The 72,089-nt window shown below is 37.7% G+C and overlaps 1 protein-coding gene across 2 annotated transcripts; it reads right to left on the bottom strand.

The window, feature by feature from the left end:
• Positions 1–19,547: 19,547 nt before the first annotated feature.
• Positions 19,548–39,510, bottom strand: LOC150103576 (uncharacterized). 2 transcript variants are annotated; one of them, XM_090398603.1, is made up of 3 exons: positions 39,420–39,510; positions 26,552–26,670; positions 19,548–19,891 (listed from the first exon to the last, which is right to left on the bottom strand). In XM_090398603.1, exons 1-3 carry the CDS (start codon positions 39,422–39,424, stop codon positions 19,590–19,592), a joined length of 426 nt encoding a protein of 141 aa, XP_090254729.1. In that variant the 5' UTR covers positions 39,425–39,510; the 3' UTR covers positions 19,548–19,589. The 2 variants fall into 2 exon arrangements, with proteins under 2 accessions (XP_090254729.1, XP_090254730.1); XM_090398604.1 differs by having other exon boundaries at positions 26,561–26,670.
• Between the last annotated feature and the right edge of the window lie 32,579 nt (positions 39,511–72,089).

The following is a 72,089-nucleotide window of genomic DNA, read 5'->3' as shown; positions in this document are numbered from 1 at the left end:
TCACCTTTAGAAAAGAAAAGATGTATCCTTCGTTTTTTTAAGGAAAGCACGTACATCTTTATTCCAGAATTCTTTTTCTCTGTCAACCTGTATCTGTTTAGGATCTTCTGAATCCAGTAGCAGCTTCTGCATAGCTCTGGATACGTCTAAACCTCCTTTGGTTTTGAGAGGGTGAACCCAAGCTTTACGAGAAAATACATCAATCATAGCTAATAAATATTTAAAACCATTATTAAATCTAGCAATAGCACTTAAATCCAACAAATCACATTGATATTGGTGAGCAATTCCAGTTACTTTTGTTTTCGATCGTCTACATCTACGTTTCACTAGTTTATGTAATGTATTGGTAGGTTGTTCTTGTAAGCATCGATTAACTTCTCTGATATAATGTCCAAAAGTTTTTTGCAAAGATGATATGCTTCCAAACCCTCCAGGGTTCGACAAATCATAATATATTTTACTTAAATCAGTAGACATCTTAACATAAAATAAACATAGACAGACACTGGTTCAGGTTAAATACATTTTTATTAAGTAAATATTTACATATTTGCTTTCAAAACATCAAGATGTTGGGAAATACTACTTGCACGATCAGTCAGCGTTAATATTACATCACACTGTATCACTCTATCGCCACTAACAAAACGAACAGGAGCCCTCCTAATTAAAAGTACGTTACAAACGATGGTGAAAGAGTTGATAAGGGTGAAGTCCTCCAAAGCGCAACCCTGTATGACCTAATTAAAACATTGCCATCGGCAATTAAATGTATGCCACGGAGCTAACTAAGCTGAGAATGAATGCAGCTAAGAAGGGACGGAGTGAGCTCTAGACTTTTCTCTCATAGTGATGCGCAATTGGAATGGATTGCCATTGGATGTTGTGTGCGCAAGTAGCGTGAATAAATTCAATATAGCAATCGGTGTTCCACATACTACGTGCAACTGTTGCGGGTTGTATCTGGGAAAATGACATGAATATTCGAAACACATTTTTGAGCCTAAATAGTAATAGATTCTCTGCTCTGTTCCTTTTCAAATAAGTGTATTTAATTTATAGCATAAATTTGACAACTTTATCTCAATTTATCTAGTAAAATTTATTTTTTCTTAGCTCATCGCAGAAATGCTGTAATGTAATATGAACACAACCGCACATCAATCAAACATATAGAATTATAGAATCCAGAATATATAGAATCCCAAATATTAACGAATAAAAAAAAGTTGGTCTTAAAGGTTAGATAATGTATATTGTCTTTTTAAACAGGTGTATTTAATTTGCGCCAAATCTTTAAAAGAATTTTCATCAAATTAAAACCTCTAACAATGATTCCATTTTGATAAATAGCATTCATTATAATTTTATTCAAATTATTTGATATAACTTTTTATTTTATTCTCTTTATAAATTAGAGTTATTCGGACATTTTAAAAATGATCTTTCATTAATTATATCAGAATGTTTCGTTTGAAATCTTCTGAAACATTTAAAATAGCTTTTTTTTTTTTTTTGTAAGCATAAACAACTTTCTGTAGAAAACATGTTTCAGGTAATTAAATTAAGGGGATAAAAATCCCTTATTATTTTACTGCCAGTATGCGAAACTCTAAGATCGATAACTACAATCTAAGAGTTTCATGCCGAAGAACTATCGGCGAATCCAAGCGTAAGTGACCACCTGGTAGTACAACACCAAGGCAACTCGAAGCAAAGGTGGAACAAGCTCTCTCACTATCCTTGATATGTTCTCATAATGTAAAACACAGCTCCTAGGAGATGTAATACTGCCTTACATTATGAGGAGAGGTCACTACCCAGACCGGTTTCAACCTTTTTTCGAGGTCTCATCAGTGAGTAGGTAGATCTGAATGATATTAAAGTCCTTACAGTCCTTATAAGGACTGGCTTAAAGGGCGAACCGAGGATGCTTTTCATCTTCCCCGTTATCTGTAGAGGACAGTGTAGGGATAAGGTGTTATTGAGCTATTAAAGCTCCGATCATGGCAGGAGGATAACGGCAATAGCCGAGCCTCAATTAGAACTTCATTGGCTACAGCATTGCCATCCATTACCCTCCAAGGGTATTAATCACCGCATTTCACGGTAGCTTCTACGCCCTACATCAAAGTGACAATTGACATTTATGACTTTACGGGTGAAGCAAGATGCTTTTCATATTCCCCGCTATCTGTAGTGGTTACAGTGAGGGTAAAATTTATGAGCAGATTTCTCGCCATGATTGGGCGTGGAGATTATGCATCGCTAAAGGAGGCTAATATAGCTTTTGGTCTTCTATATTTAAATATGTCCGTTGGATCGTATGCTGCAGCTTGCTGAACCAAATCGTTGGGGTGTGTGGACGTCTTTAGGAAAAACTTGATGCTAAGGATTGTAGAAAAGAGAAAATATATAAAAATATAGAGATACAAATATAAGGAATATTTGTATCTCTATGAAGTTGATTGTTTCTAACATACCACGGGGCGTTCAGAATCATTCTCAAGCACTTGTTCTGCACTCATTGTATCTTGATAATGTTAGCATTAGAGGTGTGGCTCCAGGCCGGAGAGGTGTAGGTGATTATAGGACGAATCGTCATCTGGTATAGTTGCAATTTGATTCTGTTGTTGAGCTTGCTATTTCTGTTAATTAGTGGGTAGATCTGAGCTATGACTTTAGATGCCTTTGCGCACGTAGACTTGATGTGTTGGTTGAAAGATAGCTCTTTGTCGAGAATTAAACCCAGGTAATTTGTTTCTGTCTGCCAGGGAATTTTCGTATTGAATAGTAACACATCTCTGCAGGAGACATTGGCCTTTTTGAGAAAAGAACGGCTGAGCTTTAGTTAGGTACCAGCTGAGATAAGTTTGTGTAGGAGTCCAAAATGCCAGATTTTGTCAAATGCTTTGGATAGGTCTGGGAAAACAGCTCCTGTGTACTGGCGCCAGTTATAGCCGGTGGTGATGTATTCCACAATTCTGTGGATTTGCTGGGTAGTACTATGGTGTTGGTGAAAACCAAACTGTTCTTTAGGGAGGATGTTTAGGTCATTTACTGAGGTTTGGAGTCGTGAGAGAATGACCTTCTCCGCAACCTTACCCAGATTGGAGATGAGACTGATTGGACGATAATTTTGCGGTAGGTGTGAGTCTTTGCCTGGTTTATGTATAGGAATTACCTCAGCCAGTTTCCGGATAGAAGGAAAATAGTGAAATCTTAAGATTACATTTATTATACTGGTCAGGTGCACTACAGCTTTCCGAGGCAGCAGCTTGATCACCTTGTTTGAGATGCTGTCTGGTCCAGGAGCTTTATTGTTCTTACGTTTTTTAATAGTATCATATAATTCAATAGGTGATGTGGGTGCAATATGTTCAGCGCTGGTATATGGGGGATTTAAAGTGTGTATGACCTGTCTGTGGATTTTGTACAAGTGATTGAAATTTAAGTTGTTATAAGAGGGTTTGCACTGCTTCTCTAGATTCTTCACTATGGCCTCTGCCTTAACTAGATCTGTGTGAACTAAGCCCTGGCTTTAGATTATGGGGGAGAGGGAACTGTTTTTATTTCTGATGTTTCTCAGTAACCCCCAGATAGGGTAATCAATAGGTGAGATAGAGGATAACTTTTTATCCCAAACTTGGTTTCTATGAGTTTTAAGTGCATCTTTTACACCCCATTTATCCTGTTTAGAGCTGTTTTATCTTGTGGCGCACACGTGTTACGGAATCTTTTCCTAGCTCTGTTTTTGTCTCTGATCAAGTTCATGATGTCTTCAGGCAAACGATCTGGGTTGCGGGCAGATTTGTAGGAGGTAGCTACCGTTATAGCAGAATTAATTGTTGTGTGAGATTTGAAACTTCAGTTTCTACTTCTTCTTTTGTGCGTATGTGAGGAACAGGTCCAATATAATCCTTGAGTGCTGTTGACAGTCTTTCCCATGCAATGTAGGGGTGAGAAGGAGGACACAGGAATTCTTGATTGCCTAGCTGTAGTAGAATTGGATTGTGATCGGATGATAGTTCATCCATGGATGTATTGCTGTATTGAAGTTTGATATCCTGCAGGATAGCTATATCCAGGATGTCGGCAGTGCCAAACGTACTGAGATGAGATGGTTCGGTGGGGCCTGCTACAACAGCGTTGCTTGATCCTTAGTAATTAGAAAGGATACAAACCATTCTTGTTGGTGGTTGTGCAGTTCCACGCAGGGCGCTTGATATTCAGATCCCCGGCTATAATGGTGGGCTCTCTGACGCATAAGATATCATTTAGGTCAGAGTGAAGTAGAGATTTTTGGGGAGGGTTGTAAGCTGAGTAGATTTTCAGTTTGCCAGTGGAGCTGGTGACAACTTCCACTCCTGTGATCTCAAGGTTAGTGGTTGAAGGATTGCTCACAGAGTGGTGCTTAATATAGTTTTTAATGAAGATGGCAATGGCGCCGCCTCTGTAGAATAGTCTGTCATTTCTGTATAGGTGATAGCCCCTTATTGTAGGATTGTCTAATCGTCTTAAATGAGTTTCACTGATTAAAATAACATCTGGTTGATATCTAGATGTGAAGTGTCGGAATTCCAGAATTTTGTTTTTGAGGCCATTTGCGTTCCACGCAACTATCTGAAGAGATGCTGGAATGAGTTTGTTTCTATTCATTTATGAGAGCTGTGAGGATGACCTGCGTTTCCCGAAGAAATCTTTTAGTGGAGGTTTCAGTAGGGTTTGATAGGCTGAAATTTTGTAGCATGTTTGCTAGTGAGGCCGTGATAACAGCTGTTAGATTTTTAGGTGCTGTTGGTTGATTTTGTTCTGGTATTGAGCGGGTCACATCAGCATAACTTCTTGTTTGCTTTTGGGTGTCTCTATTTTTGGAGGTCTCCGATTTTGGCCGCTGAGTCTCTGGTTTCAATGACTGGGACTCTGGTGTTCTTATACTGTAGGAGGAGGTCTGATTGACTGCCTCCATCCGTCTGTTCTTTGGGTGCTGAGTACATCCTTTGTAGTTCGCAGGATGAGTGCCACCACAGTTTGCACATTTGGCCGAGGTGGTTCTCGGCTTTGTGCAGGTATTGGTTGGGTGGCTGTCCCCACATTTTAAACATCGATATTCTGCTCTACATAAATTCTGGGCATGGCCAAACTTCTGGCACCTGTGGCACGGCCCAGAAGATGATCTTTTCCGGAGTGGTTCTGGTGTGACGATGAGACCACAGACTGTTTTTAAGTTGTAGATATCCTTGTATATTTTATGAATCTCAACAAGGACCAATGGCATGGGAGTCTTGTCAGCTTTGTACATTCTGCTGACTTTGACTGGAGGCAGATCCTGAGAATTTAGGTCAGCAGCTATTTCTGCTGTGTCAATGTCTTCACAGACACTACGAAGGACCACTTTTAAGTTTTTTTTCGGAGCTGAGCGCAAAGGTATGATAGTGGATGCCTCTGTCGTCCAGTTCTTTGGTCAACCTTCTATTATCTGTTACTTTTGCTGGCTGGATCTTTATGCCTTCATCCATGTTTTTGGCCTTAATGAAGCCAATATGCAGATTACGCATTGTGGATCTTAAAGCTGCCCACTTCTGCTTTTATATAAGGATGATCAGAGGCACCTTTTCTTTGGGAGAAAAGCGGCGTCCGAACCCTGAGAATCCTGTTCCATTTCGTTATTGTCATTGTGCGGTTCTTCTGTTCCCCTTCGCTTTTTGCGTGCGCGCACTTCTACAAAGTCTGAAGGAGTAGAAGGCACCGATTCTAATTGATCTTCTACGACAACGTCTGCGACGCTTTCAGGGGGAAACGTGTCGTACAATTTCACTTTTCCCGGCCACAATTGTTGTTAAGTAGTTCATCTAGTCTTATAAATTCTTTATATACCCTCTTCGAATTGTCTCATTTAGATGTTTTTCCATGATTATCAATGTGAAGTAAAAAAAAAAAAAAAAACGCTAACCGTGCAGTTGCAGTCTTACCTGCACTGCTACAGGACTTTGTACTGTTTTGGTAAGAGCACGGAATCAAAAATTCCATGATCTACAAGACACATAATGTAATAAAACGCACCACAATTTTCTAAAACTGACCAAGGACTCGCCAAACAAAAATTCTGATATTGCTCACTCTTTCCAATTCTCATCCCCAATGAAAAAACAACAATCTCCAATGTCGGTCCTTATAAGGCCTGGCTTAAAGGGGGCGAAGCAAGAATGCTTTTCATCATCCCGTTAGCTGTAGAGGACAGTGTAAGGATAAGGTGTTATTGAGCTATTAAAGCTCTGATCATGGCAGGAGGGTAACAGCAATAGCCGAGCCTCAGTTAGAACTTCATTGGCTACAGCATTGCCATCCAAGGGTATATTTTGGATTGAATGAATCAATCACCGACTGTTTAAGTAAAGGTGATATCTCAAAAAATCGGACGATCTCTCGGCCACTCCATAGTGGGCGACAGACCGTCCCTATCTCCGCGTTGGTTCCACTCAGTGACGGGCTCCCCGACCACCGAGCAGAACCGCTCAAATTCCGAAGAAAATAATTCACCGACAAAGCCCCTCAGCGGGCTGTGCCGGAGAACACCTTCCTCGGAGACTCAAAGTGCTTCCTTAAGGCAAAAACCTGAAGAGAGCGAACTCAAAAACTCATCGCCCAAGGGGTAACAGCAACAGCCGAACCTCAGTTAAACTTCATTGGTACAGCATTGCATTGCCATCCATTACCTCCCAGGGCATTAATGAATCAATCACCGCATCTCACAGTCGATTGATTCCCACCTTCCCAATGTCGGACGCAGGACGCAGGACATATATGGCGCAGAGGGTGAAGCTTGACGCTTTTCATATTCCCTGTTGTCTGTTTCGGGAGCAGTGATGGGAGAGATTTGTGAGCTATTTTAGCTCGCCCTGAGTGGGCAGAAGTGGTTATTTGTCGTTGGGTGTTAGGATGGCTTTCGGTCTTTTATGTTTCCGGTAGTCATTACCGTCATAGTTTCCGGCTTGTTGTATCAGTTGGTTTGGATGGATAGATGTCTTCATAAAGAATTTTTCTGCTAGGGAGCGTAGTAGTGGAGAGATGTAGGGGATATTTATGTCCCGGTGGATCTGGGCGTTCCTGATGAACCACGGGGCGTCCAGAATCATTCGCAGGCATTTGTTCTGTAGTCTTTGTAGCTTGAGCATGTTTGTCTTGGAGGTATGGCTCCAGGCTGGGGAGGCGTATATGACTGTGGGACGGATCACTCTCTTGTACAGTAGTATTTTATTTGTTGAGCTTAGTTTGCTGTGTCTGTTGATCAAGGAGCATAGCTGGGCGATAACTTTTGAAGCTTTGGTGCATATGCTCTTGATGTGGCTGTTGAAGCATAATCGCTTATCGAGAAGTATTCCTAGGTATTTTGCTTCAGTTTTCCAGGGAATTTTAGAGTTGAACAGGGTGATGTCTCCTTTGGGGGATGCTCGTCTTCTTGTGAAGAGTATCGTTGTACTTTTCTTGGGGTTTAATTGTAGTCGCCAGTCTTTAAACCATTTTTCTAGATTCAGGATGGTGTCTTGTAGTTTTTTGGTGACGAGAAGTTGTTGACGAGATCTGGCTAGAATAGCCGTGTCATCAGCATAAAGGGCGATGGTGGATGTGAGAGGATTTTGAGGGATGTCTGCCATATAGATGTTGAACAGAATCGGGGCTAGCAATCCTTGAGGAACTCCAGCGAGGATTTTCCGTTGGGTTGAGACTGTTTCATTGATTTTGACTTGCATCCTCCTGTTGGAGAGGTATGATTTGATCAGGTATATCATGTTTAGTGGAAGGTTAGCGATGATAAGTTTGTAGAGGAGGCCTTGGTGCCAGATCTTATCGAAGGCCTTTGAGATGTCTAGGAAGACAGCTCCAGTGTGTTGATTCCAACTGAATCCTGTGGTGATGTATTCTACCAGTCTATGAATTTGATGGGTGGTGCTGTGATTTTGACGGAAGCCGAATTGTTCTTCTGGAATGATATTTAATTGGTTGACATGATCTTGGAGTCTGATGAGGATGATTTTCTCAGCTATTTTCCCTAAATTGGATAGCAGGCTGGTGGGACGGTAATTTTCAGGTAGGTGTGGGTCTTTGCCTGGTTTGTGAATTGGGATGATGTCAGCTATTTTCCATGACTGGGGTAAGTGCTGCCATTTGAGGATGGAGTTTATGATGTTTGCCAGATGTGCTATGGCTTTGCGTGGTAGTGCCTTGATGACTTGGTTAGTGATGCCATCCGGACCTGGGGCTTTTTTGATCTTGAGATGGTTGATGATGCCGATTATTTCGGTAGGTGAGGTAGGCATTATAGGACTTGGATTGACATCGAGACGATTTACTGTGAACCTGACTTTACGATGGATCTTGTATACGTGGCTGATGTTTAGGTTATCATATGCAGGACTGCATTGTTTCTCTAGATTTCTTGCTATGGCTTCGGCTTTGTCAGCATCTGTGTATGCAAGGTACTGTTCTGCTTGCAGAGGGGGGAGGGATTTGCGCTTGATCCTGAGGTTGTTTAGGAATTTCCATATAGAATGATCTGCTGTGGAGATGGAGGTGAGCTTGTCCCATTGTTGGTTCCTGTGGTTCTGAAGAGCTTCTCGGACAGATTTGTTTAATCTGTTGAGGGCTGTTTTGACCTGGGGAGCACGAGTGTTGTAATATCTTTTTCTTTGTCTGTTTTTTTCCCTTATTAAGTCCATGATTTCTTCCGGGAGACGATTTTGTTTGTGGGTGATTGTGGATACTGTGGCTGCTGTTATGGCTTTATTGATTTGATTGGTGAGGTTCTTTATTGCCGTGTCTATTTCTTCCTTGGCTTTTATATGGGGAACCGGACCAATGTGTTCTGGTAGCACTTTCTTGAGTTTCTCCCAGATGATGGAGGTTTGGGGGGAAGTTGACTGATCTTTGTTCCCTAAGTGAAGTAGGATTGGGTTGTGGTCTGATGATAATTCGTTCAGTGCTTGAATGCTGTGCTGGTATTTGATGTTGTGTAGAATGACAATGTCTAGGATGTCGGCTGTGCCAGTTGGGCTGTGGTGGGTTGGTTCTCTGGGTCCTGTTACGACAGCGTTGTTTAATCCTGTGTAGCTGAAGAGGATACGGCCATTTTTATTTGTGGTTCTGCTGTTCCAGGAGGGATGTTTGGAGTTTAAGTCCCCAGCGACGATGATGGATTCATTTGTGCCTAGTACAGCATACAAGTTAGAAAATAGCAGGGTCTTAGCAGGGGAGGTGTAGGCGGCGTAGATTTTAAGTCTTCCAGTTGAATTTGTGTGGACCTCGACACCGGTGAGTTCTAGGTTGGAGGTTGGGGGGGGGGTGAGTATTCCATTGTGCCTGATGCAGTTCCTGATAAATATGGCTGTACCACCACCTCTGTAGTCCAGTCGGTCGTTTCTGTATAGTGTGTAGCCTCTCAGTTTTGGATTGTCTGCAGGTCTTAGATGAGTTTCATTAATTAGGATGACGTCAGGGTTGTATCTGTGAGAGAATTCTTGAAGTTCCAGAGTCTTGTTTTTTAGGCCATTGGCGTTCCAAGCGGCGATCTGTAGTGAGTCTGGCATTAATCTAGTTTTATTCATTAACAAGCATTGATAATATGGTTTGAGTTTCTTTTATAAATCTTTTTGTGGAGTTTGGTGAAGGGTTTGACTTACTGAAGTCTTGAAGCATGTTTGCCAATGAGGCTGTGATGACTGTTGTCATGTTTGGAAGAATTTGGTCCTGCTGGATATATTTCGATGAGCGGGCTACTTCGGCATATGTCCTGCTTCGACGGTGGCTTTCCAGACTGTTGGTATTTTCCACTTGTGAGAGCTGGTATTTTGTTGCGTGTCAGGCAACTGGGGAGCAGTCAACTCAGGTGCCTGTGGGCAGGGTTCAGAGATCTGTTTCCTTTTGTTGTCTGTTTTATTCTTAGGGTAGTGACTGCAGCCTCTGTAGTTTTGCGGGTGGGGGCCCCGCAGTTCGCGCATTTGGCTGGTGAGGTCCTGGGTTTTGAGCAGGTTGCTGTGGGGTGGTTTTGCCATTTGAGGCATTTGTAGTCTGCTCTGCAGAGTTTCTGTGCGTGTCCGTACTTCTGACATCTGTAGCACTGGCCTGACGAGGCTCTTTTTCTTAGTGGTTCTGTTGTGATTTTCAGGCCACAGATCGTTGTTAAGTTGTATATGTTCTTGTGTGAGTTAGGTATCTCAACGAGTACTAGGGGCATTGGACTCTTGTCAGCCCGTAGCATTCTGCTAACTTTGACAGGTGGGAGATCGTGGAGGCAGAGGTCTTCAGTAATTTCATCTGCAGATGTTTTCTGTTACTCCCCTGAGTACAACTTTTAGGTTTTTCTCCGACTGCAGTGAGTAAGTATGATATTTAATATTTGACTCGTCCATGGTTTTTGTGAGGAGTCTGTAGTCGCTTACTGTGGTAGGCTGGATTTTAACTCCGTCGTCTACGTTTTTTGCCCAAGAATAGGCAATTTGGTGGTTTTGCATAATAGGCCTAAGGGCCGTCCAACGTTCTTTTTCCCGTAGAACAATTGGGGGAACTTTTTCGTTGTTGGGGGGCATCTTCTTCCATCCCCTCGTTTATCTGAGTCTCCGCTGTTTTACGTTTTTTCCGTGCATGGGTTTCTGTATCATGTTTTGGAGTGGGAGCAGAGATTATCAGGTTCGTCTTCCCTTCTTCCCCTGATGTTGAGTTGTCCCCTTCTGTGGAGTCGTCTGTCGCTGAATATAGGTTTAGAAACCCTGGCCACTCTACCTCAAATTTCTTCAACAGTTTTTTGAAGAGGTCGAGCGCTAGCTTCTTATCCAACGATTGGATAAAGTCATCGGGACTTAAACTGGTCATGTTTGAAATATTCAAATATATGCTTACCTAAGCTGGATCTCAAGGATTTCCGTATAGCGTATAAACACAAAATATAACACACTAAAGGACTATCGCGAGACCGCAATCACTAATTAACAACACAATCATCAGCTACTTGATTACCTTCGCTTTCCGCTTATATCAAAAATCTGAATCAACACTCCGAATTATTCATAACAACTATTTAAATCACTGATCACATATATATATATAAACATAAACACTTGACAACCGCCATTACGCACCAACGCCCGTCGGTCCTTATAAGGACTGGCTTAAAGGGGCGAAGCAATATTGCTTTTCATATTCCCCGTTGTCTGTAGAGGACAGTGTAAGGAGAAGGTGTTATTCAGCTATAAAGCTGTGATCATGGCAAGAGGGTAACAGCAATAGCAGAGCCTCAGTTAGAACTTCATTGGCTACAGCATTGCCATCCATTACCCTCCAAGGGTACCAATTTTAGTCGCCTCGTACGACATGCATTAGCTACATTGGTGCTATTCTTATCCCGGCAACCACACGGGGAGTCACATTACTTGCAGTCTTTGGATTAATTTCAGGATATGGAATCTGTGTAAGTAGAGTGTCTTAGTTTTCCATCTCCCGTTAGTAGTGTGGTTAAACCTGAAGAAATGGCGTGTTTTATCAGCCGGAGTCTGCTTCTAATGCTAGGAAAGAATTCTTTTGTTGAGGATCCGTTTTTTGATGTTTTCCATTCTTCCCACAAATCAAGGCTTCTTTCTTTCTTTCTTTCTTTCTTCTGCAAGTGTTTTTACAGCAGATTTCGAGCACTTTTAGTAACTTGTTTCTAGCCGCTTCTTTATTCAACTGATCCGCTCTCTCGTTTCCTGCAACCCAAGTATGTGCGTTCACCCAGAAGAACTTGATTTCCCATTCCGATAGAGTGAGATTCCAAACCAGATTTCTTGTCTGTTCTATTAATGCTATATGGTTGTTTTGGTTTTCTATGCCGTCTGTAGCGCTTCTACTGTCACTGTAAATTGTTGCTGTCTTTTGATCAGAGGTGGTGCAAGTTGTTCTGCTTGGTTGTTGGAACAGAGGGGATGAAATCTAGAGCAGCGTTCCTGTATTATGGACTGTCTGTTATATGCAACGAAAGAACAGCCGACATTCCCTCCAGTTTTGCTTCCGTCAGTGTATATATATGGAATTCGTCACTTTCAGAGCTTTCCTTCTCCTTAATATTTGTTTTTTTGCTGGGTGAGGCCACTTGCTGTAGTGAAGCGGACGTTCGTAGCAATTTGGATCAATGTTAGAATTTTCGTTTATCTTCTGGAAGTGACTTCGTATATTAGAGATGATTCTTGTATTTTCAGGCACATCGGTGTAAAAGCTGGAATAATGCAAGCTGCCTCGAAAGATGTCCTGTATCCTTTAATTGTACATATGACTATAAGGCTTTGAACTCTATTTAGCATTTGTCGATTTTTCTTTGATTTTAGTGAATGTTTCCAGGCAGGTGCAGCATAAGATATTAATGGTAGTATAGCTCCGGTATATATACGGTATATAGGAGAAGTTCTCTCTACCACGAGAACTTCTCCGTTTAGGAAGACTGTAACAGATTGTTTTGACTTTTTTTGCGTGAGATTTGGAGCACTTTAGACTTGCTGCTATTGAATGTAACTTTCTTCTCGCGTGCCCACTCTGCAATTTTAAAGAGTTCTTCGTTGGCTGTTACTTCTAGTTGTAAGCCGTCGCGTCCCCGAATCATTATCATCGGCGAAATCTATGACTTTTGTTTCATTAGTGAAAGGAAGTCTTAATAGGGAGTCGTACTGGATGTTCCAGAAGCCTGATCCACAGCAGAAGCCCTGGGGGCAGCCTTCGTTACCGCTGCGATTTTTAATAGCACGGTTGCTCTTCTGTCTGTAAAATAATTTTTTGTAAGATCAAGTAAGTTTTTTGGACTTTTGAATCTCTTAATTTTTTTTTTTTTAAATCTTGGGTATTTAATTATCTCTGGTTGATCACTTTATAGGTGGATTTTTCGGACTTCTGTAGCTCAGAACTCTAGTGCTCTGTTCTTTAGTATACTCGTCATGCGTAAATTATTTTCTTTACTCATTTGACAAATCTTTCAGTGTGCAAAAATTCCAGGCTTCAAAGTGTTAGTAAATAATGCTTTAAATAGACCTTGCTGTTCTTCCGATGGTATTGAAGATATGATAGCCTTGTAAAAAAATTACCTTTCTTTGTATTAAAAAAAAAAAAAACTCAATTTAACAGTAGATTTCTTTTTTTTTTTTTGACTCTGTGTTTTTGTGGGTGTATTTTGTAAACACTGTTTTCCTGGTTCACCGCGTACTGACTTTCAAGTCGCGCACAAAAGGATGAGACATCTAGGAAGTGCCAGGAACATCGCAGACAACTTTATTTATTTTTAAATTGTTGTAATAGATTTCACGGTATGATATGAACACAGATGGATCAGAAAATAACTATTTATTAACTTAAATGCTAATATTTCGCTGGTATTATATCCAGCATCTTCAGAGCACACAACACAAAGTTTGGATATAATACAAGCGAAATATTAGCTTTTAAGTTAATAAATAGTTATTTTCTGATCCATCTGTGTTCATATCAATACCATTAAATCTATTACAACATGTCTGACGAACACATAAGCTTATCCATGTGTATTTTAAAATTATTTTGTCTATTTATATAACTTTGTTCGCTTAAAATAGATCGTCCCTTGCTATTTATGAAGGAAGAGAAACTAGTTGGCTTCTCGTGCATTCATTTTCCGAATGATAAACTGATCGGCGGGCATCTTAAAATTAAAAAAAAAAAAACAAATAAAAAAACTCAACGATTATTAGTGCACAGACTAAATTTGACGTTTTACATCGCCTTTCACATCGCCTGCGTTTGTTGACTGGTCCATACCAGAATGGACCAGTCAACAAATGGAGTTGATGAGTTCCCAGTTATATGTTCTAAGTGCTTTCATTTTAATACTAATCCACACGATAATTAATATTCGTGTAAGGGAAATGAATACATACACACAGATGAAAGAATACTTCGTAATAATCCACGTATTATATTACAGCATTTTATTTGTTGTTATGAGAATTTTTCAGTAGAAAAATTAACTGCTAATAAAATTTAGCATTTTGATTTATATTATTTTAGTACGTTACAAATTCTAAAATGAAATGCTAAGCTATTATACTATTAATTCTCAGATGTCAGAAAGAACACAGTTTTTTTTATTTATTTATTTATTGTATTTGATTTTAATCAGAAAACGGAAAGCCTGCTGATGAGCATGAAGAAATCGTAAAGAGTTCTTTCGCTATGTAGCAAGTCAAAGGAGGACAGCCTGTGGAAGGATATCTTTAAAAAGTGCTGATGATGGGAAGAAAGAGAACCAAACCAAATATTTCAATTACTGAGAGGTGTGTCATCTAGGTGGTATCGTTGTAATACCAAACGTGACATTGAATGATACTAGTACAGAGTTTGAAGAAATGGAAGTGCTTAAAATATTGCAGCACTTCAAAACGACCACAGCGATGATGTCAGAAGGATATATCAGCCTGTGGGTTACGAGGATGGGCAAGGAAATTATGAGCTCCTCTGACCAAGTTGTTTACTTCAAACTTCCCTATTGGGAAGGTGTCATTGGAATGGAAAGAGGGCAAAATAGTTCCAGTGCATAAAGCAGGCTTCAAGACAGAAGAATCAAATTACACGCCAATCATATCTCAGGAGTGGTAGTGAAGGTATTGGAAAAATTGGTGAAAGACAGAATTCAGTACTGGGTGTAGCCGAAGATGATACTTTATAAGAGACAGCATGGTTTTGTGAAGGGTAGGCCTTGTCTTAATAATTTGCTTACTTTCTTGTAACAAAATAGCAATGGAGTAAGATAAGAGAAATCCAATTTATGCAGTTGAACTGTATTGCATAAATTGGAGCAAATGGGGATAGATAGGCATCTGGAGATTTGGTTTAGAGGTGGCTGATGGACAAATATCACATAGTGGATTATGGAGGAGTTCATTTTAAGAGAAGGTAAGTGATTAGTGTTGTACCACAGGGCTCATTACTTGGTCCTCTATTGTTGAATTTGCATAACTGATATAGGAAATGATTTGGCAGGAATTATTCAGTTGTTTGCTGATGATGCAAAACTGGGACTCTCGGATTCTGTGGGATTTAGAAATGGTGGAGAGGATAGAGAGGCGAGTGGGAAAGATAGAGACTGATCTGTGGAATGCTTCCTATGAGAATAGATTGACAAGGCTGTTGGCTTCAAAAACTAGCTGATAGACAGAAAAGAGAAGACATGACAGAAGCATATAAGTTATTAAAGGAATGTGAGTACATTGGGTGATCATATTATTAGAGCTGCCTCCATAAATTACAGTCACAATTTTACACTTCAACCAGTTATAATAAACGAAAACCTGGTTACACTGAGTTCTTTATCTTTTTTAAATAAATAATTATGTGAACTGATTGTAAATATACAGTTGACAATACTGTACTGTAGGTTTCTTAACCTGTTTTGTAACCTGAGAATCTAAACACAAAATGGACGCCATTTTGTGTTTAGATTCTCAGCCACCGCTTGGCAGCCATCTTTTTCAGTTGCATTTGTTTATAAGTTATTGATTTTAATTACGTTTGGAGTGTTCTTATAATATTTTGACGGTAAGTAGTTTATTTCAAGATTTATATATGGTTTATAAGTGTTGTGTTGTATTATTTTATGATTTTTTTATTCTTTTCTTGAGAGTGTGTATTTTTATCATGGAAAAGGCCAAAGATCTTTCTCCAATGAAAATTTCAGAAATAAAAATGCTCTTAATGAATACTGAACATTCTCAAAGGAAGGTAGCATCAATTGCTAATGTCTCACGAGCATCAGTGGGCCGAATAAAATAAAAAAAATGATGCAAATATTGAATTGACACCGAAGCGTTTGAAGAAACGTGGACGAAAAACAATTACCACCCCACGGGACGAAAGAATAATTAGATCTGTTTGCGTGGAAAACAGGAAGGCACCTCGGAGGGTTCGTACAAAAATGATGCAGGATGCTGGCATTAAGATATCTTCAATGACAGCTCGTCAACGTATCAAGGACTTGGGTTTCTTATGTCGCAGACCGGCAAAAGAGCCACTGCTCACACCTGCAATGAAAAAAACGGACAATGGGTCAAACAATACCAAAAATGGACAATCGAAGACTGGAAGAAGGTAAATTGGAAATTCCTGTAGTGAAACTTGCAATCTGCTTTTATAATTTAAAAGTAATGCTTCTGTAATTTAATTTGACAAGAAACAATTTTTAAAAATTCATTTCAGGTTTGTTTCTCCGATGAATCCTCAGCTCAGATTTTATCTGAAAAATCTGAATTCGTGAGAAGACGAGCAGGGGAGAAATTTAAAGAAGACGGCATTGTGAAACGAGTGAAGCATCCTTTCAGAAGGCACTGGTCGCTTGTACATTGTAGACGGAACAAGGAAGCAGGATCAATACATCAAGGTACTGGAGACCAAGATACTACCCCGGGTGCAGGAGTGGTTCCTGAATAACAATTTCATATTCGTGCATGATTCTGCTTCTTGCCATAAGGCAAAAAAGAAAATAGAAAACAAAATTCCTGAATGACTTAAAAGTCAAGGTTCTTGACTGGCCTGGAAATTCACCGGATCTCAACCCCATGGAGAACTTTTTGGAACTGATGAAGTGGGAAATTTCCAAGGAACCTGTCACCAATAAGCGCCAATTAATAGAGAGTTGGATTGATGTGTGGCACAGGAATGAATCAATAAAATTAAACTGCGCCAAATGCATAAAAAGTATGCCCAAAAGAATCGAAGCAGTAATTGCAGCATAGGCGGCATTACCAAATACTAATCTCATAATTATTTCTATATACATTTTTCTTCAATTATATAAGCATACTTTACTTTTTTAAGTGTATCATTAGAGGACTAATTTTAATAAAAACAATTTGATGTAAAAACATTCACTATGTGGTTTTATTTCTACACGAAACTCACAAAATACCTTTTTTTCGGACTATGGATCTAATAATTTGATCACTCATTGTAGATTAACAATAAAAACTTTGAGTATTACTTCGTAGAAAGGAAGAGGGAGAGAAAGAAAGAACGAGAAGAGTCACCCATGTAAATTGTCTAAGACTGTGGTTAGCAAGAGTGTTAAGACTAGATTTTATGGGTGATTGGGTTGCCAAAGGTGGTTATGAGAACTTCATCAGTGAATGAGTTTAAGGACAGGAATGACAAGTATTGTGTGAATATTGGATCCTCCCTCGATGAATCTTCTGATTATGTGGAGATTCCTGTGTAATAATAATAATAATACTATTTTTATAGCATTCTGAATTTTTCCAATTTTAACATAGTTTGTGTGTGCAGATATTAGCTATTTCTAACGCTTCATGGAAAAGAAAGTATTGTGCAACACTGGTTTACTTTCTAAAATTAAATAAATATTCTGACGTCTGTTATTCCCTAGATGAAGAAGGTAAATCCCTTTTAGCCCTAACTTTGGCAAACACGTGCACAGTCAATCTTCATTCTTGAAGCCTACACTAATGCTTAGTCCAAGAACCAAGAGTTTTGGGAAAACGAATACCACACAGTGGCCACATTTCGTTACCTGAAATCAGCCGTTAGGATTGTTGTATGTAAGCGTGAATTTCCATTTTTTTATATGGTGTAGTAAAAGGAAGTTCGTGGAAGACATAAACACTGCTTTTCCGTATCCATTCTACACATACCAGTCACCGAATTAAAAACGTTTATTTAATTACGTGTTGGACTTTCATTAGTCTCAATTAGATCCCATATATACGGTTTGACATCGATTCCACAAGGTTAGATTACATTACATCTATAACATAACAATCGTTCTCCAGAAAGATTTGATTAAAAGGACTTTGCTCCGGGATTTGTTTTTCCTAACATGTCCAATACATTCTCAATGTGCTTCATTTCCAGGCTTTTTGATTGCTCGGGGAGTTGGTGAAAGTCGCTGAACCACTGTTGAACATTCATGCACGATGGACAGTACCATTGTAGTCTATGAAACAACCATCGCCTGCTGGATAAAAAGGTAAACATTGCAGGGGACTCCATTCCATACTAACAGAATACTCCCCATACCATAAACCAGCCTCTAGAACTTTGTGTTCTCAAGACAAGTACGGTTATTGCTTCATGAGGACTCGTGCCGAACTCTCTGTCTTCCGTTTGGTACAGAGCAAGGTGTACCGTGAATCGTGGGACCACATGATTTTTTCCCAGTCTTCTAGTGTTCAGCCACGATGATCTTGATACCACTGTATGCGAACTTTCTGGTCCCTCGCAGAAATAAGTAGTTTCCGTATATGCATGCGATCGCTAATACCGATCCTCTTCAAGTCCCTGCGCAATTCGGTAAGATATCGGTCGGGAACAGCCTTCATTAAATTCTTCTGTCAATTGCTGCACACAGAAAGTTCTGTTTTTCCGTACAAGCCTTCTCAGACGGCGCCGATCTCGTTCGTGACAGAATGTCTTAAGACCACAATTGCATCTATTGGACGAGCAGTGCGGCTTATTTTTACACTGATTAAACACCGAGACATCTCACCTTTTGAGAAGCCAGTTAGCTCTTTCTTTTTTTTTCAAATTCGTTGCTCCAGTCAGACAGCACCCACGATGAGCCCTTTCTTGAACTGCGAAAGATCCTTTTGTTTTTCTCATTGTCATCAACACCACTGTGGATTACTGAGCAGCAGCATTCTTAAATAGTTGCGCAGAACATGTGGTGACGCACGTGACCAAGTATTTTGCATATACGCTGCATGAGGGTCATGTACATCTGCATAAAGATTTCTAATTCAGTGGTGTGACCTTCTCAAAAATAGGAATTTCTATTCTTTATGATAAAATGACAAATGGGAAAATAAAGCACACATCGAAATTTTTTTTTAAATATCAAAATTACAAGTTTTTACATTTTGATTAGATGTTTTCGATTCGACATATTTTGTCCCTGTTTTGTCGCAGATAAATGCAGATTTATTCTGCAATTAGTTTTTGTATAATGAAAAATACTGAAGGAGTTATTTGATCAAAATACTTCTCTGGTTAATGGTATCCACAGACCTCCTTTAGGATGAATAGCACGATCACCTTCCAACCACGTGTTTCGAACTCTGTGCATTAAAAGTTTAAATTCAAATTCTATGAAAGTACGAACCACGCAGTTGGAACCCCACTCCAAATTTCATTCTCTTTAAACTACTTTTTTTTTAATTGAATATTTAAATTTCAGTATTTAAACGCATCCCTTTTTGCTGATAACCACGTAATTGCAGATTTTTCAGATAATCTTCAGAAAGCTAGTCTCAATCTAATGGAAATAGCCGAAGCTTTTGAAATAATAATATCAAGAAAAAAAATCAAAACAATGGCGTTTAAAGGTCAAGATTCAATTTGAAGTTAAATATGAATAAATAACAAGATTTTAGGAAATGTGCTAATTCTTTGCTAAAATTAGAATGCATGATTTCATATGGAAAATGAAAAGTACATGAATGTAAAACTACAAAATACCTAAAGTAACTTAATAAACATATGGAAACTTTATTTGGAGTCTACATAATCCATGAGGCTGAAGTACATGATACACAGCATCAGCACATCGATACGTCATCTTGGAAACTCCATTTGTAAAAGAAAATGATCAGATTACAGAGCCTGTAGATTTCCCGGATCTGATCAATTAGGATGCTAATTATTTTCATTACGAAACAGCACGTTTTCTGCAGACACCAAATTAGTACAGCAACTGCGGGTATCTGTATAATGATATTGGTGGTGTCTACCACCAGTTTCAATATACAAACTAGTACAATAATAAAAATCGCTGCTGCAGCGTATATGTAGTATATATCATACTCGGAGTAATGATTCTTCTCCACGATAGCCTTGAAATCTGTAATGAAAAAAAAAAAAAAACTGGTTAAAGATAACTCGGTTTAGAATTAATGTTAAGTGTATATATATCTGCAATATTTATTAAGATTTTTCTGTTTTTTTTACAGAATCTTTAATATAACGAACAATTTGAAACGACAAGTAATTTGAATTATCCCTTTCGTTTTTCTAGAAACAGATCTTGTGTAATCAAACATTCTCACTTAAGAAACAATCAGCTAACGCCTTTTATTCCCTTATAAGGAGTAAGCGAGTCCTTTGTAACCCTATCTAGCTTTGGAGACTGAGTGGAAAGTTCAATCTCCACCAATAGCCAATCAGAGATAGCTGCATCATTATTATCACTAATTATGAGTGGAAACCGATGAAGAGACGAGGAAATAAGTGCTACCATTTCTGAATTCTTAACCCTAACTTACTGTCTGAAATAATGTTGGTTCTAGGGACGATTTTCTTGAGTTTATGAGATGAAAAATCCGAGTTCCTTGGAGGAAAAAACCCACTTGCCCTTCCAAAAGATCGTCTAACCGGTTGATGAAAGGCTTAGAAAAACGTTCCTTTAGTCGAAGGCTTGACTTCAACTTAATACTTTCTTTTGGAGGGTATAGTGCAGAGGATGCAAGCGCCACCATCTAGAAAAACCATCAACAGATTCATCTGATTAACTCACAATATCTTGCAAGCAATCGCCAGAGCTGAATCTTTAGCTGTGAAAAGCTGTGGCAGCAATCACGAGGGTATCATAGTATTGAAACTGAATAAAAGAACCACAATCATAATTGTAAATATGGGTAATTCATCTTTCAGATTGTGATCTGGAATAAGTTGGTCTAAACTTGAGCTCCCATATCAAAATATCCTGGACGACAGGTTTACTAAGTAACTGATTACTTCTACACAAGTCTTAAATAATTAAGGAATGCGTAGAAGTAATCTTAAGAGCCTCAATTTATGTTTTATCAATTTAATATTGGACACATGCATCCAAGTTTCATCTTAGGTGGAAATTCGTTCTTCAGCCATTTACAACCTTGCATGCTCTGGCATGACAACAACGCCAACTGTTTTCTACAGTTTTGGGCTGCTGTTTTCATTTACAGGTCTAGATTCCTGTTGCAATCTTGTTACATAAATAATCCATATTGGAAGAGAAACTTTCATTCCTCACTGTGTTAAATATTCCGCAACCCATATCTAAACCAGGGTTCTCCAATAAGGGTGCCAGGGCTGAACAAAAAAAGCAACCAGCCTTTCAGAAGTGGCTTGAGACCAAAATACCACCTTATTTCAGCTCCTACACAGCTGGCTCTGAAAGATTGGTCCTCCACATATGCCTGCAACACTTGTACAATCATCAATAAAAGAGGAAAATCTGAATTGAACAAGGATAAATGAAGAATGCTCGCTAATTGGGCAACTAGCACCCGCGGCTTCAAGTCCCTCTCCAAAGCTGCTGGTTGCATCTTTTGTTAATCTGTGCTCCCTCATCTATCTAATTCTAATGGTAGCAGTGTCACATTACCTAAACACGAAACTGATGTCTTGGTTTCATTCTTCTCTTCCAATACCTACATTGATGATCATAACAAATTACATCCCTTTGTTGCCTACAACACTGCATTCCTTGCTTCCTGTACCCCTCCACCATTAAATGAATCTTGAACATCTTAGACACCACAAAGGCAGCTGTTTGTGTCATTGTCATCCTGTCAATGTCCAACTGGTCTTGATGGAATCTCCCCCGTCGTGTTCAAGAGATGTGCTTCTGAACTAACACTTGCTCTCTATCATCTATTCGCTAAATTGTACTCAGCTAAATTCATCCTTCAGCATGGAAGGAACTCATATGCAAGCAGTTCCCCCGAAAAAGGGCTATTTACTTATTCTTCTCACATCATTTGTGTGCAAAGGAATGAGGTTATACACAATTACTTCTTCAATTCTTTCAGAAATGCTATCTAATTAGTGACCACAAGTATGGATTCACCACTCTAGATCCACAGGAGATCTCTTGGCATACATACGCTACTTTGCACCCAATCCTTGGGAAACTTTGGAGAAACCTGTGCTATTGCTCTTTATAATAAGTGCACTGGACACTGATTTCCAGAGTGTCTTTGATTGGAGTGAAAGCAATCAGTTTTGCCTGTTTTCTTATAAAAGTGACCTCAGACCTTCTCCACTTAGTTTTGATAATACTCAGCAAAACAGTCAATACCAAATCTCTCTTCTCGGAGTGATTTGACTCTTACGCTAAATGTTTTCTAGAACAATCACCTCACTTATATAGCATCATTAACTTCTAAAAAAACTCGACATCCTATTTTGCTCAAGATTGCATGTCTGTGCTGAACAATTACTTTGTATAAATCTCAAATGAGACAACATTGGAACACTGTTCTCATGTTTCGAGTGGTGCACTTAAGATATCCCTAAAAATTCTTCTGTTCAAAAAAGGGCTATCCGGTTGACAAATGATAGTTCTCTTAGAGAATCTCTGCAGCCACTTTCTCCTAGAAGATTAGCTTCCACATTGACTCTCCTAGAGTGTATTAATGGCCATTGTTCATTAGCACTAACATCCATTATGTCTGCCAATTCTCCCAGATTTACAGGAATACGAGCAAATCTGCTGCTTTCAATCACTATACAGTCGAATTGCATCTTCACCGAACCTACTACTTTCAGTCGTCTTCCATTCGTTCTACCTCAATTTGAATAGTTTTATTCTCAACTTTTATTTTCTATTTGGCTTTGAAATAATACTGGATTTAATATCCACTGGATTTATATAATTTTACATCGTCAAAATTATTTGACGATGCAAATTTATTTGAAGAAAATAAATATTTGCTAAAATAAAGAGCCAAAAGGCTTCATTTTAACAAATATTTATTTTCTATTTTCTTACCAAAGTCCTCCCATGACATTTGTGGAAGTAGGTAACAAAGTGCTTTGCTCTATTTCTCTCAGAGCACATGCTGACCTATTTGCCATGAACTTTCTATATGGTTTCTTCGTTTCCTGGACTACCTCATCAACTTGCTTTATTCACCCTGTCGTTCTGATTTTTCGATCCTTGCAGACAACTTCATCGCATGGTTTTCTGAGTGAATCGATCAATGTTTTCTTCATGGTTTTTCACTTAATATCAAATGTTCAGTTTTCGAAATCTTTTTTTTTTCTTTCTGGAATAACGTTTGTGTATTTCAGTGTACAATTAACCTCTAAGGAACAAAAAAAAATAGATAGTATTTTTCACTTTATTTATTTTCTGTATGTTGGATTCAGTAAATACAATTTGTAAATAATATTTCACTCAAATAAAACGTGTAAATTTAAATGAACAAATTGGGTGTCTTTGATGTGTTGTACAAATTTAAGTAAGACCATAACATTTTTTTCCTTGTGAAATTTCATGCCACAAACTAACCAGAGACTTTTTTTTTTTTTGAAAATCCACTCAGTGAAACTGTGTCAACTCTTGGAAGCAAAAGGAAATGGGTATTAAATTAATTGAAAAAATTTTAGTGGAGGATATTTCACCTCAAAAGTGACAAAAAAAAAATAAAAAGGTATCACAGCATGCAGATAAAATCATGTGAATCAACATCCATATATCAAATAATACTCTTCATTGGAAGAGAAAAAGAAAACATTAACGAACTTAATAGCCAGACCCATTCTTCATTTAAATGATACCAAACGATGAAAACAACATGTGCATGAATTTCAAAACTTTAAAAAGCTGATGAATTTCTTGTTTACTGTGATCATAAATATTTATTTGAGGGTGAACATTTTTTTATCTTTACAATTTTTCTTTCTTTCTTTCTTTCTGAGCTAATTTTCATTTGAAATAAGAATAAATAATTATGAATATCTAATATAAAAATTGTGTTAATATATATATATATATATATATATATATATATATTCAATACATACAATTTGTTAATAATATTACAGTCAAATAAAAGGTAACATTGAAATTAACAAAGTATATATATATATTACAGAGCCAATATTCATTTGAAATAATAAGAAAAACTATTTATTTGTTGTGCTGGCAAAAGAAGTTTCTGAAAGAAAAGGCCACAACGAGTTCAAAACCTTGTTTGTCTCATATCCGTTACTTAAAATTACTAATGCTAAATAAAAAAATAAATAAAACAATAAATTTCACTTACATAAATAGGTTAAGAGCACAAGGAATCGAAGGTAAAATTAATAGTCATATTAGTTTTAAAAATAAGAAATGTAAGCATTAATTTATTACAGAATAATTTCCTTAACCTCATAATTTCCTTAATCATGTGTTGCAACCTAAACACACGATTTCTCACCTACGTACAACAAAATTGGTGAGCGGATATGAGAGAAATCTTTAAGATAAGACTTAATGAGAAATCTACAGTGTTGGAAAATAAATTCACATATATTTTATTTATTTATTAATTTTGCTCAATTATTCTGTTAGAATATGTAGTTAAACTGAATTTTAAAAGTAAAATACAGAAAATAACCATTCAATTTGAAAGAAAAAAAATCATTTCACTTGTCAGAATTCCATACTCTAACAGCACTCGGAATTCGAAACCGGAAATAACACTTACCCTAAACAAAACAGCGCATAGACTTACCCACCAAGCTTGGGAAAACATAGCATGAGCAACTGTGGGAAGGAATTAATACAGAGGACCAATCGGATAGTAATCTAAATTAAGCAGTCAACTAGCATTTCTGGTAATTTACAAAAATATCTTTCAACTCCTATGTTTTGTGTGTTTTTGTGCTGTGAATATGTGTTAGACCCAGTAACCTATAATGAAAAAGCCAACTGCATTTTCAGACTTGTGTTTGTGTTCTGTTCTGTGAATATATTTTAAAAATCAACAATTTGGAATATTCAGAAAACCTACATAGTACCAAGATGTTCCCATTCTGGAAAGAAATGTAAGTTAATTATTTTTTTAACTTAAACATAACAATTGATAATTGTAATTTCAGTAATCACGAATTGTATGTTTTGGTAAGCGTAATTCTAATAGCGAATACATTTTTTTTTCATAAGAATAATCATAGGGTAAATATTAGAGTATCGACATGGATACATTAGCTACTTTTGATGTTTAGTGTGTGTGTGTGTGTGTGTGTATGTGTGTGTGTGTGTGTGTGCGTGAGGGACACCAGCATATAATTAAATTATTCAGAAATGCCTAATCACTGCCACCATTACGACTCTAGTCTAAGAATCCCACCCTTTAACAGGAAAGAAATACCCCAAACTCCATTGGAAAATTAGTACACCCATCTATAGACAACCAAAAACAAAACTTGACGATAATGACGGATGGGTGTCACCTGGGAAAATTCCAAGATATCTCAGAAACATCGCCCACAATTCCATAGGCAAACCAAAACACCATGTGATCTCACAGAGAGACATATGTTCCCCAGAAATTTCCAAACACAAAACGTCACGATTCCTTATCTCTAAACATCACTCACAATGCTTTAAGCGAACCAAATACACCATCTGATGTCCCTGACAGATGAGGGTCCAGCAAAATTCCAAACATTTCCAAACTTTATCTTATCACTATCCATCACCCATAATACGATACGCAAACCATTTACTTATCTACAACTCATAACAACACACATCCAGGACACTGACATCGCTTCCCCTTTCACCCTACTTCTATTTGGTTCATAGTATCCCACCAATCACGACACGAATGCTTATCCACTAATATATATTCCTTTTCCATTCAAAACAATAACGTCACTTATTTACCAGTAACAATTACGCCACTTATATTCATCTGATAACAACACATCCACGTCACGATTCCTTATCTTATCTTGATCTTGATCTTGTCAGAAGTGTCCCACCAATCACGACACGAATTCTTATCTCAAATCATCACCCCTAATTAAATATGCGAACAAAACAAACAACGTGACGTCACACACACAGATTGTCCCCAGAAAAATTCCTAACATTCCAAACTCATGACGTCACACACTAATGACGTCATGATCTCAACAACCAATCACATCACGATTCCTTGTCTTATCTTGTCAGAAGTGGCACCCATACTACTGTAGTGTCTTATATATATCGTTATCTTTGCACACGTGTGGTGGGTCCTAATTGGATGAACATAAAGTCGAAATCGTTCTCTCCTTTTAATCATTTCCATGATAATGCCTATTTTCATCATTAGCACAATAATAATATGAAATTGTCGCTTCTACACTGATCTTCTCACCATTCCTTAGATTATCATTTAATTTCCCTGACTCTCAATTATTAATTTTTATGAAACCTAACTTTTTCTGGACCTCAGACACCAAATGCATTCATGTGTAATCCGTCCCTCTTATACCAATGCAATCTTCCCTCAGACTCACTCCACAAATCCAAAAGCTTGCATCAATTCTTTTTACACAGCCTACTCATCGGCTCGTTTGCCATTATAGCCCTTCTTGTAATAATAGCTGCTATATTTAATTAAATCAGTACCCAAACAAGCTACAGCAAATAAACCATGCATATGTTCATTGAACTGGAAATCATAGCATTGGTATTGCCTTAAAACACCAGTTATTGTTCTTAATGATAGATGATTGACTAAAATGAAAAACTTACTATCTTTACCATGAGCATATCCATTGCAGGGAAACACAATGAACAATAGAATAGCAACAACACGGCTGTAGATACAAGTTCCCATTTTTGTCATCCAACAAAAATACAGATCGTTTATTCTGAAAAATATATAAATATTTAAATATTTCTGGTGACTTTCTCATATCGTAATTAGGACATTTATTGAAGCATAATCTTAATATAATACCAAATATAATTAATCTTGTAAAAAGTGGTAAATATAACTAAGTATTGGTATTTAAAAATGTACATGAAAGGTAAAGCTCATTGAAGTTTATTATTTTGATCATGAGTTTCTGTTATAGTAAACACCACTAAAAATCAAACGCTAATCCTAAAGAATCCAAGAATCATTCATCCTGCACAACCAACGATATAAAGTCACACATACCATTGCATTAAATCATGGGAAGATGCTATTGTTCGAAATCACATACAGAACACACCCTAAATAACTTGTTCTATACATAGACGGCTATGTATAGACCAAGGTATAGACTACGTATATAGGCCATAAATCACGGCGTGCAATGATTTACATTTTTTATTCTCTGTAGCCAAATAATCTAAAATCAATAAATGTTTTATACTTTCAGGCTTGGTAATAGTTCAAACTATTATCAATATATGGAGTTTCTGATCTAGCGTTTTATGCCATCTTGTGGTATATGAAATAATACAGTACATGGAATCTATGAATCTAAAATGGCGTATAAGAAGAGGTAAGTCTAGTTTCTTGCTTTATAACTTGCTATGAAACACTACCGTCAACATATTCATATTGTGAAAACATTAAAGAAGAGTAATATATTGTTTTTAAAACTTTATATGTAATAATTATATGTTAAAAGTAGGTTGTAATGTAGTGTTACCATTTGGTCACACTAGTCTTCTATGTAGTCATTTTTACCTTATGAAATATTTCTGTTTAATTTCAATTAACTATTCTCCTTTCAGCTTATCTGTGAAAGAAATACTAGATATTCTTGAACTTGATAATCTTGACCTCACTGAAGTATATATAGAGCCCCCTAGAAGTACATGATGAGTCGGATGACGATTCAGCTGATGAATGTGGTCTCATCGAAAACCTAACTGGAAGACAACTACGAGCTACTACTGAAGCAGTTCTAGCAGATGGTCATAGAATAGGAAATCGGGATACAGAGGATAGAGATAATGAAGATGAAGGCCAGGAAACCAGCGAAACTGAAAAAGGGTCTAAGCGAGAGAAAGTGGGTAGTTGGTCACATGATGACATCCTACAGACGAGTCCAGTATTTCCGGTGTCTGATTTCAGCGTATATAGAAATAAGACATGCACTGAGTTATTTGAAATATTTATTGACGATGACATTATTGATTTATTAGTGACTGAATCGAATAAATACGCTAACTGGAAAAATTGCCCATGTCCAGACATAACAGCAGGAGAGATGAAGTGTTTCTTGGGGATACTAATTCTCTCTAAGGATAGTAGTAATTATTCATCACACGACCACCAAACCTGGTGTCTGATATTAGATATGATCGAATAGACCATTTGTTGAAAATGTGCTAGGAAACAAGAGAAGAAGATGCATAGGACAATTCTGTAAATATCTGGGACATACACAATGCAGAAAATGTTTTGTCAAATATCATAGGTTTTTTTAAAAAACCATACGTTTTTAAAGGTCCATGGAGGTTGATATTTGTATTTTCTTGTATTTTTAAATGTGTTGACATGTTTGTAATTTGTTTGTAAGCTGTAAGTAAAAATAATGAACATTTTCTTATTTTGCTCATATAAAGGAGTAGCGTAGCCATAAGGTCACATGCCGTATTTCAAAAACCTGACATGTGAGATATAAAAAAATAGTACATTCTCACTCCAGTAACATGAATTAACACAATTTGGTCGGTGGTAAGAATTTTAAAGACAGAAAATAATTCCGTCCTTAATGGGTTAATTAAACGGAATAAATATCTACACCGGAAAAACTACATGGAAGAATTGTTTCATTAGTGCTTTGGAGGCCCATACACGCAGATCAATAATCGAACAAAACATAAAACCCCTAGCTTAAAAAATCGAAGACACTGCGTACTAATACTAAGAATTTATTTCAATATCATTTATCATAAAAAGAGATACATATTGTGTAACACAATTGACAAAACCATCTCTACAACTAGGCGCTATAACAACTTGTATGGAGTGGCCATGACAGCATCTCATATCCACACTACTTACAACCTTTCATACAATCTAAAACATCTGACAAGTTACAGAAAATTAAAATATGTGGTCATTGTATCAACACACGTACTACAGCACAAGTTCATATCCTTATACAAGATCTTTTTCTTCTTCTGTAGCTTTTTCCACAAGTAGGGTCGCTGTTTCCTGTCTTGGGCTGTAGCCGCATCCAAGTTCTTCATCCTCAAGTCCTCCTCCACCATCTCTTCATTGGCCGTCCGCGCTTTCTCTTCCCCTGCACATCCATCTGCATGACATTTCTTCCCGCATACTCTTCCTCCCTCCTCATCACCTGACCAAACCATCTCAACCTTGCCTCCTTTATCTTTGATCCCTAGTTCGTAACTTTCACCGTTCCCCTTATATAGTCATTTCTCATATGACCCTTTCTGGTCACACTGCACATCCACCTAATCATTCTCATCTCTGCTACCTCCATCCTGCTGATGTTATTTTTCCTCAGGGTCACAGTTTGCATAGCATACGTCATAGCAGGTCTCACTACTGTCATGTAGATTTTGCCTTTTAGTTTGATCGGCACCCTCTTATCACATAGCACTCCAGCCATCTCTCTCCAGTTCCTCTATCCTGTTTGTATCCCGCATCGCACTTCCTTCTCAGCCTCACCATCCTCTTTCATTGTTCAACATAAGTATCTAAAGTCCCTGACCTTCCTGATGACATTTCCTTCCAGCTCTAGATCTGTCTCCTGACTGGTCTCCACTTTGCAACACATATACTCTGTCTTACTTCTGCTCAGTCTCATACCTCTCTCTTCCAGTACTTTTCTCCATCTTTCCAGTTTAGTTCCCGCTTCTTCTCTTGAATCTGCACACAGCAAGATGTCATCTGCATACAACATAGTCCAAGGCGCGCTTCTCTCACTTCCTCCATCAACACCTCCATCACAATATTAAACAGGAACGGACTTAATGGTGACCCTTTATGCAAGCCAACTGTCACTGGAAAACGTCCTGTCCTCTGCCAGGCAGGTTTGAATACTTGTCTTCACATTTCTGTACATCTCCTTCACCAACCTGATATATTTCTCCGGTACCTTCTTCTCCTTCAGACACCTCCAGACTTCTTGCCTTGGCACTCTATCATACGCTTTCTAAAGATCAATAAATACCAGATGTAGCTCCCGTTGCTTCTCTCGAAACTTTTCCATTATCTGTTGTTCCTCAAAGATAGCATCTGTCGTCGATCAACCAGGCATGAAGCCAAATTGCTCTTTTGCAATCTCCATCTCCTCCCTCATTCTTCCATCAAGCACCCTCTCTAGGATTTTCATTGTATGGGACATCAACTTTATTCCTCTGTAATGCTTACGGTCTTGTGCATCCCCTTTACTCTTGTAGATGGGAACAAATGTACGTTTCCTCCATTCCTCGGGTATATTTTCCTGTTGACAAACTTGTATTAACAGGTCCCACAGCAGGTCAATTCCTTTTTCCCTCAGTGCCTTCCATGCCTCCACTGGGATCCTGTCAGGGGGCCCACTGATTTTCCATTCTTCATCCTCTTTATGGCTTCCTTCACTTCCACTCGACTAATGATCTGCACCATAAGGCTCCCCATCTTCTCTGTGAGTACTTGCATTTTCTTCATTCAAAAGCCCTTCAAAGTATATTCTCCATCTGTTTCTTATATCCACATCCCTCCTTAATACCCTTCCTCCAAAGTCTTTGATCTTCCTCACATGTACGATGTCCTTTGATGCCTTATTTCTACATTTTGCCTATAGATAAATCTTTCTCTGTCCTTCCTTTGTTTCTAATTGATCATAAAGGTCTTGATATACCATGGCCTTTGCCTGTGCAACAACTCTCTTGGCTTCTCACTTTTTCTCTCTGTATTCCTCTCTGTCTTCTTCCACTCTTGACTCATCCCACTTCTGCTTCGGCTTCCTCTTAGCCGTCACTGCTCCTTGTACATCATTATTCCACCACCAACCTTCTTTCTGCTCTCAATCTTTCTGGATGTTTTACCAAGCACCTCAATTGCACAGCTTAGAATTACTTTTGAATTATGTCTCCACCAATCTTGTACACTTTATAATCCATCCGAAATCCTCTCTAACACCTTCTCCCTAAAAAGGCCCCTCACACTCTCTTCTTTTAATAGAAACCACTTAATTTTCTTCCTCCCATGGTTTCCAAAGTTTCTTATCTTCGACTTTATTTCAAAGTCTGCACACAGCAGCCGGTGTTGCTGCGCCACTTGATCTGTTGGGATTGACTTACAATTTGTTACTTCTTCTTTAAAATGTTTTCTTCTAGTCAAAATGTAGTCAATCTGTGAACTATTGTTGCCTTCTAAATGTTATCAAATGCTCTTCCCTCTTACAGAAGTAGGAGTTCACAATTGCCAGATCAAACCCTACTGCAAAGTCCAAAATCTTCTCTCCTTCCAGGTTTATCATTTCAACTCCACGGCCACCATGTATCCTTTCACAGTCCCTATTCTGTCACCCTATGTGTCCTTTCAAGTCTCCTACGACAATTACCATCTCGTTTTCTTCTAGTTCCCTCATTTCTTCATCTAGCACGTTCCAGAATTCATCTTTCTCTTCTGCTGTGCAGCCAACTTGTGGGGCGTATAAACATAAGATGACCAGTTCTTCTTCTCCTAGACCCAATTTCATTCGCATGATCCTGTCGTTCCTCCTACCTACTTCACCCTTCATTCTGCCACACAGCACTATTCCAACACCATTTCTTCCCTCTTTATTCGCTCCACAGTAGAACAATTTATACCCGTCTCCTAGTTCCTTCGCCTTTTCCCCCTTCCACCTTGTCTCCTTCACGCATAAAATGTCCAACTTCCTCTTCCTCATCATGTCTGCACCTCTCTTTCTCTTCCAGTTATGCTTCCAACATTCAACGTTCCCATTCGCAACATTCTCTCCACTTGCTGGGCTCCTTCTTTAACCGCAACCGCCCTTTATGCGATAGCCCTCGTCCACTTCTCGCAGCTGTAGGGCGATGTGGCTGCTCGTCGCTTAAGGCGTACGCCCTAGCCCTTGTATCACTTTCTTTTCGACTCATTTAATCATATCTAGAGCTGGCAGTGAAGTTTTATGACCGGATGCCCTTCCTGACCCTCGCCATTTATCCGGGCTTAGGACCGGCACCTATTGGGGCTAGTTTGCCCCATTCGGTGGCTGCAATAGGCGAAATGACATAGCAAGATAGGAAAGATTCGCCCCTAGCCTTCGATTAGTCTAATAGCATTGGGGTAAGGAGCAAGAAGAGAAGAAAGAAGGGGAGAGGACCAGTCTACAGATAATATAACAGATGTATATTACATGAAGTAAGGCATGGTCCAGCATCAGGTATACCTCGGGTTTGCCATGCCCGTACTCACTAAAGTGAGCTCATGAGGACATCCTTATACAAGATAGAAACCACAATAATAAATGTTAACAAAATAGAAGCCAAATGAGGTAAGTGGGATTCCAACACCTTATCATGTCTTCACTTTGCACTGATATTATTGTTATCATTATTTAACAATATTAAAACAAAATTTAAAACACGTAATGTATAACACATACTGGATATTATTTTAAACCTTCAAGAATATTCTTTGATGTTAATGCAATTTCAAGTATGTCTATCACGTTGTATTATACTCTCTTTGTTTCTGAGATTATGTGCATTTTTAGGAGAATGTCCTTATGATATTGTACCTAATTTTCTTTTTTTATCATCGCTTAATATTGTAATGGCCCTATCTTTAAGAATTTTAATAATGCTTCATTTTTGCATCAGTTAATGACGTGATGTAGCACGTAGATATCGTGTGTAGTGAACTTATTCCTGTAGACTTCAAATTAAATATTGCCATGATTTTTACTGACATGAGAACATCTAGGAAGGGATGGGACATGTCCTTTATATTTCTGATAAGTAAATAGGACTTTTTGGTTTAAACACTTGAGAAATTCCGTAAATTTGTACAGGGGATCTTCTAATCCTGGCCACCTAATGAATGAAATATCAAAGCCAAAGTCTCAGTTTTATGTAACGTGTTGATGGCTGTTTGTTCGAATGTCTTCATGTACATATTTGACAAGTGCGGTGAAATTTGTACCCATGGCTGGTCCTTCAGTCTGTTCCTAATAAAGGTAGAAAAATAATATGTTAATAAGTGTCTAACATCCACTATAGGTCGGAGCTGAATATCCTTCTTATGTATTTTTGGAACTACATAAATAAGCGGAATAACAGGATGTTTTTAATAAATCATTGGTACAACATGCATCATTTTGTTTATATGCATATCCGAATCCAATATTACACTTACATTTCCTTTTTCTGCTTTCAGTATTGAGATGTTCGCATTTTTTAATGATATACCAGTGCTTTGTATTCAGCATTAGAGATTTTTTATGGACTTTTAATAAGGGAGAATATGTCTGCAGAACTTCTAGGAATTTAACACAGGAATATATGTTTACACATGATGATATATACATCCACAACTATCGGTGGAATATTGGTGGAATAAAACATTAACAAAGGTAGATTGCATGCTCAAAATGGGCAACTTGTCTTTCAATACAGGTTTCGTAGCGCATTCGAAGGTTTTCTGTCATCTTGGAGAATAAGGGTTGGGAGATCTGCTAGACATGTCGTGTAATTTTATCCTTAAGTTAATCGAGAGTTGAAGGCGGATCAGGGTGGAATACCCATTCCTTCAACATACCCCAAACGAAGGCATCAAGTCATGTGAGATTAGGAGAACGTGAAGGATAAAGGAATTCTGTGAATTTCGAAATGAAATCACAGCGCTGTGGTGACCTTCTCATTGTGAGGAGGTTTCTCTTGGACAAATTCATGTCTCGATAAACCAAGAAACCTGTTGGTTCGTCTGTTTATATGGCAGCTTAGATGGAAATGTGATTCGTTCGAGAACCAGACATTACGGAGGAAGGACGGATCTTCATAGACATTGCACGAGTGTATAGTATTCCCGCCGTGTGGAGTAATCCGTTTCTGTAAAACACTGACCCAACTGAATGACGTACGAAAAGGCACCCAGCTCCTGAAGGATAATCTTTGGTGACGGCCTTGGTATCCCAAGTTTTACTACTATTCGGCGTTGAACCGCGTTTTGGAGACTGTAACACTTGCTCCAGCACACGTCCGTGATTCTCATTTGTGTTAACAGTTTTGTGATCTCCGTCGAATGCCCGTTGCATTGTGACAGAATACTCACGGTAGATCGGAACCTCTCTTTAAGTCAGTGATGACGCTATTGCTTGGGGCAGGCTTACGGAAACGACAAAATAAAGCATTAAAAAGATAGATTGCGTGCTCAAAATAAAACTGCTTACAAACATGTTGTAGGCTTGGATCATTTGCTCAACCAACTCCGTCTGAAAGAAAATAATGCTCAACGATAAACGTCTTTCCAACTTCGATACGATTGCTACAGCGAAGAAATATAATGGCGTAGACCCTGCACGTACTCTTATATTAATATGCACGCAGTTATTATTACTATTATTACTATTATTACGGGCAACTCCAGGGAGTCATTGGACTCATCGAGGGAGGCCCCATATCATATTCATCACAACTATTTGACATTCATACAGTATCTATCATACCTCGCCTTAAACTCATTCACTGTCACAGCATTCACCACAGACTCAGGGAGCGCATTCCACTCATTCACTACTCTAAAAGTAAAGAACCCAGCTCTAACACCTTTACTAACCACACTTTTGCCCAGTTTCCATGGATGTCCCCTAGTCCTCCCACAACCAGCCCTGTTCTCAAAAATATCTCCCCTCCTCCGCCTATCAACCAATTTTTGCAACCCACAAATCCTCAACCTGTTCTCATACGGTTCATTCCACAGACCTGCTATCATCTTGGTCACTCGCCTCTGGATCCTCTCCACCTCCTCCCCATCAAGAAGAAACCTAGGTGACCAAATCTGAGCACAGTAGTCTAGATGGGGTCTTATCAAGGCTCGATACAGAGGAACAATAACCTGCTTGTCTCTGCTTGTCAACGTATTCTTCAGCAACCAAGTGATTTGATGAGCTGTTTTGGTCACTTTTGCAATGTGTCCCCTAAATTTCAATTCCTTATCTACCAACACTCCTAAATCTCGTGCCTCATCAATTTCCTGGAGCACGGTTCCACCAATGCAGTAAACTGCCGCCAATCTTTTCACCCAAAATGCATAACCTTACATTTTGCCACATTAAACTGACATCCATTCTCCTTAGCCCATACCTCCAATCTATCCAAATCATCCTGCAAAATTTTGACGTCATCTGCATTCACTATTGCCCTACCCAACTTCGCATCATCCGAAAACAAATGAACTGGTCCTCTCAGATCATTTCCTATATCATTTATGAACAAATTAAACAGCAGTGGTCCAAGAACAGATCCTTGTGGCACACCACTAGTCACAGGCCGTCTTGTGGACTCTACTCCCGAGTATACCACTCTCTGATATCTCTCCGTCAACCACCCTCCTATCCATCTCACCAACCCTATGTCCATTCCCATATGCTGCAATTTACTGATTAGAATTCCATGTGGAATTCCTGTCAAACGGTATAGTTGAACGGTATATCCATACAGCGCGTACTGAAGGGGGTGGGGGATGTAAAAATTCAATCGAAAATCCAATTCATATTGACAGCTCTCTGAAATGTATAAAAAATTCAAACCAAACCCCGCATAATTACAGCATGGAATGCTAACGGCCTGACAAACAAAATTCTTGAGCTGCAAGAATTCGTAAACAGATACAAACCGGACATAATATTAATCAGCGAATCCCACAAACCAAGATTAACAGGATATATACTATATAGGACAGACAAGCTTAACCCTAGTGGTGGTGGCACAGCCATTTTTATTCAATATTATTTAAGCCACAATGTTTTAACCAACCCTTAAACTTTAATTTTTGAAGTCGTAAGTGTGAAGGTGCACACCAACAACGCGGGTAGACTTACAATCTATGCACTTTACAATCCTCCCAACATTCCACTATTGACATCAGATTTATGTTCGATCATTGGCTTCACAGATTCCTTAATTATAGCAGGAAACCTCAACTCCAAACATAAAATTGGTTCATTTCGTCAATCAACCCCAAAGGCTGTACTTTATTTAACTACATGTCACTCAACTCATCAATAGTAGCTGGACGTAACGAGTTCACTCACTACAACCCATCAGGAAGTTCGGATGTTATCCAGACATAGTTATCCTCAGGAACATCAGATATCAATACCAGCTGGAGACATTAAACGAGCTTACTTCAGATCATAATCCCATCCAGCTCAAACTAGGTACCCAAGATTAACTTTGTCCTCAACCCTCTTTTATAGCATACGATAAGCTCTCTAAGGTTCTCCCAGATCACATCGGCCCACCTCCTGTTATTCTCAAAAAAGAAGACATAGACTTAGCTGTAAGCAACCTAACAAGACAAGTAAACACAGCAATAACATCGGTCACACAAACCACTGTCTTCCTCTCGTCCAGTCGGATTCAGGAAGAGATAATGGACCTGATTAGGGCTAAAAACAAAGCCAGAAAGCAAAACCACAAGTCATGACAAGAGCCCCGCAGGACAAAACAACCTTAAACGACTTGAGACAGGTTCGAAAAGCTCTCCAGAAACGCAGGAATTCAGAATTGGAATCTAAACGTACGGAAATCAACCCAGAAGACAACTACATGTGGAAATTTCTAAAATCTCTTCGTACGAAAAGACAACTGCTTTCCTCTATGAAGGCTAAACATCGAATTGCATACCCAGATGAAGAAAAAGTAGAAGCCCTAATTGACAATCTGGAAAATCAATGTAGCCCATCTTACGAAAATTTAAATATTAATCTCATTTATAAAGTAAATCGTCAAGTCAGAAAAGCCTTAAGACAGCCTAAGGATGATTCAGTGCTCATCACCCCCACTATTCCAACACAAATAATGAACATTGTATCCCAATTGAAGAATAAAAAGGGTCCAGGTCCCGATGGCATCACCTATAGAATAATACAATTACTCGCAAGGAAGGCCATAATTCATCTAGTTAATATAACCAATTCCATATTAAGACTCCAGTACTTTCCCACGGCTTGGAAAACTAATGACATCATCCATCTGAAAAAGCCTGGTAATAACCCACAACTCCCCCAAAGCTACGGGCACATCAGTCTTCTTTCCTTCCTCATAAATAAAACAGAAAAAGTCATCCTAACAACGCTACAACTAGCAGTGGACAAACATAAAATAATCCCGAATGAGCAATTTGGTTTTCGCAAAGCTCACAGCACAGTGCAACAAATTCACCGATTAACAGAACATCATCCATGGTTTCAGCTGGCACCTCCACACTGCTGCAGTGTTACTGGATGTTGCCAAGGCCTTTATGAGGTCTGGCATTAAGACCTTATTGAAAACAACATCCCAATTATGAGTTAATAAGTAAAACGTATTAACTCATACTTTAGGGAAAGATACACGCAAGTAAAGCTTAACAAGGCGCAAAATTCTACTAGGTGTACCTCAAGGTTCCCTTCTGGTCCCACTACTGTTCACAATTTACGTATAGACATCCCTCTAAATTCAAGAACAACCCTTACGGCCCTTTATGCTAATGACACCGCTATTCTAGCAACATCCCTCGCCTGGCAATCAGTAGAATACAAGGAAGTATCAACGCACTGGAAAATTGGTTCACCAACTGGAGGATTCAAGTAAACCCACTCAAAAGCTCAGCCATGTTATTCTCTAGAAGAAAGGTCTGCATTAAAGAAGAAATCCTGTGCTACCTGGTGAAAAGATCCCATGCCAAGAGACCAAATATCTATAGATATAAGAGACCAAATATTTGATATGCTTTAACAAGCATATCAAACTCGCTGGCTCCAAGTTATCCAGAGTAATAGCTCAACTCTACCCAATGATCAACCGCAAGAGCAAATTAAACTTACAAAATCAATTACTACTTTACCGGATGGTCATGCGTCCAGTTATTACCTACGCCTCACCAGCATGGAGTCACACTTTACGATCAAACATTTTAAAACTACAAAGAATCCAAAATAAATGCCCGAGGATGATCCTGGACGCCCATGGTTTATCAGAAATTCACAGATTCATCGAGAAACAGGCATTCCATTTGTTTCCTCCCTTCTCCAGGATCTCGCAAAAACATTCTTCATCAAGTCAGGTTCGCATTCAAACCCACTGATCGTACAAGCTGTCAATTACAACGAAACAGATTACTTCAAATACAAAAGACCGAAGGCTATTCTACTCCCAGCTGATCATAATTAATCCAACTGCCCCCAGAGGGTGAGCTTAAAGCTTACAAAACTCCCTTTCCCAAATAACTTTCTTTAGAAACAAAGGGGAATATGAAAAGCATTTTTGCTTCACCCATCTTGACAGTAGAATTATGCGTTATACTTTAAAAGGCCTTCAAACTCATTGCATGCTACTAAATGAAGTTTTGATTCAACCCAATTAAATAATAAGAAAATACTATGCAAAGTAAACCTCATACGTTAATTGCAGTTACACCCTTCTCCTGCTGGGAATTGTTTTACAACTTAACGAAGTTTCTCAAAAATGAAATCTGCAGGCTTTTCGAAGAAATATTAACCGCACTTTTTCTCTCTATTCTATAACCAAAACAAAACCAATTACTGATGGATCTGGTTTCTTTTAGTTTGCATTTTTCATTACCTTGAGGTTGCGAAATGATGAAGTAAGTCGCAACTCCATCCTGGAAGTAGAAGAAACCAAACAGGAAGTAACAGACTGCTTTGAAGGACTCGCAGTCTTAGAAAGGTTCCATTTCATATTCGCAAATTTCTGAATGAGTAAAAATTATCGTAAATCAATCTAAGAATTTCCTCATTACTATCTTGGGTTAGTTACTTGATTGCGTTTTCTTCCATTGTATAAGGCTGGATGCTGTTTCATGAGAATGATGTGGATTTTTGCTATCTAAATACGATGAAACTGGTTCATCATTCTACAATCCATCTCTCTCTCTCTCTCTCTCTCTCTCTCTCTCTCTCTGTCGCTCTCTCTCTCTAAATTAAACTCAGTAGTATTTTTCGGTAGCATTTTCCTTTCGATTCAGACTGTATATCCATTTGAGTTGATCTTCCTACAAATCGATATATTTCTTTACCATAAATTTGAATGATCCTCACTTCCCATTCAGGCTTTTAAACTTTTTAAAATTGTCTTTCAGAGTATTAATTTTCAAGACAATTCGCTAATTCTCTTCCCAATGTACCACCGGTACAGGGAAGACTTGTTGACTTTGCTCTTTTTTTTTTTTTGTTTGTAAATCTGTAAACATTTTTAGAATTGATCTTAGCCTTCCTAATGCGTTTTTTGTTCCCTAAAGTAGAACCCATCTGCCCAATCGGAATTACATTTTTTGTGAACAGCTGATGCCTGAAAATACTATTACTTTCTCGGGAAAAAAAAAGAAAGAATAAAAAAAATCAATGATCCATCTAAGATATTGATTTTTGAAAAGTTAGAAAATGTGAATTAAATGAAAAGAATAAACCGCAACTAAACAAAACCTTACCTCATCTTTGCGTATAATATCCTGCAGGATGATGAGATTGTTTAACACTGAGTTCCCGAACTCAAATCGATTTTAAAATAAATCAAAAATGGCATGAACAGGAAAAGCTCCCAGGAAGGCCACTTATCATTTGAGACCCGTACACTTAAGATAACGCGCACATATACATGAATACAGAGGCAATCAGACAAATGTAAAAAACAGTTGCAAAAGTTGATGATAATTCCCGATGCAAAAAGGATTGCATTTAATAAATATTCACGCAAATACTTCTTTACTGTGGGAAATGTAATTCGTTTTAGCCTAGTTGTAATGTGGACAAATAATCCATTGTATTATGGTCAAGTAAAGTTTTAATTGCCAACTGAAATAACCGGTTATTCAACGTCTATTTAAAATCTATAAGTTGGTCTACTGGGAAGCGTGGACTGTGTATATTGAAACGGATATTTTATTAATATCCGTTCTACAAATACCGACTTCACAGCATCCATTAACATACTTCCAACAGATGCGAACAAGAGCTACTTGGAGGTTGAGTTAAGTTGGATTAACAGAAGGATCGGAAAAAACATGTCAGGAAGAACATGTAAAAGAAGTGAAATTCATGAGGGTAGATAATTCAACTCTTGTGTTTCATGACACACAAAGCAACTCAGAAAACAAAAACAGCAGCTCATGACAAATGAGAACGTTCGATTGGATTGATTCACAATAACCAATCACGGCCACTGATTTCTGGGTGCTATTGTCTCAGCGCACACCCTGCCTCACTTTCTGGGCGGTTTAATACCATTGGAACACTAAACATTTGACCCGCTGCGGCATCTCTTCAAACAGCTCAAAGGTGTCCGTATTTGTGACCGCACACCAGGGCTATTGACGCTCGAAAAGTTTCCTCTTCGTGAAGCATTAGTGTGTTGTGATTTTAGAAATCACGCGAGGCCAGGAAAAAATTTTAAAAGTCTTTAACAGGAATAATGCAAACATATATAATATCGCTGATATGACTAATGTTCACTTATGACGTCATCGTAACTGCTGGTTCCAGTAAGTTATAAAAACTCAATAACAACGTTTATATTGCATATATTTGGATCTTTCGTGTCATATGCCATTTTTAATTTTTTTTTTCGTAAAAGTGAAGTATCTGTGTAGTTCAGATTCAGATTTGCAGAGTCCATGAATGTGAAGTGGTTACATTGCAAGGAATTAGATTTTCCAAAATCAGCACCATGTTATTAAACATATGCACTGCGCTGAAATGATAAATACATAGTTTAAAAAATAATAATAAGGGAAAGTGAAAGAAGATGGAATTGCAATTCTAGCTGTTGTCTTTGGCTCAATGACCGGGATGACCACACAAACTTTATCGATGTCATCTGGCACCCCTCCATTACATGATTTTCTACTTATTGGTCTTTCATGGCTTAATCTCTTCTTGCCTATTGATGTGACTTTTTATTTTCTTGCCTTTGTGAAATCCTCAGCCACTTGGTTAAATGGGAGGGCGAGGGAGTACTGAGGACGATAGATTAAATGTATGTATGACTTCTCTCTCTCTCTCTCTCTCTCTCTCTCTCTCTCTCTCTCTCTCACACACACACACACACACACACACACACACACACACACACACACACACACACACACACACACACACACACACACACACACACACACACACACACACACACACACACACACACACACACACACACACGATCCATTTCGCCCCTTCTCGGTTGGATAGCATACGGTTTTCAGTGATTGAGATTCTGTGATTATAAGACCCACCATATTCAGAGTGGACACTGGTGGCTCTTTGTCGTGTTTTTTTTTATCTTTTAGTTCAACAACGATTGTTGCCGCTTCTAATAAATATTTTCACAATGATTAATTGATCGGTTATCTTTTGAACCTAACTAGCAATCATTTGTACGATTAAAAACATACCAGAGAAGTATTCAAGGACAAACACTGCTAATTTTATTATAGAATTTGTTTGGGGGAATAGGAATTTAACCCAACCACAATGCCAAGCATCATTATTTTTTTTTAAAAAAAACTAAAACGTAATTGTCACGTTTTTTCTAGTATGCAAAATACTAAAATCCAATAGATATAATTACCGAGTTGTACAATAAAGAAATATTTGCATTTCTTTCTTGTTTCTTTGCGAAAAGAATAAACAACTTATGTGATGAAAATGTAAATGGAATTGATATGCTGTGACTCATTCACCTAAACCATTAGAACACCGTCATCTCTAAGCATGTCGTCACTAGGACCAATGCCTAAATATGAAGATTCACCAGAAGTCCTCATCAGATTCGAAGTTTGCATAAAAACAAATCCGAATAACAAACATAAATACGGTGATTTATTTTGTAATAAAAGTAGGCTGACCATATTTCCTTGAGACCAAAACGGGACATTGGGATGGCAATGTCGGGACAGGGGTTATGTAATATTCTGTATTCATGAAAGTAAGACGATAAAAAAAAAGCTTTACTTTGCCCAATATGTATGGTGATAAAACGTTGGTAATTCTTCCTTCTGATTTGGTACGTGTTGAAGAAAATTTTGGTTCATAAATATTATTTATCAATGTCGACAAGCAGTCATTTTGCGCGAAAACTTTGGCCGTGTCGCACAGTACGATAAACAACAAGGATAGACATAAAGATTTAAAAAATAAACTTAAAACTTTAAAAATTATGAAATTTAAACCACCGGCATTGAATAACAAAGCCACCGGTTAGCATACAGACAGAACAAAAATTAATGCTACAGCAGAACATACGCCTCGTCTGAGACGCAAGTGTTGCCAAAATGTGTTTATTATTTTCTCTGAATAAATCACTGCAGATGTCCATATTTAGTATCAAACAATGCGACGCCATGGTTATACAAATTACTGGTATCCATGATACTGAAATGCGATTGCAGGTTATGAATAATAATTTATGATCGACCAATATTAAAGTATATTTATAGGTTTTATTAAAAACGGGACAAAATTGAGTTTTTTTATTAAAACACGGGATGGCCTGGAAATATGAAAAAACGGTACTGTTCCGATCAAAACTGTACGGTAATAAAAGGTACTTATAAAAGCTCTGAATAGAAAACATAAGTCCACTGATAACATGTCATCACCTGTAATATCAAAGATTAATTAACACTGTTACCCTACACGCTACTTGTGGTTTACTAGGCAGAGAGAATTCTGTTGGTGTGTGGTGTGTGGCAGAATGAAGGGCTAAACACTGGAAGTGGGTAGAAGGAACGACAGGATCAAGCGAATGAAATTGGGTCTTGGAGAAGAGCGGGTGGTCGTACTATGGGTATATGCCCCGCAAGTTGGCTGTACAGCAGAGGAGAAAGATGAGTTCTGGAACGTGTTAGATGAAGAGATGAGGGAACTGGAAGAAAACGAGATGGTGATTGTAGGAGAAGACTTGAACGGACACATAGAAAGACAGAATAGAGACTGTGAAAGGGTGCATGGTGGCCACGGAGTGGGAATGATGAACCAGGAAGGAGAGAGGGTTCTGGATTTGCAGTAGCATTTTATCTGGCAATTGTAAACTCGTTTTACTACAAGAGAGAACAACATTTGATAACATTTAGGAGTGGTAACAACAGTTCACAAATTGACTACATTTTGACTAGAAGAAAACATCTTAAAGTTGTGACAAATTGTAAAGTAATTCTAACAGATTAAGTGACACAGCAACACCGACTGCTGTGCGCAGACCTTAAAATAAGATCAAAGATAAGAACCTCTGGAAGCCATGGAATGAAGACAATTAAGTGGTTTCGCTTAAAAGAAGAGAGTGCGAGGAATTGTTTTAGGGAAAGGGTGTTAGAGAGGATTTTGGATGGACTGGAAAGTGTACAGGATTGGTGGAAACATAATTCAAAAGTAATCGTGAGCTGTGTAATCGAGGTGCTTGGTGAGACATCTGGTAAGATTAGAGAGCAGAAGGACGGTTGGTGGTGGAATAATTATGTACAAGTGGCAGTGACAGCTAAGAGGAAGGCAAAGCAGAAGTGAGATGAGTCAAGAGTAGAAGAGGACAGAGAGGTGTACAGAGAGAAAGCAAGAGGCCAAGAGAGTTGTGACACAGGCGAAGGCCATGGCATATCAAGATCTGTATGATCGATTAGAAACAAAGGAAGGAGAGAGAAAAATTTACCAACTAGCGAAATGTAGAAATAAAGCAGCAAAGGACATCTTACATGTGAGGGAGATTAAAGACGCTGAAGGAAGAGTATTATGGACGGATGTGGACATAAGAAACAGATGGAAAATATACTTTGAGGGACTTTTGAATGAGCAAAATGAAAGCATTCACAGAGAAGATGGGCAGCCTTCTGAGGGGATGGTGCAGAACATCAGTAGAGTGGAAGTGATGGAAGCCTTGAAGAGGATGAGGAATGGAAAATCGGTGGGCTCAGACAGGATTCCGGTGGAGGCATAGAAGGCACTGGGGGAAGAGGGAATTGACCTGCTGTCGACCTGTTCATGAAAGTTTGCCAACAGGAAAATATACCCGAGGAATGGAGGGAGAGTACTCTTGTTCCCATCTACAAGGGTAAAGGGGATGCAAAAGACTGTAAAAATTACAGAGGAATAAAGTTGATGTCCCACATAATGAAAATCCTAGAGAGGGTTCTTGATGGAAGAATGAGGAAGGAGGCGGAGATTGCAAAGGAACAATTTTGCTTCATGCCTGGTAGATCATCAACAGATGCTATCTTTGGGTTACGGCAGATAATGGAAAAATTTCGAGAGAAGCAACGGGAGCTACATCTGGCATTTATTGATCTGGAGAAAGCATACGATAGAGTGCCAAGGCAAGAAGTCTGGAGGTGTCTGAGGGAGAAGAAGGTGCCGGAGAAATATGTCAGGTTGGTGCGGGAAATGTACAGAAATATGAAGACAAGTGTTCGGACCTGTCTAGGACAGACAGAAAGTTTTCAAGTAACAGTTGGCTTGCACCAAGGGTCAGCATTAAGTCCTTTTCTGTTTAATATTGTGATGGAGGTGGTAACAGAGGAGGTGAGAGAAGATGCGCCTTGGACAATGTTGTATGCAAACGACATCTTGCTGTGTGCAAATTCAAGAGAAGAAGCGGGAACTAAACTGGAAAGATGGAGAAAAGTACTGGAAGAGAGAGGTGTGAGACTGAGCAGAAGTAAGACAGAGTATATGTGTTGCACAGTGGGCGGCGGCCAGGAGACAGATCTGGAGCTGGAAGGAAATGTCATCAGGAAGGTGAGGGACTTTAGATACTTAGGCTCAACAGTGGAAGAAGATGGAGGAGCTGAGAAGGAAGTGGGATGCAGGACGGAAGCGGGTTGGAGGAACTGGAGGCAGATGGCTGGAGTATTATGCGATAAGAGGATGCCGATCAATCTGAAAGGCAAAATCTATAGGACAGCTATGACGTGTGCTATAGAAACTGTGGCCCTGTGGAAAAATAACATCAGCAGGATGGAAGTAGCAGAGATGAGAATGCTTAGGTGGATGTGCGGTGTGACCAGAAAGGATCGTCTGAGAAATGACTATGTGAGGCGAACAGTGAAAGTTACGAACTTAGGAGCAAAGATACAGGAGGCAAGGTTGAGATGGTTTGGTCATGTGATGAGGCGGAATGACGAATATGTGGGAAGAAGAGTCATACAGATGGATGTGCAAGGAAGGAGGAAGCGTGGGCGGCCAAAGAAGAGATGGAGGGTGCTGGTAGAAGAGGACTTGAAGATGAAGAACTTGGATGTGGTGCCAGCCCAAGATAGGAGGTGTGGACTAGTCTTATCATCAACAGTGACCCCACTTAAGTGGGAGAATCTGCAGAATAAGAAGAAGAAGAAGAAGAAGACCCTACACGCTACTTGTGGTTTACTAGGCAGAGAGAATTCAGAAGTGTGCGGGTTAATATAAGAAAGTGGTTAATGCATATTGGAGTAGAGTTCATTTACCATCTAGTGACTAGATACCAGCGTCTTCGAGACAGGCTTAGTAGGCTGGGAGGCGAGATGTCTTGCTGCTTTGTACTTTCGGTAACATACTTAAAAGTACAAAGCAGCACGACATCTCATGGCAAATCTGACAATTGTCATAATCATCCCATTGCTGATCGTTCTCCCTTATTTTCATTTCAGCCTCCACCTCAACGTCTCCATTTAACTAACAGGAGGATAGTTTTATCAGAGGAAAAATATTATTTCACATAGTTTCACTTATAAAAAAAACACTATAAGTATAGTGTAGGTAAGAAATATGACGAAAACAAAAGCAAAAAATAAAAATGTAATTAATCACAAACAACGCTTGAATCTGAAATTGAAACCAAATTTATAATTTTTACGAATTCATCGCCCCAGATTTCATGATTAATCTTCGTATTGACAAAACGATATCTAATAACAGTTTGTTAGTTTCCAAAATGGACCTAAAACAATCAGCAGCACCCTAAACTCCATTGGGTTTGACGAATCTGTTAGACCAGGTTCGAAGAACATTGTCCCCCATTATCGTCATTTAACTTATTCTTAAATAAAGAAAAATTTAGTTGAATCACAACTACAGTTCGTTATCAGTTATTTGTGTTACACACGCAAAGAAAAAAATAATCTGCCAATATCTTTGATTCCCTTGAAAAACGTGTTGTTTTTTTCAACCCTTTTCTATATCTTAATCTTTACCAGTATCTTTTAATATCTTAAGGTATAGCTTAACGTAGCTCTTTCGTTTCTTTCAGTATATCATATATATCTTACGCTTTTACCTTTCCTTTCATCTATTCTTCTTCATTCTGCTGTCTCAATCAATTATTTTTTATCCCTGTCTAATTTTATCTTTGTTCTAACTTTCCTTATCCTTTATTTTTCTTTTATCTCTATTTACTATTACTCTACTTTACGTTATGCTCTACCTTTATACTTCTATAACTAACCCATGGAAACAGGTGGATAGTGTATTGCATATGTGACTCATTTTTTAGTACACTTCGTCTGTCATAGCCTATTTGAGTAGAATAAACAAACTAAACTGTTCTGTGTTCTGTGGTTGTTTATTTATCATATTATAGCTATATCATTTTCTGTGCTATCAGCTATTTAAAAAACAGAAAGTGAAAGAAAGATGAAATACGCCAGCGCCACAAAAAGGCCGCTATCACGCAACTTATTGGAGTCTTAAGAGGCGACTAAAATGAACGCAGAGTTTTGAGAGTTTAGCTCTCCTAGGTTTCTTCCGAAATTTTGCTCCCGGTGAGGGAGGCTTAGAAAGATTCCAGGGGGGTTTGCCCTGGGAGAGCATTTTGAGTATCTTCGTAGGGTGTTCTCTGGCATGGTCCGGTGAGGGGGCTTTGTCGGTGGATGCTTTTCCCTGGAATATGAGCGGTTCTGCTCGGCGGTTGTGGGGGGGTCCATCACTGAGTAGAACCAACTCTGAGTTGGACGGTCTTTCGACCACTATAGAGTGGTTTAGGGATCGTCCTAATTTTTAGAGTTTCGTTTTTCTTTAACAAAAGCCCCAATGTAGCTCATGCATGTGGTACGAGGCGACTAAAATGGGTACCCTGGGAGGGTAATGGATGGCAATGCTGTAGCCAATGAAGTTCTAGCTGAGGCTCGGCTATTGCTGTTACCCTCCTGCCATGATCAGAGCTTTATATAGCTCAATAACACCTTATCGATATATTGTCCTCTTCAGATAACTGGGAATATGAAAAGCATTCTTGCCTTCGCCCTTTTAAGCCAGTCCTTATAAGGACTATATAAGGACGACATCGCACTCCTAAACGCACCATGGTGAAACTCCACAAGAAAACAGATCTCCCTATACCTACACTTTCCTGCAGACTACTGCAAGAAAGTTGTTTTCAAAAGCATCTGTACACCCCAACAAATTGGTTCAACTAGCTGCAAATTACATGCAACGGATTACTTCAAACATAAAAGACCAAAAGCCATCTGAAACTCCAACTGTGATGTCTAATCTTCACGCTCCCTTAGGGCGAGCAATTGGCTCATAAATTTGTCCATTCACCGTTCCCCTGTCAGATAGCGGGAAGTATGAGAAGCATTTTGCTTCACCCTTTTTGCCAGAAATGTTAATCGTTAACGACATCGCGGGATAAGAATAGCCCCCGTGTAGCCCGTGCATGTCGTAAGAGGCGATAAAAATGGGGTACAGAGTTTCGAGAGTTTCGCTCTCTTAGGTTTCTTCAGGAATTTTGCTCCCGGTGAGGGGGGAATAGATTTCGGGGGAGTTGCCCTGAGAGAGCATTTTGAGTCTCCTGAGAGGGTGTTCTCCTGCCGTGAGGGGCCTTGTCGGTGGATGCTTTTTCCAGGAATATGAGCGGTTCTGCTCAGTGGTGGTGAGGGCGTCACTGAGGACAACCAATGCTGAGTTGGACGATCTTTCGGGCACTCGTGAGGAGTGGTACCGGGGATCGTCTTAATTTTTATAATTTATTTTTGCATACCAGCCCATGAATGTCGTACGAGGTGACTAAAATGGGAACCCAGGGAGGGTAATGGATGGCAAAGCTGTAGCCAGTGAAGTTTTTACTGAGGCTTGGCTATTACTGTTACCCTGCTGCCATGGTCAGAGATTATAGCTCAATAACACCCTATCCATACATTTTCTTCTACAGATAACGGGAAAATGAAAAGCATTGTAAAGCATTGAAAACTATGAAAAGCATTCTTGCTTTAAACATCTAGAAAAAAAAAAAAAAAAAAAAAAAAAAAAACGACAGCGCAGATTTAAAACGTGTGTGTGTGTAACTATTTTTTGTGTAGGGTTTGGGAGCATTAGTTCTGGTCTCAAGCGGTTAAAATAACGCAGTTTGTAACTTTTCCTCTTCGGTTTCATTCTTGCTTCACGTAACTTCCATTTCTTTGTGTGTGTGTGTGTGTGTGTGTGTGTTCACTCTGATTTTAGTGCTTCAATTTTTTTCTAAAGTAATTTACATGCATAATCAATTAAGAAAAGAAACTCGAACAGCTGAATAATTAATATAACGGTACTTACTGTTTATTAATGTTTTTTTCTGAAATATAAAGCGGCGAAAAATATATTGCTAACGTTTATATCTAAAATACTGCGTACTCCAAAATTGTCGACTTTAAATTATACGCTGCTCGGATAGACGTCAATGAATATCATAATGGGAGGAGCAAACAGCCGTGGTACCCACTTGATAAAATGTAGGACCTCCTTTCACTGCGATTGTCTGCGGCATTCTTACGGGGCATACTTTCCACAAGCGTACGATAATCATCAATGGTAATTTTGGACTATTCTTTAAAATGAGATTATGTACTGTTCTGGAGCAGAAGTCTCTTGATCTCACCCGGTGCTCCAATTTATCTCACAGATGTTGGGTCATCTGAGAGATAAAAACACCGACATCTCCTTCATAGTTGGGGTTACGCACTCTGGTAAGAGACATTCACTGGTTATCCACCCCATCCACACCCGTTCATCTGCTCGATAGAGGGTGTAGCGTGATTCGTCGCTTCATAACACAGTTTTCCGGGCTTGCTCATCTTACTGTACACTCGCTTTGCACCATTGAAGACAATGCTGCGTGTTGATTGGGATAGTGTGCTTGCATATTGCAGATCTACCATTGAAGCCCATTTTTAAACTATGTTGTGAGCCTCGGTTCTCGATGGTTTGTACAGATTCTTGTTGTAGTCGGTGCCCGTAACTCCGCATCGAATAGCAGTTTTTACATATTATCCTTCCTGGCACTCTATGGTCGCGTTTTGTGAGTGTGCTGGGTCTTCTGTAAGTGCGGGGAGAACTTGCAGTTGACTCCCTGCGCTTCCTTGCCAGTATGGTATAGCTGATTATTGGCTTGGAATGGTCCAATTTGTCAACAATTAGCCGAACAGATTGGCCTGCAACATGGCATCCTATCACAACGCTTCTTTCAATCTCCGTCAGTTCCCTTCTTCCAGTCATATCACCCACACAGTTGCACTGACCTGGGAGAATCATATTTCTCCAATTTATAGTTACAAACACGTGACTCGTTACGTGTAACGATGCACCTTGCCCATGAGGATGTCCGTTAACGTCTTTCCAAACACTGTATACATCAATTTACAACTTGTTCCCTTAAGACAGACCTCATTCCATTTAGTCAGTGTTATTTTACCTCCCTAGAGGGCAGCAGAAACATGAGGACTCATTTCTTTATGTAATCAGTACGTGCCTTGAACATTGAGTTCTTGACTTGCATGTTATGAGTGTAAATCCAAAAAATGTTAGCTGTTGGATGCCCTGGAAGAATAGTTAGTGGTGATTGCGATATAGTAAATAATTAAAGAGCAGAGAAATAAAATTTTAAAAATAAACTTAGAGATATGCTGTTAATAAATCATTATTGATTATGATGTGTGGTAATCAGGCTTATGCTTATGCTTACGATCTCATAACAACCAACAGGTCATAAATGGTATTAGCTTTTCTTACTAACAAAATAGCAACAGATGTGGATCATATGTTCTTTTACTGTTGTTATGGTATAAACTAATACTCTTTTTCTGTTATTATTATTTAGTGTTAGGAGTTATTAGACCATATTTCTTGCACTGAGGTACAATCAAAGAAAAACTACGGGTTCAATGAAGATAGAAGGGTCGGTATGTAAACGGCATATATTTACAGGAGATGAAATTTTTGTTAGATATTCAAAACATCAATGTTTTCATTAATATGTAAATATGAAAGAATGTATGGAAAAATCAAGTAGCATGGTTTCGTTTTCGTTCTATCTTTAGATTGAAATCTAAAAGATAGTCTGAAAAAATATCTCTTATAATTATTATTATTAGCTTTCCACAACAAAGCATAAGTCCATCTACGGATGGCAAATGCACTGTTGAACTAAAATATACCTTGACTTTCTTGGGGGGGGGGTGATTATTTTATGACATCATTCTATTAGGGTGGAATCGTTCTGTGAACACTAGAATGTGAAGATTGGTAAACTTAATTCTCGCAAAGCAATAATAATATTATAAGTGTGGTTGATGTAACCCACTGGGATAATAAAACTCGGGCGATGGCTTAAGCCATGGATTATAAAACTGGTTTGAAGAAGAGATTGCAGGAAGTGAAAAGTTTATTTTCTGTTTTTGTTGATTGACACAGAAATACTTTCGATGTCCCATTATCTTGCAAGGATTTCCAAATCAGATGGAAGAACAGTTGTTTTTGTTCCTGGTGAAGGGGTTCTTTTTTGATGGGGGGGTTGATATTTTTGTATAAGATAAATAAGTGGAAGTTGCAATATTCAAAGAAATGTTTTTTTCTCCGCCAACATGTAAGGAAAAGGGTTGTTCAAAAGTATCTCCTGCAAATATGAGATGCAGACACTTCAATGGTTTCTACGAATCCCAAAAGACACAGTTCAGTCCAAAAATAGTCTGGTTATGGATGAACTCCAATAAGGTTGCTTTTAGACGCGAGAATAAATCAGGTCTTGTCTTCCCTAAACACCTTAATTTCTACTGGTCATCAGCTGATGCTTTATACTATTAATAACTGTTTTGTGTAGTAAAAGATGTTTTAGCAAAACATCTTTTACTATACAAAAGTTGTCAAAACAAATATATGCGACCATTTTATTCATTTTAAACACATCACCCTATAAACAAGTGTTAATCGGATTGTGTATCTAAAAGGACCTCTCGAATGACTCTACATGTCTCACCGTAACACTGGTGGCTTCATGCTACTGTGAGGTTTCAAGTTCACAATTATCCAGATATCTCGTAGCACCTAAGAGATCGATGTTATCACAATCAAGTTACTTTTCACTAAAACACACCTGTGCTAAAATATGACCAGTTTTATCGTAACAGATATATTCTATGAATCTTCAACCTGCAGCAATTTTTGGCAAACAAATAAAAAAACAGGTGGTTTTATTATTTGCTTGCTAAAATATCAGACCTCTTCCGGTGTAACTTTTCCCAAGTGCTCCTGGATAACCACATCTTAATGTACATATCTTCCAAAATAATAATCGGTTTCCATCCTTTTAGAGCTATGTGGAGAGTTTTGTCTCTTGCTATTTTCACGAAGAAAGGAAATTTCGAAAACTTTTGTGGCTCATCCGTTATTTTACTTTCCTGGACGCAGAACACAATATGATAGCTGCACTGGATGAATGATTTGCAGTAACTGAAAAGGCACTCAACTGTTAGGCCTTATAGTGCTGTTTGCCCTGACTGTTTCTTCAAAAATGTAACATTCGCCCAGATGAGTCATGTACATGTTTTCTCATGCCGGTGGATATGACATTGATGGGATTTTATCTTACTTTGTGACATCATAGGGCAAAGCTTATCTCCGTACCTCGATTTGGTTTTCTATATTATTTATCCTTATTATGTTAAGTATTTTTTCCAACAAAAATAAAGTAATTATTTATTATTGTAATTATTGTTTCAACTGAACATTATGTCTCATACTATACTTTTCATGTTAAATCTTCTGCACTAAAAATTCTGGCGATTAATTTTACATCTGATTCCTCATGCTTCCAAGCTACGTCTGCAGCTGAATTTTTTTTCCCAAAAAGTTGACATAGTTTCTTGAAATATTTGACGGTTGCGATGAACAAATAAGACTAATAATTCTCTGAGTGGATTTTCAAAAAGTCTGTGATCAGTTCGTGGCAAGAAATTTCACTACATATGTCTGCAAACTCACAAATTTCGTTTGGTTTTTCTATTCTAATGTGATGGATACATTTAATATACACCCTCTGTCCAAAAAGAAACCAAACCTTTCGAAGATAGAAGAAACTAGTGGCGCCACCTGTTGTATCTTTTTGTTGTCGAAAGCGGCAACATTCATTATTGTTGTGTCAACTGTTTATGACATTTGTTTCATTAGAAGCCGAGTTATAGTGCCAAGAGTGACAGTGTGTTTTGACGAACGGTGGGTCGTCACGATATTCATGACGTACGCGGCAAATTCTCGCAATCAATCGCTTCAAAACTTCGAGATAAAACTCACCATTGACCGTTTGGCCAGGCGGAACGAATTCTTTGTGGATAATGCCCTTGGAATCGTAGAAATAAATCAGCATTGTCTTTACTTTTAACTTCTCCAAGCGACGTTTTTTCAAATGCCTTCTTCTGGTGATCTCCACTCAGCACTGTGGTGCTTTGTTTCGGTGGTCGGTCAACTTGTGTGGAATAAATCGCTAATTCGATTTATAAAGCCCAAACTACCGGTCAAAATGTTGTGCGCAGTTGATTTTGGAATCCCGAATTCATCATCAATCGATTTCTCGGATGATTTCGGGTTTTCTTTGATGAAATCACGCACTTTTTGGATGTTGACTTTGCTCGGTGCAGTTTTTTAAGGCCCGGCTTTTCGTCGTCCACAAGCAACTCACGACCACTTTGAAATCGCTTAAACCACTCCTAAACTTGAGTACGAGATAAGCATTCAACACTGTATGCTCTTTGAAGCATTTGATGCGTTTGGGTAAAACTTTTACCAAGTTTAACACAAAAGGCAATCGCAGCTCTCTGTTTGAAACTCATTTTCCAACCGTTCGTCAAAACACACTGTCACTCTTGGCATTATAACTTGGCTTCTATTGAAACAAATGTCGTAAACAGTTGACACAACACTAATGAAGGTTGCCACTTTCGACAACAAAAAGATACAACAGGTGGCGCCACTAGTTTCTTCCATTTTTGAAAAGTTCTGTTTCTTTTTGGACAGAGGGTGTAGTAACAAAATTGTAACTATTTAATTGAATTTGTACTTTGTCCATTAAAAAAAACACAATTACGTTATTTGCTAGCTCTGTCTTTTTTTGTTTGCCTGTAGAATAGTAGGGTCGTAAAGTTTTGAAATAAGTTCAACTGTCAGCCACATGATTTTAAACTTTTATCATGTACAACTGTGTGAAAAAAAAAAAGAACATTTATTTTCTTTTCTTATTTTATTTTTATTTTATTTCTTTATTTTTGAAAACATCGTCGAGAGTTACTAATATTACTTGCACAAACAGCGTTTTTGATGCTAGATTAAGTGACTGATTCTGTCACTCACATGTCCGAAATATTTGGGATGGAAAAAAATATAGCATTAGGTGGTGGATGGTGACGGGGTAGTCGAGAGGAGGTCATTGTCTTCTGCACAATGACACACTGCACAAAGACATACAAATTCTGCAGGATTCTAATACTTGAGCACTAGCAGGTTTGTTGAATGAAAAGAAGGAGTGGGGTGTATCGTCACCAAAACTGGATGGGATTGGACGTCTGTGAGAGCAAGACTGCATTGGTGGGGAAATCTGAGGAGAGTAAACCATCCACCATCACATGTAGTCTGGACCAGTGAGTAAGTTGGCGATCCAGTTACAAAGTATCGAAGGCAGTTTGGTGAATAGACTTTTGCAACTCATTTTGATGGGGTTAATAGTAAATATTTAACATCTTGCATTTAGTAAAATTTAACTTAAAATTTCCAAAATGTTTGCCATTTTTGTGTTGGAGGGGCACAAGTTAGACACTTGCCACTTGCGCTTCATACCCTCGTTACTGTACGGTAAGTGACCACACATAAAACATCAAAATGGAGGATACGAGGCATGATTAGACACCATTGACTTTTACATGACTTTTACATTGACTTTTACATGACCCCAACCATGGGAAAACATTGCCATGAACCACAGTGCGAATATTACAATATTAATGAAATGGACAGAAACCTATATGGATCAAGAATCGAGTGCATTTTCAGTTTATATACTGCAACTTTTTCTTTCAGGCTGCAGATCGTCTTGTGTGTGTGTGTTGTACTGGACTGGACTGTAGTGTTTTGTGTATCCCATAAAGTAAAAAAAAAAAAAAAAATGAGCGAACCCAAAACCGTTTGAAATTTTTCTTTCTTCAGGAAAATTAGCAAAAGAGACAAATCTTGTGAAATATTTTTAGGTAATTACATGTTTGAATTTTTCATTGTGAATCTACTTGTAAATAATATTTCAGTCAAATAAATGTGTATTTGTAAACTTAAATGTACAAATTTAGGTGTCTCCATATTCAAGAATATTTATTCTGCTTAGAATTTTTAATAAAGTTAACATTTAATTAGAAAGTAATAAACTTTTTAAGATCTTAAACATGACATAGAAGCAGTAAAACTGAGATCTGTAATTAATTATTTTAGAAAATATGAACATGAAAGAAAAAAATATGTGTGTGTGTTTGAGGGGTCTGAGTGGGATACCACTGATATCCAGTAGTTAATTATTTTACAAAATGTCTACTGCTATCAATTGACAAATATTTTCCCATAGTTCCACACCTAAGCCAATGACCCCAACACTTGACCAAATATCCTCCAAGAATTCCAATCTCTAATCACTTGACTAAAAACTCATCTCACATCACTGACAAATACTGCTACATCCCAGAATTCCATGCTCTGACCATTATCCACAATTCCACACTCGAACCAAAGACATAACGTGATGTCATTTACGGATGTGTCACCCAGGGAAATTCCAAGGATTCCATACTCTAACCATTACCCAGAATTTCATACTTGATCCAAAAGAATGACGTCACTTATCTTACCTCTAAACATCACCCACAATTCCATACGTGAACAGTTATCCAGAATTCCATAAGCAAACCAAAAGACACAACATGAAGTTACAGACAGATGTGTCTCCCCCAGGGAAATTCCAAGCATTCCATACTCATGACATCACTTATCTAATCACACAATGATGTCACTTTTCTTATCAGCCAATGACATCACGAATCGTTATCTTATCTTGATCTTGATATGGTTCAAAGTGCCCCACCACTAATACTGACAGCAATATACTCGTATTCATTTTGATGACAAAAATCAAATCAGGTTCAATTGCACAAAGTATTGTAATAATTAAAAAGTGTTATGAATTTATACGGAATGACGTAACCGATTCCAAAAATTCAGTTAGATGTAGTATTAACACTTGGACCTACTTCAATCCAAAATGCAAGAAATTTTCTTGCTTCAAATTTATTTGCAACGAAACAATGATCCAGTCCTTTCAACTGGGCAATTGTGGGTTTTTTTTAATTCTGTTTTAACAATAAATAGAAAGCCTGTGTAGCTCTGTGAAAACGACATTTCATCCATAGCACTAGACCATCTGAAGAAAGCCATTCTGAGTTCAAATCTCGTCATATGCGAGAAAAACTGTTTCTAACTCTTTCTTCCACTCGGTTCCCGAATTATCGCTCTTGTGCACGATTTGCTCATGGGTGACATGATGTGTGTGGTCTTTTCCCCCACTTCCTTTGCATCTGAAATCGTTTGCTACTTGGTACAAGAGGAAAGGTAATGAACTACAGAGGAGAAAAATAAAAATTCATTGTGTGTGTGTGTGTGTGCGCGCGCGCGCAATTGGAAATTTAAAAAAAAAAAATTTAATCATGAAACGTATTTTTGATTTTGAATTTCTTGTTACGTTCCCAAATAAATGGCGTCGTCCTCATGCATATTTTTCTCCAGGAAACTCAAGAAAATGTAGCGTATTTTCTAATTATTGATGCTCCTGGAAAAACTATCTCCTGTTGACTACCAGTGAAGATTGCATTTCCCCCTCAGTCTCCAAAAGTTGGGATAAAAAGGCCTCGCCTACTCCCTATAGTGGAATGAAAGGCGTTAGCAGGTTTATTTATACTATTACTTATCCATAAGTATGCATGTGTGGATTATTTTTTACTCAGCATTAATATGTGCTTAGAATTTCTTTCATAGTAGTCTCAAACTCTGCGTTTTTCAACAAATATATAGTATTACCCATCTGTACGATACACTGTTATGTTTTTTTTTTCAATTTTCAACAATCACCAAACTTTGAATTTTATTTTTTTAATATCTAATACTAATGAAATTTTACTTTTATTTCAAATATTAAAAAAAAAAAAACATTTTAATGTTGTAGCATTAAGAGAAAGTAGAATTATTAAATCAATAAAATTTAATTTTTGGAGATTCTCAAGAACTCTCTGGAACTGTCATTTCCCATTCTACACCCCCAAAGATTAAAAAAATATCAGGAATTTAGAAACCCTAATTATACCCCTTCATTGATTAATTATCGTGCCTGTTCTTGTGTTAATGATGTGGATATCTCTCTGTGAAGAGACTATCCCAGTTAATTCATCTCACTCTCTAAAGAGATTAATTTCATGCTGAGTGTTAAGTAAATTTACATGAGTTCAATCCAATTGGTGCAATGACTTTTAACTTCATTCCTTTTAGAATCAAAAAAATGATTGACTCAATACCACATATATAAATACATACATAAATAGTATGTTTGTGTGTGTATATATATATATTATTGTTCATCTTTACTCGGTAGAAAATATTATAAAAAATTAGTTTGAATGACTATATGCCAAGAATGAAAAACACAGGTTTAATATTAAGATACAACTAGTTTCGTTGAATGATTCAACTTCTTCAGGAATCACAGGCAAAGAATTATACAAAAAATGAAAGAGACATGATAGAATTACATCGACAGGTACTATTGTCCTTTATACTCGATCTGTTGATGTAATTTTATCATGTCTCTTTCATTTTTTGTATAATTCTTTGCCTGTGATACCTGAAGAAGTTGAATTGTTCAACGAAACTAGTTGTATCTTAATATTAAACCTGTGTTTTTCATTCTCGGTATATAGTTATTCAAACTTATATATATAAATATATATATATATATATATATATATATATACAGAGAGAGAGAGAGAGAGAGAGAGAAAATTGTCTACAGAAAGATTCTCATAACAACTTCTAAGATAATGTTTATTATTACATCAAAAGGCATTTATAAAAGGCCTGAATAACAAATATAAATACAGTGATATGATTTAGCATAAACGATATTTATAAAATAGTTAAATATCAAACATAATCCATTGATACCTGGTATCCCTGGGTTTCTTACAAAAGATAAAATCAACAATGATTCCCTTCACACTACTTGTGATTTAACAGGTTGAGAGTATTCAAGAGCAGGGGAATCGGAATAAGAAGGTGGTTCATGCATATCCGAGTAGAGAGGATTTACCATCTCGTGTGTTGAAACCACTGCGTTGGAGAACGGGCCATTAGGCTGAGGGTTGTTGGGGTAATATGACGATGGCTGCTGTATATTGATGTTTGTCGAGTGGGAAACAGCAGGAGGTGGTACAGTTGGGCCTATCAAAGGAATCGTCGGAATTGTTAGCTTCAAGATTAAATGAAAAAAACTTACTGGAGCAAGATACGAAGAAAACTTTTTATCGTAGCAGGGAAAGTAATCTTGTACAATATTTTAAACACGAGTGTGGGTTTGTTTACTGTAACAATGTGTCAGGTTTACTAACTGAAATGAGTTGTACAATATCATCCAAATGAGTGGCGTTTATTTATCGACAGTTCAAGCAGAAGTCTCAAGTGTATCCTACTACACAATGAGAATGTATATGTCACAATTCCTATTGGCTATTCAATCGACTTAAAGGAAACATATGAGGACATTAAAAAGGTTCTGAAGTTATTAAAATGTACAGACCATAACTGGATCATCTGTGTGGATCTTAAAATGGTGAACTTTTTACTTGGCTTTCAAAGAGGATATACAAAGTTTCCGTGTTTTCTATGCTTCTGGGATAGTCGAGCTAGAAACCAACATTGGAGTCAGAAACATTGTCCGCTTAGAATATCCTTAAATGTTGGAGAACAGAATGTTATAAATCAACCTTTAATCGACAGAGAAAAAATCATTTTTCCCCCTCTACACATCAAACTAGGTCTTATGAAGCAATATGTTAAAGCTTTAGATTTACAAGGTGACTGTTTCCAATACATATGTGAAAAATTTCCACGACTTAGTTATGAAAAAATGAAAGCCGGTGTATTTGATGGACTGCAAATTAGAACTTTAATGAGAGACCAAATTTCATCAACTCTATGAACGAAATTGAGAAAGAGGCCTGGACTTCATTTACGATGGTTGTGAATAATTTTCTTGGAAACAAAAATGCGTGCAATTACAAAGATCTAGTGAAAACAATGCTTGAAAATTTCCAGCATCTAGGTTGCAACATGAGCATAAAGCTTCATTTCCTATACAGTCATCTTGATAGATTTCCCGAGAATTTAGGTGCTGTAAGCGATGAACAAGGCGAAAGATTTCATCAAGACCTAAAAACTATGGAAGATCGGTACCAAGGAAGATGGGATTCTCACATGATGGCCGACTACTGTTGGAATATTCAAAGGGATTGACAAAACAGAACACACTGCAGAAATTGCTACAAACAAAAATTTATTCCCTGAAACTCATGTGTAAGTAAAATTGTTATTTTTTTATAAATATTCTGTAATTTTTAATGAATATTGTTAAGTAGTTATGTATCTAATTATCGGCCTCTCTCGCATTCAAAGCGCCAGTACGTGCCGTTGCAGGTTCTTACGCATTTATTCGTTTATTAACAAGCAAGAGCGGTGAGCGCTCCGACTCTGATCTGCGCACCGCTTTGAATAATAGGCTATATCTTCGAGAATTTTTCGAATTTCTTGATAATAAGTTAGGAACAGATTTTTTAAAGTACATACTTTCAGAAAATAATATTAAAAAATCGATTGTCTTGATCCTCTAAATAGTACTGCCTCCTTAAAACTATCAAAAACTTACAAATTAGCAAAAAGAAAATACCATAGAGGAAAAAATCTGACGTGATAGAGAAAAATGGGTTTCATATTTGAAATCAGCGTACCCAAATTAGTAAAAAACAGGTCTCATATAAAAGTCAGCAAAAATTGTGTTGAACTGTGTAATGGTTCATATTTTGATCATCACACAGTTTTTTGAAATTCACCTTCAGGAATTTCAAAATTCAATATTGTGATAAGAAGAAATCGTAACACGGTGAAGATATTATTAACTGGAAAAGTCCTTATAGTCCTTATAAGGACTGGCTTAAAGGGGCGAAGCAAGAATACTTTTCATATTCCCTGTTGTCTGTAGAGGACAGTGTAAGGATAAGGTGTTATTGAGCTATTAAAGCTCTGATCATGGCAAGAGGGTAACAGCAATAGCCGAGCCTCAGTTAGAACTTCATTGGCTACAGCATTGCCATCCATTACCCTTCCTGGGTACCAATTTTAGTCGCCTCGTACGACATGCATTAGCTACATTGGTGCTATTCTTGTCCCGGCAACCACATGGGGATCACATTCTTTTTCTAAATAGGTGCGTTTGATTTATACCAAATATTTAAAGAATTTTCTTTATATTAAAATTGTAATCATTATTCCTTTTTAATGAATATAATGCATTACAATTTTTTTATTTGAATTATTTCATATAACCTTCTGTGTTTTATTCCTCTTTATCAATTAGAATAAAGTTATTTCGACATTTTGAAAATGATTAATTACGTTAGAATTTTTCCTTAGAAATCTCTTCAAATATTTAAAACAGCTTTTTTTTTTTTTTTTGCTGTAATCATAAACCACTTTCTGTAGAAAACATGTTTCAGGTAATTTAGAAGCAATTAATTATTTAAATTATTGCTTACATAACAACTAATGCGGTGATTTTTAATTACCAAACATAAGAAAATGAATGTGAAGATTACCGAAAGAATAATTTGCTTAGAAGCTCTGATGTAAAATTTCTTATATCAGTGAAAACCGAAATTCAATACACGACGACAAAGCAAGCCAACCAGAACGCTTGAAATTCAGATGCGCCATTTTCCCGAACTCCAATTTGTATAACGCATGCAAAGATCTGCATTCATCGAAGATGTTTTCATGAATATTTCACTTTATCGATGTCTCGTTAGGCGAATATTGCATATAATAGGTACATAATACAAATGAGTGTCTATAAAAACAGGGACGGGTGCGACCCCACCACTTCATCCTTTTTTTTTTTTTTTTTTCATGGCAACCAGTGAACAACTTCAATCCGAGAAGTTGAATTATCTGAAAACGAATTCAAAATTCAAAATCCAAATACAACTACTAAACAACGAAACTAAATTAGACATAGATCACGTACTTAAGATTATAAAAATGATTTACACCAAACAGAAAATGCAGCTGTTTAACTCCGAGACTTCTGAAGTGAAAATAAAAAGAGGAGTTAGACAAGGTTGTATCCTTTCAGCAAATCTATTTAATATCTATAGTGAGACAGTGATGAAAAAGATTGAAAAACAAAAAATAGGAATTAGTATCAATGGTATAAAATACAAAAATCTTAGATATGCCGATGATACCATTCAACAGAGTGTCCCAAAATTCACGCAAGATTTAAATTTAGCGCCATTTGTGCGGTAAAGTGTTGCCAACGAGAAAAAAAAGACAGCGTGACAGCTGACAGTTCAGGGTTATTAAAAATGACCACACACAGCGAAGAGAGTTCGTTGAATGGATTATGGAACAACAACAAGTGGATGCTTATTTTTCGAACAAAATCATCTTCAGCGATGAGGCTCGTTTTCATCTTGATGGCTTCGTTAATCGACAAAATTGTCGCATTTGGGATTCAGAAAATCCACGAGTGATTGTTGAGAAACAAATGCATCCACAACGTGTCACTGTTTGGTGCGGATTTTGGGCTGGAGGCATCATCGGTCCATTCTTCTTCGAAAATGCGGCTGGTAAGGCAATAACGGTTAATGGTGCTCGCTATCGCGGCATGATAATCCATTTTTTTTGTGCCTAAATTGCAAGATATGGATGTGGACGACATGTGGTTTCAACAAGACGGTGCCACATGCCATACAGCCCGAAAAACAATTCAATTACTGCATGAGTCATTTCCTGGTCGTGTAATTTCCCGTTTTGGTGATCAGAATTGGCCCGTTGGACTTTTTTCTTTGGAGTATTTTTAAGTCTAAGGTTTATGCCAACAAGCCCACGACCACCCACGCCTTGAAGGAGGAAATTGAGCGTTGTATCAACGAAATTCAGCAACATTTATGCAAAACGGTCATGGAAAATTTCGACAAAAGAATGCGTATATGCCAGCAAAGCCGTGGAGGCCATTTACCCGATATGCTATTCCATGCATAACCCTATACTGTATACTTTATGAATCAATAAGAAATTACAATTTCTAATTAAAAACCTGTGTTTTCTATCAAAATTACTTCTTGCGTGAATTTTGGGACACCCTGTAATAGCAGAAACCAGAAACAAATTAATCAAATTACTGCAGCTACTAATTGAATAAGGTAAAGAATTTGGATTGATATAAATGTACAAAAGACCAAATTTATGAAAATCTCAAAAGAAAGCAGATTCTAGCCAGAAATATTCATAAACAATATGAAAAATGAACATACAACAGAATACAAATATTTAGCTACCTACTTTTACTGCAGATGGAAAGCAAGATAAAGAAATAAAAATAAGAACAGCCATAGCTAAAGATGCCTTCTGGAAAAATAAAGATCTGCTCAGAAGTTCTGTGGGTATTGAGACAAAGAAAAGAATGATTAGAACATTAGTGTGGTCAATTTTCACATATGGAAGTGAGACCTGGATGTTCAAGAAGAGAGTAAGACAACAGACAATGGCCTTTGAAATGTGGTGCTATAGGAGAGTTCTGAAAATCCCAGTGACAGAAGACGTGACAAATACAGATGTCGTACAGAGGATGAGAACACAGAGTTCTTTATTACAGGAAATGATCCAGAGAAAGGACATGTACTGAGAGGTTCAGCAGGACAGAGGACACTAACAATTTTAGAAGGAAAAATTATGGGAAAAGGATCAAGAGGCAAAAAACGAAGGACGTGGCTTGAAGATATAAGATCATGGACAGGATCACATGGATATGAAGAAACAAAAAGGAAAGCCACCAACAGAGAGAACTGGAAGGACATGGTGCTGCATCCTCTCACCGAGGAATCTACATGAGGAAGAAGAAGAAACAACGAAATCAATTACTAGTTAAAAGGCAATGTTAGTTGCTTTTTTACCCCCCCCCTCATATAGTTATACTTGACCGACAACCAATGGTAAATGAATTTTTGTTGTATTAATATTGCATTCTTCTTAGATTTGTTCTTAATTAACAAAATAAATAAAAACTCTTTCTAAATGTTAATTGTTTAGTAAATGAGCAAAGCAAGTTCGACGATTAATCAACAGAGAACCAAACGGTTACATTGTGTGTTTTTCATTCGTGTTTCAACTGTAATGCGATGTTAGCATTATTACAACCAGCGATAGTCAGAGAAGCAGTGTTTACCAATCAGAACGACTGATGTTGTACTGGGCAAAAGAAAGAAAAAAAATAGTAGAAAAGGTGCTTCCCCCTAACCCATTAGGTCAGGTTTAATAATATATTATTAATTATTATATAACTATTATATATATTAACTATGACATAAGTATTATTCGAGAGAATAATAAATTATTCTCGTTAGAATATAAAATGTAGTCATTTTGGTTGTTGTTACTTTCCGTGAGTGGCGCTGGCTGCATATAAGGACACAATTCAGTAAAGATAGCCAATTATAAGGAATTATTTGAAGAGTTGGTCTAAATTAATATAAAATAAAATAATTAAAATTATAAATATAACTTTAAATTTAAAAATGTACTTTGAAATTCTTTAAATTTCTTTCTTAATTTTAAATTTAATGCATACACCTTTTATTTTTTATGTAATTTATTTCTGAAAAGATTGGTTTTGTTAACCTTACTATTGTATTAACGTTGTCTATGTTTATATGTTTTGAGGCTTTCATTAGTAGTGAAAATCGTATTAAATGAAGAAATTATTTTAAAATTAAAATATATAAAAAATTCTAAGTTTAACTTCAGTCCACATGAGAATGGCGAGGTCAGTTCAGTAAATTTTTATAGAAGATGAACTTTAAATCACTTGAGCCAAAGCCCAGGAGGAAGAGAATGAAGTGTAGTATCACCAAAAGTCTATAGATAGGATTTAAGGTTAGTGACAGAAATCTTCAAGGATTGATAGAATAGTGACAGAAAAATAAATGAAAAATAATGTGCATGCGCGCTACGAATTTACACGCGCGTTTTTCAAAAATAAATAAATAAAACGAACGGTTCAATTTTCTATTTTTAAAAGCGTTCCCAATTGATGCTGACGCCCTCTCCATTGATTTGAAGAAAAGTGACAGGAAGTCAAAACTATGATTTGACTGCCAATCTCTCAGGTACGTTAAAATTATTTCAATTATTTTTAAAGTTTTTTTTTTTGTCTCTTTTAATGATAATGGCTTTATTTGATGACGTAAACCAAATGAATCTGAACGCGTATTTTTGAAAAGGTGTGTAGAAATAATAAATAAACAAGTATTAGTAACGAATTGCAACGATTAAGATGCATATAAGAGCGAGGGCATAGCAATAAGTTAGTTACCATAGTAAATGTCGACGTCTTATTTTGTTTAAAGAGTTAAAAATCTAAATATGCCAATACCACGGAAAATAGCCTGGAATAATCCATTCTATTGTAGTTGGTGGATTGAGTGGTGGTGGAGATGGAGAGTTGTAGATTAGGTGCCATTCCTCGATGTATGGGCTGGGATCAAAATAATTTGCTGACTTCCCTCTTAAAGAGCTGGACGTCGTATTATTTAGGGAATATCTCATGGAGAAGGATGTTTAGAAAATTTATTAAATGGTCTTGAAGCTTGATATGTTTGTCGTATGAATAGGATGTGAGAGAAGTACTATTATCAGAAAAATTCTGAATAGGGATTGAGGTCAATGAGAGCAGGCTATTTATATATATATAAGAGATCCTATGATTATACGTAGTAAATTACCTCAGAAAAAATTGGCAGTCCCATTACAAAGGGAAAAATGAAAAAAAAGGGAAAGATGCGCTGCAGACGCCTTGCTCATCACCCATCACACGTTTCTCCAAAATATTCAATTTCAGGAATTCAGATATGGGTGATGATCAAGGAGTCTGCCGCGCATCTTCACTGAGGTGGTCACTGATTAGTTGACTGTTCTCCAGAAGTAGAAATAGGGATTGTCGATCTCCTTCTCCTCTACTCTGGACACCGCTGAGGTGAGAGAAATAGGTCGATAGGGTGAAGGTTGACACTTATGGGATTTATTTTGGAATTGACTGCATGGGCTTTCTTATACAATGGATGACAGCTGATTGCAATATAGTTTATAGAAGATAAAGAAAATATGTTAACTCATCAGGACTAAAAACCGTTTGGTTACGAAAGATTTCAAAGCTTCCTCTAATGTCTGTGAAGCGGAAGGACACAGGTAGAATGCGAACCAAAACTCCAGATGAAGAAAAAAGTGATTTGCCTTGGTCGTCATAGGAGAAGGGTGTGAATAATGGTTCCAGCAGATCAGATTTATCTTTCGGTGATGTTACAGTACTACAACTTCGATAACGAGGTGAAACAGAGTCGGACAAAAGTTGCTCACAACAGCTTTATTAAGAGACTAGACGACACGAATCCAATTGGCATCTGGGCGAATATTCTACATTTAGCCTTTCGAAATCAGACAGCCTTGTTGAAGATGGTTTTGTAAGTTTCAAGATTCAGTATAAGCTATAAATAAAGCAGGAGATTTTTTTCTCAAGCCACTACTCACGATAAGCTGTTTTCTTTCCCTTGAATCGCTTGGCCAACCGTTTGGAGACCATGGCTTGATATTGGGTGGAAATTTTGAACAGATTAGGGAATGAAGTCTTCAACCCAACACGTATGTGAGGATTTTACCAAATATTACAAGCGTTTTTATTTTTTTTTATATATGTTAAAGTGTCTTCCTATTCGGAATCTTCTATGGCATTCAACATAAATATCACACTGCATTGTTCTATCGGATATCTTTTCAGTCATTCTGTCTATGAAATATATTCCTCAGTAAATTCCAAGGTTTATACAAATGAACATGCAGTCAAAGTAAAGAAACATTAAAAAGCATTTATGTTCGTATGATGTATCGATAGAGCTACAAATTACAAAGGCAACTGTTGCTTAGATGGACCAAAGAGGCACATTCCTTACACACCTAAGGAAAGATTTTGTTGACAAACATTAGCATGCCACAGATGTACCTCATTTCGACCATTATTCTCTTTTTCATACTCGATTTCTCATCCAGCTCACGATACCGATCTCTTTAAAACTCTTTCTTTTAGTAATTATTATTTTAGGACAAGCCTTATAAACTCAAGGAGCTATACGAGCTCATCCAGAGATGGCTTTTACAAACATCTTTTACTTTTACAAACTCACGACGGGATTCGAACCCACAACCGATTGTTTGGAGAATGGACATGTTAACCGCTTCAGCAATCTCTCCGTTCGTTCTACTCAAAAATAACACCATGTACAATTAGCAACATTCGCATTCTTGAAAATCGCATTCTGGGAGAGATTGGACGTGTAGATGGACAAGGGAGAAAGGAAGAAGGTTTTTGTTTCTTCAATGGAATTTTTCAGCACAACATCCGAATTATGAATTGAGGTGAGCACTATTTAGATGGGGATGTATCCAAGTAGAGTCTAAGGCAAATCTTTCGAATCCGCTAAAGTGTTTTAGCAATATATAGACAAAAAAAAAGTAATAAACCATTTGGACTCTTTGGAACCTTAGCAGGAGTTGTGCAAAATTTTCTTACTCTTGTTTTTATATATTTTCTACTTGTTTATATTAACGTTAGTAATCGTATGCAGTCGCACTTTCAATTCTAGGCCGCCAATTAATCTAATGAAGAGTGTGCAAAGTACGGAAGACAAAGGGATTGCCTTTGGGAAGCGCCAATTTATTCGTTTCGTTTCTGGTGGTATGCTCTTTTCGGATTTAGGAAAAATTTATATCATGATGCTGCACCATCCTAAATTCTAGACAAGAGAATAACTCAATATCAGAGGAATTAACACTAATTCCTTGATAAGTTCGTTAAGCACTTAAATCTTACAAAACTTATATTTCATTGCAGTTATAGCTACTCATGTCTTTACTCCCGCATTGGTTCTGACTTTCATGAGCGGTGCAAAAAGATCAAAATCAGGCAAGTTTGGAATCACAACTATCCTTCAGATTGAGTTCAATTAATTAAGTGATAAAAACTCTCTCTTAACATTTTACAACATGCCTCAAAATCTCAATTGAAACCAAACCAGAGCTTCAACTAGTAGCTAAACATTCCAATCAGTAATGAACATTTCTAGAAGCTGATCTATTAACAGACTCAGTACACCACATAGTATTAACATATTCGTGCACAATGTTTTTTTCTTAGAACATACAGTTCCCTTCCCCCTTTTTCTCCTTGTTTAAGAGTCCTAGAGTCCTTTCATTTAATGAAACTTGAATAACTAGAAAGTTCCTTGCACGAACATGAATTATCCCTCTTAGTACAAATACATAATAGAGCAAAAGTTTACATTACCAGGGACCTTAGAAATACTTGGCCTTCTCCTCATTTATCTCTGGGCTGCTTTGGTCTCGTTGACCATGCGTCTGCTTGATTTCATCTGAAAGAATCAACTGGTGGACTTGGACACGATTCGCCTCCTTCGAAGTAAGCTACTCTAGCTTGCCGCTATCGGATCAAGTGGTTCGACATAACTTGTCGGTCTGCGCTGTACCTTCCGCAGGGCCGAGTTCTGTACTCGCTGAACTACTGCTTGACCGATGGGCTGCCCAACGACATGTCCGCGTGCTCTTGCAAACTACCTCGGGAATTCCGGAACTCCAGTCCGTAGAAGGAAGAGAAAAAAGCCCTGATCCGAGGCGCGCTGTTCATCTTCCTACGTCACGGTCTCCCTTTCTTTTTTGCGCTCGGCACCTAACTCCTCCAGCATCCAGAGTCGCCACTTCTCCTAGTGTGCTTTGCCGGAAACTTCCGCGCGTAACTCGACTCTGGTGCAGGTGTTCGCCTCAAGTCTTCAATGCTACATCCGATTATATTGCTTGCAATACGACTCAGATACTTACACATTAACACAAGGTTCACATATTTTTAACTTCTGATAAATTTAACGATGACCAACAAGAGTATCAAGGATAAAGAAAAATACTTAAGTTATAAACGTCATTGGTAACTTACAATTAGTTTTCTGTTCTCTGATGCACAAATATTAGCTCCGGGAATGTTGTTACTTGTTAAATCTGAATGAAATAATTATGTAATAATTTCTATTTCATTCAGAATTTAACAGTAGTTCTGTTAACAAAAAAAATAATAATCTGTTCATATCAGTCAAAGCAGTCTTGGTACGTCTATGTCACATCATGCCGGTCTCAAACGAAGTTAAATAAGTGAGGTTTTGAGCAAAGGGCTTGCAACCATCTTCGTAAAATATGCTTTGCTATGGAAATTAGGACCACAGAAAAATCTGACCAAAAATTAACACTAAACGAAGATAAAGTGTTTAAAATGACATCCCATAGCGAAGGCTCTTATGGAGAAACTAGAGAATTGAGGACTAGAACAGAAAATTCGGGCAAGAAACAACCAAAAAAGATATACAAGTTATTTGGAGCCAAAAACACAAATCCGAATTGGATGTTGGAATGTGAGGACTCTGTATGAAATATCAAATGCAGCCAATGTAGCCAAGGAAATGAAAGACTACAAAATTGAAATATTGGGAATAAGCGAGACAAGTGGAATGGATAGGGATTGATCCAACTGATCTCACCAGAATGCGAATAATATATTCTGGAAACAAAGATAAGGAGAGTAAACAAGCAAAATCGGTAATAATTGTGTCCACTTAAGCAAGAGTAACAATGATAGAATGAGAACCACTTAGAGAAAGATGCATAAGAACAAGATTTACGTTAATAGTCTGTAAATTGACAATGTAAATGTATATTCCTTGTAATTAGTAATAGGAAGATCGATCTTTAAGCATAAAAATGTGCATAAAGTAACACGGAGAGAATCAGATAGAAAAACATATAACTAAAATAAAAATAATGTTAAAGACCATAAAGAAAGTCATCGGAAAAATAGAATATATTATAGAATGAAAAAAAAAATCAGCTAACGCCTTTTTATTCCCGTATACGGGGAGTAGGCGAGGCCATCTAGCCCTATCTAACTTTTGGAGACTGAGTGGGCAGTTCAATCTCCACTGGTACCAATCAGAGATAGATGGCCCAAGGCTATCACTAATTAAGCGGTACTCAGTGAAGAGAGACGGCTCAAATGTGCCGCCATCTCGTGGTCCCTAAGCCTAACACAATATATTTAATGTCTGAAATAATGTGGGTTCTACGGTCGATTTTCTTGAGTTTACAGGACGAAAAACCCGAGTTTCCGGGAGGAAAAACCTGCTTGCCCGTGCCAGAGATCGACTAACTCGGGAACCGGTCGAAAAAGGACTTTGAAAAATTTCCTCTAGTCGCCGACTAGACTCGAAACCAAGTCTTCCTTCGTGCGGCCAAGCGCCGTGGTTGGCAAACGCCACATCCACTGAGCTACACAGGCTCTTATTATAGAATATAAAATAGAAAATAGAAACTAAAAAAATAAGGGAAGTAAAAGAAAATATGCATGGAGATTCAAAAAACAGATTTAGAGGTCTGTCAAACCAGACAGAAGCATTGAAGAAATGAAGACAAATATCAAATGCCACAAAAAAAAGGAAAAATATTAAAAATAAACACCAAAAATTATAAAAATGAAATAAAAAAGGCAATAAAAGAAAGTAAAACTCGAAAAGCAGTTGATATACATAATGCCCCAAATGAACTATTAAAAGCCGATGTTCATATTCTACCCATTTCTTGATGGGTAGAATTCCAGATGAATGGAATATTGAGTTACTGATCAAAATACAATAAAAAGAGATTTAACTGATTGTAATAATTGCAAAGGAATGTCATTGTTAACAAGAATAATGTTACGAAGAAAGACAAGTAGGATTTATAGCATACTTGTCTTCGATCATGTATAGATCAAAAATGGCAACTCCGGAATAATAACTGGGTATAACAGGATATCGATTTGGCAGAATCGTTTCAATTAAACCCTGCACCAAGTTAATATTTAGGCAAAATGGTAATCTTTAAAAGGCGTCTTTGTAGTACTTTAATTTACTCTTTCTATTTTAAATAAACTCAAATATATTGAATGAAACAAAGATAAAAGATTTTACAATAGAAACTTTTAAGTTTTATTTCATAATAAAGGCATCATAAGATAATCTTTATTAAGACACTATGCAAAGACTTAATTTGATAAAATGAAGTTGAATTTTTCATTTATGTCTGATCTCATTTTAAGGTAAAACCGTGAAAAATCGTACTTAATTATTCACGCTGTTAGATGTTTTCATGGGAATATATTTGCATATCATCTAATGAAGAAATTGCAATGTTCAGTTATAGTAATTTTAACCACAGCGCTTTATTCAATCTTTTAAGTATTTTTTGTGGGATAGGAGAGATTTCGGTTTTGTTAACGCTGTTTGTCAATTTGTCAGTAATTTCCAGAGATGTATTTCACGTGCTGGTTCTCAAAGCATTTGTAAAATATGAATTCAAGTTATATTTGAGCGGTAGATGGCGTTGATGGCAGTATGTCATAGTAGGAGAATTAAGTAGTAGTGGAGACCTAAGGCTAGAGCCTTATGGAGACTGTGAAATGAATTTAGCTAAGTAGAGTAGAGCGCCCTCCCGTGATCAGTCCTTGGACTCTCTGGAGGTGTCATATAACAATAATAACAACAACAACAACGACAACAACAATAGTAATGTGTACACATCAGGCATTTTATTATTATTATCACTATTATTACAGGCGACTCCAGGGAGTCCCTTAGACTCATCGAGGGAGGCCCTAAACATCATGTCCACACAACCATACGACATTCTCACAGTATCTATCATACCTCGCCTTAAACTCATTCACAGCACCCACAACAGACTCTGGCAGCTTATTCCACTCATTCACCACTTTAAAAGTAAAGAACCCAGCTCTAACACCCTTGCTAACCACACTCTTGCCCAGCTTCCATAGGCGTCCCCTAGTTTCCTACCACCAGTCCTGATCTCAAAAATATCCTCTGAATTAATCCTATAGAAACCCTTTAGCAATTTGTATGTCTCAATCATATCTTCCCTTTCCCGCCTATCAACTAATTTCTGCAACCCACAAATCTTCAACCTGTTCTCATAAGGTTCATTCCATAGATCTGCTATCATCTTGGTCACTCGCCTCTGGATCCTCTCCACCTCCTCCCCATCAAGAAGAAACCTGGGTGACCAAATCTTGGCACAGTAGTCGAAATGAGGTCTTATCAAGGCTAGGTACAGAGGTACAACTTGCTTGAATCTGCTCGTCAAAGTATTTTTCAACAACCAAGTGAGTTGATGAGCTGATTTAGCCACTTTTGCAATGTTTCCCCTAAACTTCATCTCCCTATCCACCAACACTCCCAAGTTCCTGGCCTCATCAATCTCCTGGAGTGCAGTTCCACCAATGTGGTATACTGCTAATAATCTTTTCAACCCAAAATGCATAACCTTACACTTTGTCACATTAAATTGACATCCATTCTCCTTAGCCCAGAACTCCAATCTATCCAAGTCGTCCTGCAAGATTTTGACATCTTCTGCATTCACTATTGCTCTACCCAACTTTGCATCATCAGCAAACAAATGAACACTTCCTCTCAAATCCTTTCCTATATCGTTAATGAACAAATTAAACAGCAGTGGTCCAAGAACAGAACCCTGCGGCACACCACTAGTCACAGGCCATCTTTTGGACTCTACTCCTGAGTAAACTACTCTCTGGTATCTCTCCATCAACCACCCTCCTATCCATCTCACCAACCCTATATCCATTCCCATATGTTGTAGTTTACGGATTAGAATTCCATGTGGTATCCTGTAAACCCATTACCCTTATCTAGTTAAGCCGTCACTGTATTATAAAACTTGAGCAAGTTACTGAGGCATGATCTACCCGTCACAAAGCCATGCTGTCCCCCGTACAGTATCTCATTTTCATCAATCCATTCCTATATTTTTCCCTTGAGTACTTTCTCCAAGACTCCACTTCCTCCAAGACAACGACTCATGATATGCTGATCGGTCGGTAATTTGCAACCGTAGTCTTGGATCCTCCTTTATGCAGTGGAACTATTTTCCCCTCTTTCCACACCTTTGGGACTAAACCAGACCTGAGACTCAGATTAAACAACATGGTCAAGGGCACTGATAATTCTTTAGCCGCTTCACGTAAGACCCGTGCCGGTATACCATCCAATCCCATAGATGTATTCACATTAAGGTTCTGTAATGTGAATTACAGAACCTCCACTTCATTCCTCACAATTCCCGTATAAACTAATGGTTCCTTCATTTTTTCAATGTCACCACCTGGGTTATATACTCTTGCAAAGTGCTCGTTCAGTAATTCCACTATATCGACTGATTCAGTGACCTCCTTACCATCGTCATTCCTTAAAATTATTTTGCCGTGTACAATTTTTTTTTTTTTTGCTTGCAGTGTATATGAAATAACTGTTTGGGATTCTCTTTAGCTTGCATAGCTAGTTTCCTTTCATAATCCGCTTTTGCTTTTTTTA

This window comes from Typopeltis vanoorti, chromosome 9 (genome assembly GCF_054136105.1).
Source record: "Typopeltis vanoorti isolate ZY-2024b chromosome 9, IOZ_Tvanoo_1.0, whole genome shotgun sequence".
NCBI lineage: Eukaryota > Metazoa > Arthropoda > Arachnida > Uropygi > Thelyphonidae > Typopeltis > Typopeltis vanoorti.
This window is presented reverse-complemented; position numbering and strand designations above follow the sequence as displayed.

What these genes read in the sequence shown, in the direction of transcription:
- LOC150103576 (XM_090398603.1), bottom strand. An exon ending in ATATGCTCATGGTAAAGATA is followed by an intron (nt 19,892 to 26,551) that starts GTAAGTTTTTCA and finishes TTTTCATTACAG; the next exon opens with ATTTCAAGGCTATCGTGGAG.